The sequence below is a fragment of the Hemibagrus wyckioides genome, linkage group LG28, assembly GCF_019097595.1.
Source record: "Hemibagrus wyckioides isolate EC202008001 linkage group LG28, SWU_Hwy_1.0, whole genome shotgun sequence".
Lineage (NCBI taxonomy): Eukaryota > Metazoa > Chordata > Actinopteri > Siluriformes > Bagridae > Hemibagrus > Hemibagrus wyckioides.
Genome location: NC_080737.1, coordinates 11,285,870 through 11,346,817, shown reverse-complemented (window position 1 = coordinate 11,346,817; position 60,948 = coordinate 11,285,870). Strand labels below are relative to the sequence as shown.

General features: G+C 36.6%; 4 protein-coding genes across 9 annotated transcripts; 3 read left to right on the top strand and 1 right to left on the bottom strand.

The window, feature by feature from the left end:
• Nucleotides 1-792: 792 nt before the first annotated feature.
• On the top strand, nucleotides 793-13,359 carry LOC131348755 (probable global transcription activator SNF2L2). Its single transcript, XM_058383939.1, has 6 exons — nucleotides 793-1,187; nucleotides 3,162-3,391; nucleotides 6,777-6,882; nucleotides 9,563-9,664; nucleotides 10,115-10,247; nucleotides 11,777-13,359. The coding sequence occupies exons 1-6, from the start codon at nucleotides 1,044-1,046 to the stop codon at nucleotides 11,926-11,928; spliced, it is 867 nt and encodes a 288-aa protein (XP_058239922.1). The 5' UTR covers nucleotides 793-1,043; the 3' UTR covers nucleotides 11,929-13,359.
• A 12,552-nt stretch (nucleotides 13,360-25,911) lies between these two features.
• Nucleotides 25,912-45,557, top strand: glipr2 (GLI pathogenesis-related 2). Of its 5 annotated transcripts, none has more exons than XM_058383856.1 (7): nucleotides 25,912-26,384; nucleotides 40,659-40,730; nucleotides 43,707-43,814; nucleotides 43,917-43,942; nucleotides 44,593-44,805; nucleotides 44,899-44,976; nucleotides 45,234-45,557. In XM_058383856.1, the coding sequence occupies exons 4-7, from the start codon at nucleotides 43,936-43,938 to the stop codon at nucleotides 45,404-45,406; spliced, it is 471 nt and encodes a 156-aa protein (XP_058239839.1). In that variant the 5' UTR covers nucleotides 25,912-26,384; nucleotides 40,659-40,730; nucleotides 43,707-43,814; nucleotides 43,917-43,935; the 3' UTR covers nucleotides 45,407-45,557. The 5 variants fall into 5 exon arrangements, with proteins under 5 accessions (XP_058239839.1, XP_058239838.1, XP_058239837.1 ...); XM_058383855.1 differs by having other exon boundaries at nucleotides 43,704-43,814; XM_058383854.1 differs by lacking the exon at nucleotides 40,659-40,730.
• LOC131348711 (neuropeptide FF receptor 2) lies at nucleotides 26,379-35,666 on the bottom strand. Of its 2 annotated transcripts, XM_058383850.1 has the most exons (4): nucleotides 35,521-35,666; nucleotides 29,710-30,073; nucleotides 28,196-28,295; nucleotides 26,379-28,054 (listed from the first exon to the last, which is right to left on the bottom strand). In XM_058383850.1, exons 1-4 carry the CDS (start codon nucleotides 35,590-35,592, stop codon nucleotides 27,136-27,138), a joined length of 1,455 nt encoding a protein of 484 aa, XP_058239833.1. In that variant the 5' UTR covers nucleotides 35,593-35,666; the 3' UTR covers nucleotides 26,379-27,135. The 2 variants fall into 2 exon arrangements, with proteins under 2 accessions (XP_058239833.1, XP_058239832.1); XM_058383849.1 differs by lacking the exon at nucleotides 35,521-35,666 and having other exon boundaries at nucleotides 29,710-30,171.
• An 11,260-nt stretch (nucleotides 45,558-56,817) lies between the features above and the next one.
• On the top strand, nucleotides 56,818-59,584 carry zgc:55461 (beta-tubulin family protein). The gene is made up of 4 exons (XM_058383858.1): nucleotides 56,818-56,977; nucleotides 57,267-57,375; nucleotides 57,477-57,587; nucleotides 58,400-59,584. The coding sequence occupies exons 1-4, from the start codon at nucleotides 56,921-56,923 to the stop codon at nucleotides 59,458-59,460; spliced, it is 1,338 nt and encodes a 445-aa protein (XP_058239841.1). The 5' UTR covers nucleotides 56,818-56,920; the 3' UTR covers nucleotides 59,461-59,584.
• Nucleotides 59,585-60,948: the final 1,364 nt, after the last annotated feature.

Sequence of the window (60,948 nt, the reverse complement as noted above, 5' to 3'; positions counted from 1 at the left end):
GAGAGAAGAAAATTTTTGCAACGAGTACTTCGAAGGTCTAAATAAAAAAGGTAAAGAGTAAAAAGAAATTTTCTTGGAAATCTGATTAAGTATGAGTACAAGCATTCAATTCAATCATCCTCAAGTGAAGTTTAAATTCCTGAAGGTAATACTTAAGTATAGTATTAATGTGACCCAAGTATTTTTTACCCTTGTCTGTAAGTGATACCAACAAAGAGGAAAATTAATAAAGCCTGATTGGTGGGATTTGATTGGTGGGATGAAAATTATGAAATTAATTAATTAGATCATTCACAATATAATTAACAAAATTTGACACCATTGCTCATTTGCTGCAGACAGTGACCTTGGAAAAAGATGAATATTTGTGATTGAACAACTGAGTACCCAATTCCTACTTTTCTCTTTCAGAGCAACAAACACATATAATGCCATTGCAGGTCCTTTTAATGCCAAATACCTCAGGTAATGCTTTCCTATTAGTACTACCAAAAATTGGTGGCGTCATGGAGGATTCAGGGCTAAACTATCATTTGTGACTATTCGATTTAAAAGCATTATCTGGCATTTTCTGTTACGTAAATATGGAGACACACAGACAACCAAAGAGCTTTTCCATACTGTCACGTGTGTGTATGAATCACCATGGAGCACTTTCAATCCCTCTCTTTTTTTGACCAGCACAACATGGAAAAAAAATGGATCCTACTACTTTAAAAGTGCAATGTTAAAAAAGAAAGAGGGAGTGAGAACAAGCAAGGAGAGGGGGAGTACAGAAAAAAAAAAAAAAGAGAAAAATCAGATTGCGACAGTCGATATTAAAACATGCAGTGTGTGTGAGAGAGAGAGGGGGAGAAACAGAGAGGAAACCAAGATCCAGGCCTTTCCACAGGGACAGCTAGAAAGAAAAGACACTTCACGGCAGTTATCTTTCTCTCCCTCCTTCTGTCTCCCTCTCTCTCTCTCGGTGTCTCTGTCTCTCTCTTTCTCTCTCTCTCTCTCTCTCTCTCTCGCTCATCAGCCCCGCGTCAATTGATTTGTGTATGAACAGCTGGGCGCTTTTTCGCCCCCCTCTCTGCCTGTGTGTTCTGAATGATCAGCTGATGAAGAGACTGAGTGCACGCTGCAATGCTGGGTTGCTAATTCTCTCGCCTGCAGACAAGCGGCAGCCTGGAGACCACAGCCAGGTAAAAAAACTCCTTCCTTTCTCTCTTTCTCACCCTTTCTTGCTCGCTCTCCATCCTCAGAGCATGTCATCATGCCAGGTTTCAACACACGGTCATACAAATGGAGAGGGAGCGAGAGAGAGAGAGAGAGAGAGGGAGAGAGAGAGAGAGAGAGAGAGAATAAGAGCGAGAGAGAAGAGCAAGGGAGAGTGTGTGGCATGTGTAGGTGTGAGCTGTGTCTGATAACTGGGGAACATTGGCCAGACGAATTGGGTGTTGTGCAAATCCTGGCATGTTTTTTTTTCTAGAGGTTACAAGGACAGCATGGCGCATGTATGCATACAGGCAGGAGGAGCAGGCACACCGACACAAACACACACAGACATATGCACATATGTCCAAACACATTGCTATATGTTTTTGTAAATAATCTTTCGAAATGAGTGCTCCTTTGGTGTCCGTATGCTCAGTTTCTGTTTCTGTGAAAACGTGCAAGCGTTTCTCTCTCTCTCTCTCTCTCTCTCTCTCTCTCTCTCTCTGTCTCTGTGTGTGTGTGTGTGTGTGCAAACACATATGCATGTCTGCATTCCATTATAATTCCTCTGATTATTAGGCCTCCAGACCCATGCTCCCCTGGGGAGAGTAAATGTTTTCCGTGTGTGTGTGTGTGTGTGTGTGTGTGTGTGCATGTGCGTGTGTGTGTGTGTGTGTGTTTCATATTTATATTTGGTGTGAGTGTGTCTTAGACATCAATAGCTGGCACTGCCTGCAGAGCAGCTTATTCAGAATTCATATTTTCTTCATTCTCTAGCTTCCCTCTGCCAGCAGAACAGGGCTGCGGCATGCATATCACTGCACTTTAATTGCCTTTGTGTAGAACATAGTCTCGGCAGCACACACACACACACACACAGATATTCCCCTCCTTCTCCTGTAGCCATGTAGGAAAAATGGGATACACAAGGAAACATGACAGCTTTTTACATTAACTATCAACTTGCAGGCTGTAGTCAGTTTTGGCTAAATATCACACTCCTAATTTTTAGATTTTAGATAAACAGGCAGTGTAGCGCTGCTCTGTTAATCTGTTTTTACATACAGACAGCAGCATTTTCTGTTAAATAATGTCTGTGCATAATCAGTTAAAGCCTGTGTATTATCAGGCATTAGTATCAAATATGACATGTTAACTAAAAGTGAAAGTGGTGGAAAAGAATGGGATTTGATTGAATTCTTGTAAAAAAGGGGTCTGTTTTAACTTCCTGGTATACACAGGTATACTGGTCATTTTTCTGAAAACTGTCAGTTTTCACCTGGATGAATCGAACACACCTTCACTGATATGGATGGAATGCCACCACAAATCTGCTGGTACAATGCATTCAAGCTCACTATGGTCCAGAATTTCACTGCATTTTAGGGGAACCTGTTAGCACAGACACAGAGCCCTGTTTTGAACTGATATTTTGAGTATTCACGTTTGATGTCATGCTATTCCAAAAGACACACCCAAGTACTAGATTCTTTTCTGTCTTAGTATTCATTACAAAGCCATGCCATTCTGTCTATCATTAAACATCAGTGTATTTTGAAAGACTTTCACACTTGCACCTAAATGTTTTTCTTTGTGCGGCTACTACTAAAAAAGTAGCATAATATTATAGTGGATCTTATTTTAACGGAAACTGTAATTTATGCCAGAAAGCCAATCATTATTACCACTAAATGATCAGGCACATCTATTGATAATGCATTCAGATATACTGATATGCATACTATTTAATCCTTTTTTTCATTTGCTTCTTGATCATAAAATTATAATCGCCAAAAAATGGTAATAACATCAAATAAAATAAACGTGCAAGAGTATTAGTGTAAATCATCTACGATTACATGCAAATATTTACATTTAATTTATCTTATTATTGTTATTGACCCTACAGCAAACCCTGACCCTCATTCACTCTTCATCATTCCCATGGATTGTTTCTGCAGTCTCAGGCTGTTCTAAAAGGAGCGTCTGAGGATATGGAGGAAGAAAGCAGTTTGAAGAAACGAAAAAGTGACCACCAGGGCAACCAGGCCTCTGAAACTGGGCAGGAGATTGTTGAGAAAGTGAAAAAACGACGTGGTCGACCACCAGCTGAGAAACTCCCACCAAATCCCCCAAAACTTACCAAGCAAATGAACACTCTTGTTGACATGGTCATCAACTACAAAGACACGTAAGTGAATCTGAATCTTCCACAAATTTGTTATGATTGTTTTGATTGTTAATAATAATAATAATAATAATAATAATAATAAAGCTCTTTTTTTTGTTCTGAGACTAAAATTGTTGGAGACTAAAATAGTCTCAGACACTCAGTGGGATTTTGGATCCAATTTTGGTCCAAAAATGTGCAGGGGTTGCCTCCTGAGACAGCACTATTAGCACACCATGGGGATAGACAATATTTTCCTGACCTCAGGTCTTGTCCCATTAGGAAAAAAAAAACACTGGTTATGTGGATGTTTACTATTAATGTCACCCTTTTCTCCAACACAGGTAGGTGACTTCACTGTAAGAAGTATTTTTTTTGTTAGAAGTGTTCGTTCATTATGCATCCAGAGCCACAGATTTGCAGTGACCCATGAGCATTCAGTTATATTGTTAGAAGAACTGAGAATTTGATGGTTATCATGGGAAACAAACTATTAATTATTTTTCATATTTCAAAAATATTTCATATTTTTCACTCTTTTAATTGCAGGCCCAGACAGCAAATGGCATGAAACTTTTATTTTATAATATATAGAGAGAAAAAGCACTACAAGGAAGAAAATGCATTCTTTGGGCTGTATTCATTTGGCAACTTAATTTTAAAAGTTACGTGAAAATTTACAGAGGTTCCTGTTATTCAGGATCAGGTTACAGACAGGATCTGTCTGTGTTGATTTTCTGGGTGCACCATTAGGATGCAAATCACAGTGACATATGAATAATAAGACGCGAACATTGAAATAAACGTTCAACATGACTCTAGTATTTTTCTAGTGTATTGCTGCATGAATAGCCCTAGTAGTAATCATCACAACTACTGCAATTGGTTTGATATAAAAATATTGCTACCGCTCTCTTTATTTGGCAGTGTATAAAATAGCCCTTAATCCAGCACAGCCTATTATTTTGCCTTTAATATTTTTTATATCCTGCTCTGACAGTTACTTGTACACACGACTTGTACAATGAGTTGCTAAATTGGGGTTGTAAGTTGCCGAATTGAAGTCTTGTTGAAAATTGGTGTAAATGCAATGGATGTAAATTGTATATATAGCCCTACTAAAATGGCAGGTTTTTGTAATGTAGTAAAAAAAAATCCAAGATAAATCATGTCAGAAGGCTTGTTCACCCTTAATATGAATTAACAAATATATAAAAATAAAAATAAGTGAAGCTTTTCGGGGGAAAAACAGGAAAAATACAAATGTTCCAATAACCTGGTTCCAAAAGTATGCACAGCTTTAAAAATTGGAATGAATCAATCACATTCTCGTACAAAAATAGTTTTTTTGTTACAGCTGTCTTCAATTAAATTATTCTGATTAACCCCAAATAAAAACCATATGTTTCTGACAGATTTTCTTTCCATTTTCTTGGTTTCATCTTTTTTACTGCTGAAGCCATGAAAGGTATAGATCATGAGAGGAGTACAAAAGAATTTCCAAAACTTTAGATAAAGCATAAAGCATGTACCATCGCCATCCTAAAAAAAAAAAGCCTTCCGAGGAGGCTGTCACGAGACCAACAGCAACATTAAAAGAGCTGCAGGAATATTTGACAAGTACTGATTACTCTCTGCATGTGACGACAATCTCTCATATTCTTCACATGTCTGGGCTCTGGGGTAAGGTAGCAAGAAGAAGAAGAAGAAGAAGCCCTTTCTCACATCCAAGCTTAACTAAATCGCCCAAAAACATACAAAAATGTGTGTATGAGAGGTATGATTGGTGCAAAAAAGCACATCACCAAAAACAACACCAGACCTACAGTGCAATGGCAGCATCATGTTTGAGTACCGCTTTTCTTCAGCCAGAACTGGGGCTTTTATGAAGGTGGAGGGAATGATGAATATCTACAAATATCATTTGAAAAAACCTTTCACTGATGATTAGAGTTACTTCATCCTTTCAGCAGGACACTGACCCAAAGCATACATCCGAATCAACAAGTGAATGGATTAACCAAAAGATCATTGTTTCTGAATGAGCTAGCCAGAGAACAGACAACTAAACATCTGTGTGGTGACCCGAAGCTGGCTGTGAACAGGAGATACCTTTACAATTGGATGAATCTAAAATGTTTTTACATGGAAAAGGGAGAAAATATCACCATCTCAAGATGTGCCATGCTCATAGACTATTGCCCAAAATGACTGAGTGGTGTTGTAAAATCAAAAGCAGTAGTTTAGTATTATTACACTTCTGCATAATAACTATGCTTTGGTTGTTGTTGTTTTTTTCACTTAATTTCTATATGTTGTAATTTCACATTGAGGGTGGAAAAAGATGAAGACATGATTTTATATTGGTTTAAGTACAAAATCACAAAAACCTGTCACTTTAACATGGGTGTTTTGAATTTTAATATCCATTGTAGTTAGTTTGTTCCAAGTCTTTTCAATGGCTTGTTGTGGTGTTACTCTAATTTACTAGATAGTCACACTACCTTGAGCTTGCCTTCTTGCCATATAGCATCCTAGTGCCATCTTATCCCCAGGTAAGTGATTCACATGTACCCAGCCACCCACATGATGTAGAAGAAAATCTATTGTGATTCAGTAGACCAGGCCACCTTCTTTGATTGCTCGAAGGTCCAGTTCTGATGCTCATGTGGCCGTTCTCTGTTCTTTTGGTGGGTCTGCATATTCACTCTGACCAGTCTGCGGGTATGCAGTTCCAAACATAATAACCTTGATGCACCGTGTCCTCTGACACCTTTCAGATATATCTAACATTAGGTTTGACATTATATTAAGATTCACACATCTGTGAGCCTTAGGTGCCCATGACCTTGTCGCCAGATCACTGGTTAGCCTTCTTCGGAAAGCCTTTTCGTAGGTAGGCATGCATAACAGGAACATCCCAAAAGACCAGTTGTTTTGGAGATGCTCTGACCCAGTCAACTAGCCATCACAATCTGGCCCTTGTCAAAGTTCTTCAGATCCTTACTCTTGCTCATTCTTCCAGCTTCCAACACATCAACCAACACAAGAACTGACTGTTTGCTTGTGGTCTCTCTCTCTCTCTCTCTCTCTCTCTCTCTCTTTCTCCCAGCTGCTACTGTAATTAGATAATCAATGTTATTTACATCAGTTTTATTCCTTGTATTTGTACATGGTCCATGATCATGAAACTAGATCCCAGAAATAATTCTATGTACTATTTGTTTATTTACTTGTTAAAAAATGGATGTATTTTTGTGTTACAAGGCTCCAGGAACATCATCCGACAATATCAGTAACATTTATTTGTATATATCATTGTTATTTCTTATATAAAACAGCTCTTCTTATATCATATTGTTATGTAATGGTGGTATCCCACAACTAATTATTTACTGTCACACAGGTTGGGTCGCCAGATCAGCAAAGGTTTTGTTCAGCTGCCATCTAGGAAAGAGGTACCAGAATACTACGAGCTTATTCGCAAACCTGTGGACTTTCGGAGGATCAGGGTAAATAGAAACCTGTCCTACCTTCCTCTCCAAACGTAAAAAAGAGGTGTGACTGTAGTTTTAGTGTGGGTGAGGTTGCAGAGTTATACATATGAGCATCAAAACAGATTAAATATTCATTATACAACTGTACTGCAAACTGTACCACTGTATTTTTAAGCCAAGCCTACCTTAAACATCCTGATGTAAAAAAACAAGTATACATAGACTGTCAACAATATGTCACATGACTGTCATTGATTAAATTGTGAAATAATTATCATTGGCAGCAATTCATGGAGTTTGAAGTTTAGGAGATCATCTATTGATTATCAACTTGTACCTTTTGCATTCTCTTTATAACATTTTCATAAGAATTTCATAAATAATTTATAAAGCAATGCTGGGTGCTTTATCAGGCTTGTGTCAAAATTGATTAGTGGACATTAAAGGTTTTATGTAGAATGAGGACCTTTATATGGTAGAGAGAAGAATGGCTTATGGTTAGACTGGATTTAATACTTTTGTTGAAAGTTATCTGCAATTTTTATTACTCTCCTATAAAGCATCCATTACAAATGCAAAATTGATGCAAAAACCATTTTAGATTGAGGGCATGAAAATTAGTCTTTGATCTGACATATATTCTCCAGTGTAGCATTAGGCTTAGAGCTGTTATCCTCACATAATAAGGTGAACCTCCTCCTCAATCCCAGGACTTGCAGACTTCCAAACAGCTTTCAACCAGCATCCAAACATCCCATCCCAAGACTCTATGCCCATGAACCCTCAAGACCTGCTTCTTTACCTAAGAAAAAAACTATTAACAAAATGTTTAACTACTTCTTCTTCTTCTTGAACTTAACAAAACTACAATTAAACACTGAGACTGTGTCTAAGTGACATTATACAATATGTCTGACATATAAGAAGTCTATTCTGCTGATTTTATCTACATGAGCTTTAAATGAAAGACAGGAGTCAATAATCACAGCAAGGTCTTTTACTGGTGAACATGAGAACACAAAAAGGTCACCTAGGGTGAGCCTGTCATCAGAAAGCTTATTTCTAGCTGCATGTGGCCCTAGTGAAATACTTCTGTCTTGTCAGAATTAAGTAGAAGGAAGTATGTCATATGCATCCAAGGTCTTCTGGCTTTGCTGAAACATACAAACAGTTGAGTATTATCAGTGTATGCTAATAGCATGTTTAAGAATAATTTTACCCAGTGTTAGCATAATAGAGAAAAAAACACTGGACCTAAAACAGAACCTTGTGTAACTCAAAACCTTAGTATAGATAGAAACTGATAAACTGATAATAATCAAATAATTCAAATAATCAAAGTCCTGTGAAGGAGAGGGCTATTCCCTTAACTCCAACAACATTTATATCAAAGAGAATACCGCGATAAATGTTGTCAAAAGGTGCACTAATGTCAAGCATTAGGAATGAAGGAGACACAACCCTTGTTAGAGGCCAGTAGTAGGTCATTTACCACTTTAACCAGTGCCATCTCTGTGCTATGATGAGGCTTAAATCCTGACTGGTAGATTTAATGAATATTAGCAGTGACTCAAAAGTCACTTAATTTCATTAACCAAAAAAAATTGTTCAAATTCATTTACTGGTTTGTTCATTGATTCTTAGTGATTCTTTCTGTAATCTACACCATTACACCATTAGATGGTGCCAGTGAGTGTCTTTTTTATGTATAATAAAAAGTAATTTATTGTTTTATTCACTCAACACAATCATTTAAAATGGCAAGATTTTAAGAGACAGATTTTAGTATTATGATTTATTTAAAATTGGCATGTCCAATCCACAAAGACGAGTGCTGAGGATGCAGAAGATAGGGGTAGGAGGAGAGAGATGATTCGCTGTGGTGACACCCCGAAGGGAAAAACCGAAAGAAGAATCCACAAAGAGAAGGTCTGGTGAATTAATTCTCATAAAAAACAGTTCAGTCAGTGCAGGCTAGTTTTGAGAGAGTGGTCTCAAATGAGGATGCGAGTTTAACAAAATTTTTTTTAGATATGTCAATGCAAAAATAATAATAAAAATATCCATCAGTTATTTTTTACACATTCATGTATGGTGAATTTTGCTATGAACAGCAAGACACATGAGACTTAACAGACTTTTCATATGTGTAGTTCTGCAATCTTTCTCTTCTGGCGAGAAAGAGCTGAATGCATATATCAGCTGTTATTATGTTAAACAAACCCCCTGAGTATTTCTACATTTTTGTTTAGTTTAATGAACAGACACAATCTCAGTATAGAGGAAAGTGACGACTTGCAGCTAGCAGATAATAGGTTTAGCCTGCTTGACTGCTCCCTGGCCTTGGCTCTGGATTGTGGGTAGCAGAGCAGGATGCATAATGTCCAGCCCTAAAAGGCCAGCATTGGCCCCAAAACTACTCTAAATATCTACAAAACCCACAAAGATTTTTTTAACCATCCTGGCTCCTGGTATACACCTATGGTTAGAGGTGTGAATCCTTCACTAAACCTTTAGGGGTACCAATAAAGCTGCTGGTACCCTGAAAGTTTTAGCAAAGGACTCACACCTCTAATGCTATAAGCCTCTCCATTTGAGAATTAAATTGGAATAAAATTAACCATATATGTCTGCTGAATGTGTTAGTAAAAGTTACAATTGTCTAATAACTTTTCTAACTTTTTTTGTTCTGTAGGAACGAGTACGTAACCACAAATACAGGTGTATTGCAGACCTGGAGAAAGACATAATACAGATGTGCCACAATGCTCAGACTTACAACCTGGAGGGATCTCAGGTGTGCCTCAAGTGCTTATTCATGGTCCAGTTCATCTTGGCCTAATCATATTTACCATGAAAAGCTGAAATTGAAAAGCCAATTCTGTCATATCTTAATGGAATAAAACAGGCCTGATTTGGGTTTAGTTTGTATTTAGCATTTGCTTAGTAAAATGGATAACAATTTGAATATACAAACTGAATGTCTTTGGCATTTTAGTATGTTTCTATTTGTGAAATAAACATTAATATAGCCAGTAGATGCATATTAAACATTCTTTTAAGCTACTTCACATTCAGATTCAATCAATCTGAAGAGCGATTTCTCAATGTAAATATATTTCCATCATAGACTATATATACAAACCACTATATAACCACAGTGTTATACCAGTTATAAACTATGCTAAGGTTTTATAATATCAAACTAGAATGGTTCTGATAATATTGATGTGTACTATTGTTTCAGATCTTTGAGGATTCCATTGTGCTGAAGTCGGTCTTTGAGAGTGCAAGGCAACGGATAGTAGAAATCAATCAAGAGGACACCGATGCTGTTGGAGCCAGCGAGGCAGTGTGTGCCAAGCATTTAAACTTAGATAGTAAGATTAAATTTACTTGCATTGTATTTATGCATCTCCAACATATTTCCAACATATATGTAATGCTTTTTTCAATTTACACTATAGCTACAGTTGGATTAGTCCTTCTGCATACACACTCAGTAAGCCATCAAATACTGCCTGTCATAATATAGTTACACATTTCATTTTAAACATTAGGATATAGTATGTGTAGGACATGTCTGACTTCATATAATGCATTAAAACCTTAAGTGATTAGTTCTCAGCTGCTGCTTCTGTGTAAAAGAGCCATTTTATCCTGGACAGCTGTAAGTAAGAAGACTTTCCAGTATACTGTATAAAGCCCAGAATTTTTTACATGTTGGAGACAAATCTATCTGTCAGTAGTAGCTATGGTGGTTGCTTAATCAAAATCAGACTGGAACAGTGTATTAAGGCAGTTTTTTGCAATCTATGCAGTGATTCAAATTATTTTTTTATTATATTTCAGTCATCTTAAGGAAAAGTTTAGACTTATTCAAGTTGGGGTCCAATACAGATATGATTAACCATTTAGGTTGCTTTCACATACAGTATTTAGTCTGCGTGAATCCGGGCCTGATGGATGGTTCAGTTCATTTGGGCATGTGAGAACATGGTAATTGCACATGGTTGTCGATGCTATCAGCTCCCTCTCTCCCTGGCTCACAGTACCTTCTGAAAAGTCTGCAGAACAAGAGAACACAAGAGAATGGAACAGCAGGCTTTTACACAAAACTTGTTTTAATTGGCAAAAAGCTTATTTGCATAGATCTGTCCTGCTCTGGTTGGCACAGGAGATTCCCCCTGTGTAGAGAGGGCAGAGCAAGACATTAGAAATCAAAGAATAGAATGAGATGAAAGGTGGGGTGATCCTCTGCTAGCTGAATGGCTTGGAGGTCAGTGGCACTGGGAGGCGGGGAGGAGGCTTAAGAATGACACCCCAACAGCTGCTGCATGAAGGCTTCTGGATCATCCATGGGGACATCTTTGTGAGTGTCATTACCATGGATGGAGGAGCTGCAGCTGGAGGAACAGTTGGTTGTAGCAGGATCTGGAGTACCCCTTGGTCTTTGGCCAGCTTCATACTGATGGATTCAAAGCACTACTGTTGTTCATGGACCTGATGTTACATCTGCTGGAGGTTGGTGAGGGACTTAGTTATCTCTAGGTTTCGCTGGCAATGTCTGGTACCTCCTTCCTGGGCTTTGTTCATGGTGTACATAGCACATAGTGCTTTGTGTTGACTATGTTAGAGCCATCTTTCTGTGGAATTCTTTGTGAAATCAAATTATAGTTTTTTCCCACAGATGCTTTACATGGATCATGGCATAGTACATTTTTTGCAATTGATGACCTCCTGCCAAAAAAGCCTGTATTCAGACAAATAAAATTGCAGTTTAGGATACAGATTTTTTTTGTAAGACAAAAGACAGGTCTTTTGTAAGTTTCCACTGCGAACTGAAAATACTGAAATACAACTTTTTGTAAAGAATACACTGAAACAATTTTCTCCTATTTTCTTTCAGTAAAATCAGAACCAACAAAAGCAAAATTTGACAAGAGTAGGGAGAGAAGCACTACTGTTCCTGCTAATTCCAGTGCTAAAATAAAGGGAATTTACAGCGACGAAGACAGCACGGAAGACCAGGAGGACAACACAGGCTTGGAGGATGGCTGAATTACATCTTCTGGAAATGAGCTTCACGGCTTTCTGTCATCTTGCTAACATTGGAAAATGATAAGCTCATCAAATCACTTGCATTTATGTGAGTCGATTCAGTGATTTCATTGTTCCCAAATTTGTTCCATGATGTGAACATTAATGTACTGAGATACTACTAATGGCATTATGTTGTACTTAAGCATATACTTCATTAACGACTTCATTAAATCCATAGACTAAATAGATTCATACATATTACCAGAATGTTAAATAACTAAGGAAATGAGTAAACAATAGTTCTGCCCATTTTGCACTTTTGAAAGCATGGTAACCTCAGTGTCATTATAGACAAAGGTTCAAAAGATGAACTCCACTAAAGGCCAGTCTAGGGAAATATATAACTCAGATAATCTTACTACACCATTGACCTGTTGGAATATTCATGGAGCACTATGTTCACAATACACCAAGCGCCAAGGGACAAACACAAGGTTGTGTTACAACATTTCATGCCATGCCATAATGACTGACCTTGGAGCTCAGTGCAATTGTCATAGTCATAGTGGTAATGATTTGCTATAGTTTGCTTAAACAAAATAAAAATATTCTGTTGTGTATCTCCTGAACTCGAGCATCTGCTGATAATCACCACTGGAATATATGACATATACTGGTATTATCAGTAACAATAAGAAACACTTGAGTAAAGTGTGCATGTGATCTCTGTCTCATACGTTTGATGTAAATGACAATTTTATTGTCTCACATCACCAGGATATGGGTTCTGACACAGCAAAAGTAATACTGTGTTACAAAGTCAGATTTTTCAGGCAAGCAAATGTCTAAAAAGAGAATGTTAACAAAATTCAGCTTGGCCTAAAAGCACTCCTTATGACAGCTATCAATGGTTGTACTTTATAAAGTCTTTATAAATGTTTATGTAGCTTCATTCCAGTTGTCATGATAGGATCATGCATGTATCATGTAACCCTGTAAAATCTACAGTTTTTAACAGTCAGGGACACAACCTTTTTTCCACTTAACCACTGCCTATTTTTCATAGATTTTGGGAACATTTTAATTAGATACTTAAATTAAATTGGAAATTTGTATGAAAAATATCATCACTCTCTAGCTTGTGAACATCTTTGGGAACAACATTGAAACCTGAACTCATATGTAATCAATTAATGTCTTAACTATATGATTAATGAGCCCTGTGGTGTTTTTGGAGCATGGTGCATTTTGCTGGAAGGACATTGCCCTCAAGAGAGGGTTCTCATGATAACACTGTCAAGATGTGCGTGTAGTTTTGAGGGTTGAGAGAGAAAGATGTCTTTATAGGTAGATTTTGAAATAAAGTTTTTAAGGTTTTTATGATATGAAAGTGCGAAGAGGTTTGATTTGAATCATCGTAATTGATAATAAACATTTTTATAAATAGTCCTACAGTGTCTGTGTATCAGAATGGTTCTTTTGGTGATTAATCCTGCAATTATTATTTACAGTGTGATTGTACTTCAATGACATCGAGTTATTTGGGTGTCTTTTTCAATAAGCTTTTTTTTCTTCTTTTTTCTATTCATACGATGTCAATGGGACTCTTATTTTGAAATTCATTCCCCATGGAGGCTCTGATGCCGGGATTGAAAGAAACATACTATAAAGTATTTTAAACGTATAAAGCAGTTTACATTTACTTCATTTGACAGTACATAAAAAATCATGTTGAAGAGTTATGAGAAGACCCAAGCCCAACTTGTCTGGAAAAATTAAACATAACATTAAATTGAATGCAGTTACAGAATGCCAGTAGAGGGAACACAACAGTGTAGAAACATGATTATAAATAAAGATAGAAAAAATAATTGGGAAAGCTGCATTCTGGATCAGTTGAATATCTGATGGATAAAAGACAGTTTTAGATGTTATTTGACATGTAATATAGTATAGTATATATGTAGTACATGTATGTACCTTTTGTTTTAGAGCTATAAGTTTTGACAGAATTCACAATTGTGTACAATTGTTGTATGTTTGCTCACACATGTTGACTCTTATATGATGTTGTCAACTGTGCATCATCCCATTCATTTCCAAAACAAGTTAATTGCACTGCATATATAGCAGCTAATGTTCCCACAACCTCAGAATACTGTCTAGGTTGAAATGAAACCCTGTCTGTGTCCTTTGGCTCCTCTAATTAGTCCATATCTTCTCTGGCCTTGCCTGGGTATAAATTGCTGTGCAACAGGAAATCTCATAAGTAATTCATGCTTCATGCTAATTCATGCTGTAATAATGATTGTTTTAGAACATTACGCCAGCTAGTGGCCTCCACACTCAAAGTACTGTAGTACTTGAATTTTTTTTTTCCACCGTACAAAACATTTTTAGGAGTTTCATTTAACTGTCTGATCCAATAATAATACTTTTCTACATTTACTTTGCTGTAGAATTTACCTTACTTGGTAGGGACCTGGCACATTGCAGTTAGCTGCATATGGTGCTGCTTAACTGCAGACTGGACAGAGGGCCCATGCTGACCCATGTCAACCTCTGAAAGCACTTGAGCATCAGAACTGGACCCAGGAGCAATAGAAGGACGTGGCCTGGTCTGATGAATTAAATTCTCTTTGACATCATATGGATAGCCAGGTGCATTGCTTATCTGAAGAAGAGGTATCACCAGGATGCATTACAGGAGGAAAGCAAGCCGGAGGAGGCAGTATGACTCTCTGGGCAGTGTTCTGCTGGGAAACCTTGCGCCCTATCATTCATGCGGATATTACTTTGACATGTACCACCTACCTAAACATTGTTGCAGTCTAAATACTCCCCTTCATGCCAGCAGTATGCCATAATGGCAGCGGCCTCTTTAATCAGAATTGTGCACCCTGCCACACTGCAAATATTTTTCAGGAATGGTTTGACAAACAGGACAAAAAGTTCAAGGTGTTAACATGGGTGCCAAATTTTCCAGATCTCAATCCAATCAAGCATCTGTGGGATGTGCGGGACATCCATGGAGGACCCACCCTACAACTTACAGGAGTTAGAGGATCTGCTGCTAATGTCTTCGGTACCAGATACCACAGCGCAAATTCAGATGTCTTGCGGAATCTATGCCTCAATGTATCAGAGCTGTTTTGGTGGCACAAGGAGTGTACACAAAGCAAAAACAACATAAAGGCAATGTGATTATGTCAGTTTGGAAGGAATATATTTCCAAAATAAAGATTTACCACAAGAAGCCTGGAGGACACTAGTTTACACTTATTTTTTAACTAGATTATTAACCATTTTCATTTGTGTTTTTTCCCCAACATTATGCTCTTGGTTGTGTATATGGTATGGCAATTTCAGCTGCTCCACAATGAGTCATTAATTGCTCCCATTACTCTATCTACACTCTGGATTTTATATTTAACAAAATCACACCACCTGCATCAGAACAACCCATTGCTTTTTGCCATTTTCTAACATGAGGTCTCTGTAGCATCAATAAACTACTGCTGCTACATTCATATCCCCTGTACAAAAGAAATAAGATAAACAAACACATTTAGGCATCAGAGGTTGTCTGTGGGCGCTTGTTGTGAAGGCATTTGCTGTTGCATGCTTGTGTGCTGATGTTGCTTTATTAGCATGGTTTATTCATGATGTGCACAGATAATGTCTAGCAGCTGTGAGTAATGGACATTGTAATATGTCTAAAAAAAACGCCTGGTCCTTTCACACTGAAAAAAGTTGACATAGTTGCTTTTATTACCTCTCTATTACCTGATGTTGAAAGTGGAAGGGATGTAACCTTTTCTATTGATATTGCATTTGGGTTAATTTCGAATGCTTTTATCCAAATATGGCTGAGGCAGAATCCAATCCAAGTATATGGATCTGGATGTGGTAGAGTGGCTCTCTGGCAGCCCACAGGTCTATACAGCCACAAGCACAGAATCTATTATTACATTTTCTATGTGAATTGTGTACACTGAACAATTTATTAGGAGGATAGTAGGATAGTATACTCCTTTACTGAAATTCTACTCCATTGTTAATGATGCCTTGAATTAAGCCTTGATTTTATTATTTATTTTTTACATATAATTCATGTAGATAGAGTGGATAAGCTTATTTTCAGAGCTCTAAATGCAATTACTGCACCTGAACTATTTATAAGCATAAGGTTTTGTTGGGTTTTCCTAATTCCAGTGTAACATTAATCCACAATATTAATGCTTTCTTCCATGTGTAATTAATTCAATCATTCACATTAACATGTAACATAATATTGACAAAACAATTTATTTGGATACATTGATGATTTTGATGTGCATACAGCATACAGTTATGTACATTTTGCATATTTAGTTTGAACAAAAAAAACTAAATGCTCCAAGTGTGGAATGGTCTTATAAATACATATATTGGCAATCCCATATTGCACAAAAAAGATATATTTTATTATATTATATTATTATATTATATTATGCAGTGTATATATACATTCATACGCATGTGTCATAAATACCAAAATAACTTCTTCTAAAGGAGGAGTTAAGCTTTATTTGGAATGCTACATTTCCATGAGTGTTTGACTTACAGAAGTTTCAGCACTTGTATCTTTATTCTGGGAATTCTCAGGGTATGTAATAGATGCCATTAAAAAAAAAAATTAAAAATTAAATTAAATTAAATATTTATTTAGTTATTATATAACATTTATATAAAATGTGCAGTGATTTAAGTCTCTCATTTATGTACAAAATAATATGTCAATATTTATAATAGATCTGCTTAATTGATAAGTATTATCAAGTATCTTAGTTGGAACTGTACTTCTATTTGTATATTTTGTACCCTTGTATATTTAAAAGATCTTTGTTATAAAAAAAAGTATGCCCACCTTTAAAATTTATGTATTTAACCTTACTTAACAAATTACACAAGGATGCGATTAGCTTTTCAATAACAGCACACACTTGCTTCCTGTTCTCAACATTTATTTAACAGACCAGAAAAGAAAGCAGTTGCAACATTCTTGCTTAGAAAACTGTATGTAATGTCCAACATTTTTCATTTCATTTCATTGTCTGCACCACTTATCTGATCTATCATCGGGTCACGGGGTATCTCAGGCGTCATACACCCTGGACGGAGTGCCAACCCATTGCAGGGCACACACACACATTCACTCATGCAATCTAGAGACTCCAATCAGCCTAGAAGCATGTCTTTGGACTGTGGGAGGAAACCGGGCAAGAACATGCAAACTCCACACACACAGTGAGCGGAAGCGAGACTCGAACCCAGGACATTGGAGGTGTTCGGCGAACGTGCTATTTTATGGTTATTATTTCTTTGTTATTTATTTATTTTAATTTTATGGTTATTATTCATGAGTATTCACAAACTTTCTGTGGTATTTTACCTTAGACATGGACATTCACAGTATATTTTTGTAAAATTAATAATATTTCAAAAATACAGGAAAAATCTGTAAAAATTAACAGTAAAAAGTGCAATTTTTTTTTACAGTGTAGACATTTTACTACATATGTAATTTAAGTAAATTAAATCTTTCATACTACACACACGCACACGCACACACACACTCAGCCCCAGTCAGCACAGTCACAGTAAAGGCTCCTGTGGCTCAGAAAAACCCCCAATAATTTCCTTCAATATTGCAGGTTGTGACCAATTTATTTGAAGTCTGCATGCTACATCCCTTGGCACTTTTTTTAACTATCAGAAAGTATTATGCACAGCAGTACAAAATATGTCAGAGATGCAAGACATAACTGACAGTTTTGAGAAGAAACCTGGATTTGCAATGTGTGGGTAAACATAAGAATGAGATTTAACCAGAATAGAGCTGAAATCAGTCTATGCAAATAAATGAGAAATCTGAGTGTGATTTAATTTTGATAAGTGTCTCAAAAATATATCTACTGATAAGTCTAGTTGAAGTGTGTGCCACCTGTCCTAGGTTTCCCATTTTTTAACTATTTGTCCCAGAAATAATTTCTCATTTCCTAGGACATGTACGATCCATTTTCTTTATTCGGCAGATTTCCTTCAGCTACTGTATATTTTATACGTCTACATTGCACAACTATCACATTAGTTATCCAAAACTTGTTTCCAGTGATAATAAACACAATACTTCGGGCTATTCCACTGCTGTTACTTGTGACATACTTTTCTAATCATTGTTCTCTATAGTTGCCAAATGACCAAGTTCCACAACATTCATTTGTCACTTTTGCTAACAATGCCAACTTTAATCATATGTATGCAAATTCAATAACATAAAACGCTGAAATTGAAGGTGAGTTGAAGGAAGAGGATGGTGGGAATACTATACTTGTCAAAAACGTTCGACGTCATTTAACAATAAGTGGCTTAAACCAAGTGTGGAACATTTAGCTACATGTAGCAGTTGTCCAAGCTACAAGAAAGAAAACACCAAAACCTTCCTCAATCTAAATGCAAAATAAAGGCAATTTATACATTATGCTGAGGATGATAAAATTGCTGTAGTCAAATTGATCTCTTTATTCCATGACTTGCACCATGGCTACTAGCTACTAAGATAAGCAGATTTTTGTACTAATAAAAGCATGTATATAAATGTATATAGACCTATGTAAAACCCAAATTTTTTAAAAACAAAGGTCTGTAAGGTATTGTCAGTCTTTTTTGTCAGTTCTGTCAGTATTTTTAAGGAAGAGGGAACTTCACACCATCTACCAATTTAAGCACCAATTGTTTACAGATGAATTAGCACCAAAGATTTACATCCACAACATGGTGTAACCAAATTTTTACAGGGACAAATTACTTTTAATTGTTTATTTTATTGATAGAAATTTTTGGAATCTATAATTTGCTTTATTTTTCTAAAGATTTCTTTTCTAAGATGTTTTTCTTTCCAGCTGTCCATGACACACCAGTTGAGAAACACTGCCCTAGACAGCATACACATCCATGTCACTGACTCATCTTTGTACATTTCATATTGTACCCTGGCTTTAATGTAGGCTGACCTGGAAAATGTCATGTTATTTTTGCATCCAAGTATTCCTGCTGGTCTCTGATGGAAGAACATAGAACATTTTTCTTAGAAACTACAGCAGCTGATTAATGGTGTGCGTGCTCCTGCGGTGATTGTGGCTGACTCAACCTCCAGTTTCACTAAGAATGTGATGAATCTTTTTCCACAGGGCTCAAAAAGAGGACAAGTGGTCAGGTTCACTGAGCACAAAAGAGAGATATTTAATATGCAGAACATGCCTTTGAACGATGAAAATAACTGGATCCAGAACATGTAATAAATGGTCACCACTTAGATCACAACAAAAGCTTTTACAGAGCTACAATTTATCAATTGCATCAACATCTCAATATATGCAGAGAATCTTGAGCGGCCACAGGATCACACTAATAATTTTGCCACTCAAACAAATCTCTGGTAAGCAGAACTGGCAGTAAACTGAATACACTTTCAAGAAAACATCATTGTTTTTTTGTTAACAAAATTGCTAAATATTCACCCATAATAAAACCCATTTAAAGAACATTGAATAACACATTTAAACATTTTTGCAACAGTAGAACAAACAATAATAACTGACTTGTGTACTTGTGTATCTATCTATCTATCTATCTATCTATCTATCTATCTATCTATCTATCTATCTATCTCTCTCTCTCTCTCTCTCTCTCTCTCTCTCTCTAAGTTTAGAAAAAAAATGAGTTCTCTCCCACCAGTACAATTTAAGGGACTTATGCTATCTATGGTGGCTTGCGATGGTCCAACAATTTATTACCTTATATCATATCAGTACTCACAACCCATGAATTTTCAGTTGTACCTGTACATTTCATATGTACCTGTATATGTAATATGTAATATGTAAAAGGATATGAAGAATAATAAAAATTGCTTGTAAAAAAAAAAAAAACACAGAGAACACAATAACGCTGAGCCTGGCACAGTTATACCCTACAGCCAGGTTCATCAAGGGCTTTAGTTCCCACATCGCCACTTCCCTCATGTCCTTAAACAGCAGTCCTTAATAAAAACACTGCACTTGATTAAGCCTACAAGAGGCTCATAACAGCATTCATCACCACTCCTATTTTGAAACATCCTACCCCCACAAAGCTATTCACTGTTGAGTTACACGCCTCTAAATGTGGAGTGAGAGTGGTCCTGTCACAAAAGTTTGGATACAAACCCTGTGGCTTTTAGAAGCTGTTTCCTGCAGAGCAAAATAACAACAATTGAGAGTTGTTGTCTGTCAATCTCAATCACAGATCATAAAGACCTGTGACTGGAGACAGCTAAATGCTTGAACCCTTGGTGGGCTGCTTTAATATCATGCTCTGGTTTATAAGCCAGGGTTCAACAACACAATTTGCTATCATGTCTGAACCAAGAAAGGAACTTGTGTGTACATTTTGCAAAGATTCCTTTTCACTTACATTGTCAGTAATATAATTTGCAATTATAATGAAACTTGTTGTATTAAATTAGAAAAGAAAGCAAAATAGCATTTTTATAAGTGACCTCAGCCTTTTGAACCCCGCTGTGTATAGGTGAATTGAGTGTAAACTCCACTTTAGACACAAAACAGTTCTAACTCACATTTAAAAGTCTGTTTTAATCTCCTCACTAACATAATCTTCTAACGGTGAGCAAAACCCCCTGGAGATCTATTGATGCTCTTCTAAAGCCCACTTCAGGGAATATGGACTTTAAATGTCAGTTTCCGGAGTGGTAAGGTGGTGTTTGCAAATTGTTACTATACACTGTCATGGGACTACTTAAGATTTTTCTCTTTTCACCTCTTTTATAACAGTACACAATATCCTCCATTTATGGCTGACACAGCCAATACTGATTATGTAACCTGAGTTCTGATAACAGATATTGGTTAAATTATTTTATTAGTATATTTGTTAGCAAATGAGTTGTCAAATATGATATACTTTCATAAAAGTTCATTTCAAAATAATAGATGAAGAATGGAATTATTTTTACTTTTATTTACTTTACTGGATTTTCAGTGGGACAAAAGTCTACATTCACAAAGTTCCCTGTATCTTCAAACATCTGTAAGATTATATAAACTGGTGTAATTAAATTCTGGAAGCTTCTGATTGGCTATTGTCATAATTAAGAGTTAATTGTAAATGTACTTGTAGCGGTAAACAGATCTTTTTTTTAGATACCATAGTAAAATCCAACTCAACCAAGAAAAAAAATGTAGACCAGAAGCAAAAAATTTTATTCAAATGAAAATTTTGGGACAAGACAGATAATGCGGCTTTCAATATAGAGTTACACACGAACTCCCAGAATTAAATTAACTTTGGCTTGAAAGGTTCAGTTGAACCCCAAAGACAAAAACAAAGTAACTGGTGAAGGAGTTGGAGGGGTCAGGTACCAAATATGTACATCACCATTAAGACATGGACAGTAACCCCCCCCCCACACACACACACATTGATAAACCCGGCAGTGAGGTAATATATCTCTTTAAATACTCTCTGTACATTCATCTGTATAGTCTGCACATAGACTATATACTAATATATGTATATTCATATAGGTATATATGTGTGTGTGTATGTATTCTCCCTGCATATCCATCCAGCTGTAAAGTTATTCATAGTTATTCATATGTATATTTCATACTATTGCATATACTGTAAATTCATCTATATATAGTTTCTGTATATTTCCTATTCCGCACATTCATATATATCTGTAAAGTTACAATTATTCTGTACATTAATTTATATATTCTATGCACAATATCCATCTTTGCTCACTTTATACTGTATATTCATATATATACAGTATATATATATACAGTATATATATATATATATATATATATATATATATATATATATATATATATATATATTTATTTATTTGTAAATCCAATTTATATATAGCTTTTATTTATACATATCTGTATATATGTTCATATTGCACTGCTAACTTGCACTTCTGGTTAGATGCTAACTGCATTTCGTTGCCTTGTAACTATGTGCAATGACAATGAAGTTGAATCTAATCTAATCTAATCTAATCTAATCTAATCTAATCTAAGACACACCTGCATCACCATGAAGACAAGATGGCATCATGCAGGTGGATGATTATGTAGAAACATAAACCTCTAGGACATCTGACAGAAATGTAAAACATGGTCGCAAGTGTGTCTTCCTGCAGTACAAGTATCCTAAGCATAACTCTGGCCATCATAAATCTGACCTGACCCTGATCCCATAGAGGATTTGTGGACTGTATTGAAAAAGCAAGTCTGAGCAAAAAAGTTTCACAAACTGAGTTACACCATTTCTGTCAAGAGAAACGAGCAAAAATTCTTGTAATTCTTGTATCTTGTAAAGTTTGTGGAACGCTATCTCAAGAGTTTGATTCAAGTTTAATTAAGTAAATTGCAAGGCCATCAAATATTTTTTTTATCTTTAGTAGATTGTTAACCAACTGAAAATGTAATATAATAAATATGTGTTGAAATAAAGCTACCTCTTATTATAGCTATTATCTATTATTGGCTGTTATTTGAAATGACCTTCTATGAAAATAAATTACAGTAGAAATGCTAATGTACTTAACACTGGAAATGCATGGTAACGTGAATATGCTTTAGGTATATATAAACTTGCGGCTTATTTGGTCAGATACCAGTTGCAGACACCTGCAGCACCTACAATGCATATTTGAGATCAACTCAAATGATTCAACTTTATTCATTTTTACTTTGCACTCACTGTGTGTTTACAGACAGAAACATTATACAGTTTCAGTTACAGTTCCAAGAAAATATTATATAACAATATTAAAATCTTATACGTTGTACAGGGACAGAACTGGTGATTAATACAAGGTCTTGTTTAGCTGATATGAAACAGCAGAGTTATTTTATTCAGAGTTTAGTTATTTCATATAAAATAAAAGTTTAAGTAAACAGCATTTCAAATATACTTAGGAATGCTTTTAATTATTATGATGATACATCGGAACACAATGACAAACTTAACAACCACTATTTACAGAAAAATAGCTCTACACAATACACAATGTAATAAAAAGATAATTCCTTCAAGGATATTTCTTGTGATTAGTCCTCCACACCCCCTGTTTGTCAAATTTTTCTGTAAACCCCTATACTAATGGCCAATTTGAATGTCTTGGTCTATGTGCATCAGACTGTGTCCTTTTCTCTCCATATAGAACTATTTAATTAATATAATAAATATTAAATATAAATATTGAATTAATTACCCAACACACATTTTGACCTTAAGTGTTCTGAGACACGCTTATATACAGTAGAGTACTGAAGTAAAACAGAAACTGTATGACCATGTAGATCATGACCAGAAGCATACTATCCTCACGCTTAAGCATGGGGGTGGGTCAGTGTTGATGTTGGAGTGTTTTTTTCTGCTAGAGAACTGACAATCTTGCTTTTGCAAGAGAAGAATAGGCAAAGATTTAAAGAGAGAGGCGTCAGAAGCCTGTCAACACTTATCGAAATCTCTTATTATAGGTTTTCAAGACAAAAGGATGCTCCAAGTAGTGAGGTTGGAGGATGAATAATAGTTCAAATGGACATTTGTCATTCTTCTATACCCGCTTTATTCTTAATTAGGGTCATGGGGATCTGCTGGAGCCTATCCCAGCACACATTGGGTGAAAGGAAGGGGACAGGTTACCAGTCCATCACAGGGCCACATACAAGACAGACAACACACACTCACATGGGCGATTTAGAATTTACCAGTCAACCTAATGTACATGTTTTTGGACTATGGGGGGAAACCAGAGTACCCTGAGTAAACCACAGGAAGAACATGCAAACTCCAAACAAAAAGACCCCTGCCCCTGCCTGACCTTCTTGTTGAGGCAACAGTGCTGCCCTGGACAATAGATTAAATTAAATAAATTTGTCAATAGAGCTAGATTTTGTTTTTCATTCCAATTCAATATTTTTCAACTTATCATTAAATATTCTTTATTTGTTTATGGAGATTTATTTGTTTATTGTTTATGGTTGTATTTTCATTAAATTTTATACACCGTAATACATCTTAAATATTTCCACTTGCAACTGTATGCATGTTGAAAGGCATCACTAATAGATTTCAAATGAAAACACTTAATTGCTATTCAATTTAGCTTCAACAGGTCATTACATTACACATATAAAAATGTTCAAATCAGAATATAGAATTTATATAAATGAAACACTATCAGAGAAGCATGAAAATCTGTCCCAATGATGTATTGTAACAAACTAACACCTTCAAGCATTCTTCATAAGCTGTTTAAACATCCTTTGGTAACACTACAATGACAGTACATGAATGTTCATGCACCAATAGCTGAGTTATACTTATCTAATTATGAACTAATACTGACTTAAGGCATGTTCTAATTAAACCAATGAAAAGTTAATCTTAACTATGACTATAAAATGATGTGTGAATAATGACCACCTTCAGAAAATTTGTTAATGCAAAATAAAAAAATGAATGAATGAATGAATGAATGAATGAATGAACAAACAAATAAATAAATAAACTGAGACCATTGATTCATTACTTATGTCTAATTAATGAATAAAACTATGCAGAATCTATCCTTATATATCTAATTAGAAAAATGGAATTGGTATACAAGTTCTTAAAGTATGCTTGACATAAAATGACCTGCCTTTCATATTAAAATGATGACCGAGAGCCTTCCACCTTCTTCTGCTCAGCCTTAACTTCTACATAGCTAAAAGTAAGTGGACACCTGACCATCACAGCCCTGATGAACATCCCATTCCAAAACTATGGGCATTGGTCCCCCTTTGCTGTTATAACAGCCTCCACTTTTTTGGAAAGGCTTTCTATTAGATTTTGTAGTATGGTTGTAAAGATTTTTTGTTGATGTTGAATGAGGACTGATCAGAGTTCCAATGGTACCCTGTGGGGCTGACAGGGTCAGGACTCAATGCAGGACACTTGAGATAGTCCACAGTAATTTTGGCAAAGCATGTGTTCATGAACCTTGCATTGTGCGCATAGGTTTTGGCTTCGTAGTTTCAGTAAAGGGAATTTACATAGATATCATACATCATACATTAGCCTAGATTTAAAATGGCAATGCTCTGCCTAGAAGTAGTGGTTACCTATCAAATATCTGTCAAAAATATTTAGCTACTGATTAGTAGTTAGCTTTTCAGTAATGCAAATATATCAAATATATATCCTTTACAATATCAGGCTTTTGAGCTTTCAATTAACGCAAATGTATAACTTTTATAATAATAATGCAGAACTAGGGCTGAGAAGTGTGAAAGTGAGGGGATTTTTTGGTGCTAAGAAGTGTGAAAGTGAGGGGATTTTCAGGGCCCAGAATAGTCACCCAGATGAGAGAAGACAGACACACGCTAGACGTAACAGCATCTTATCAGCATCAGCATCGCTTAATAGGTAACGTAGAAGCACATTTAAATTCAGACATAGAGGTTTTACTAAGAAATATAAGCACATCTAAACTTAGAAATAGAAGCATGGTTTACTAAGAAATGGAAGCACATTGTTGTAAACATCGAGGTACGTGCACACCGTTGTAAACATCATGTACCCGAAAGGTTGGGGTCAAATGAAGCAAGTGTGCCCTTCTAGGTAGAATTTACAAGTCTGAAATTACACATTGATGTCATCAAGGGGAGGATGTTTTCATTTAGGGGCGGTATCGGGACAAATAAGAAAATATAGTAAGTATGTAAATTAAGGAAGGAGGAATTAAAGTAGCCATACATTGAATATAATGTGAAATTGCTGGAAATATTTTAATTAGGAAAAGGAGGTGCCATGGGGCGCCTGAGGTATAAGTAGAGGGGGATTTTTTGGGGTTTTTTTAGACCAGCTTCTCTCTTCAGAAATGCATGTCATTGACTGCATCTCTGAATAAAGAAACCTGCTTCTTCTCATCTGCTGACTGAGATCTCTGTTATTTTGGCTAAGTATTTGATAGTTTATTGAATTCATTGGGTAAGATTATGGAAATAATAGAAATAGACACAATCTAAAATTCCACCCTGTGATATGTCCACTCGAGAGGGTTTTTTTTTTTTATTTTAGTGTGTGTGTGTGTGTATCGGTGTGTGTGTCTCTCTGAGACAACAGCAGCCAGTGCGAAAGCGAGCACAACTCAACCTGAGCCCTCGACATCATTTCCTCTTGAGCATTTCCCCTCACTGTGTTTCACACATCCTCTTTTTGAATCTCGTAGCTAATTTGAGTTCCGACATATTTATTTGTGCTGAAACCCGGGAATCTTGTGTGGGAAGGCTGACGTGAGTCTGAAACCTGTGCTAGGACCGCGACTACTACGGGCTACAGATCGCCGGCACTAAAACAGACAGGTAAGCAGACACCTGTTATACTCAAAGTCTGTGTTAAATTTGTATCTGTGGTCTGAGAAGAGCGGCCCTGAGGAGGGTGTAGGCGGTTGGCCTCACGCCGAGAACTAGAGGGTGATACAACTGGTAGATTTTAAGTGTCAGAATTATGAGTTGATGTATTAAATAAGTTGTAATATAATAATAATGTAAATTTAATCAAAACATTAGGTCTTGTGTATTGTGATGAAAGCAATAGCTAAATTGTGTTGCATTTATTAATAATATAGTAAATTATGAGTTGATATAAGTAAATACATTTAGTAAATTTAAAGCAATTTGAACAAAAACAAGCGTTACACTTACTCATTATTCTGACTGAAAATAGTTTCAATCTACTAAGAATTTTGTTAAAATTTAAATGATATTTACTAAATATCTAAGCTAAACTAAGTTACTGTAAGTACACTGCCTTTTGAATGAAATCCACTTTTTTCCCTTTTTTGGTGACTTTAATTTTCCTTACTTAAATTCTACTCAGTATATTTGATATGTCCACTCGGAGGGGACTCTGAGTTCTCTGAGTGTGTGTTTTTGGGTTTGGGGAAGACCAATATTTGGATTGATGGTCAGGTGTCCACTAACTTTTGGCCATATTCTGTACTTCTCTCTCTCTCTCTCACTCTCCATTCAGCAATTTCAGGTATGCTAGTCAATTAACTAATAGACTAGTGTACAATATGCATATGAATGCAATCGCACATGTGCACGATATTCAGTCCTTCTTGTTTATACATACCTTTTCTAGATTCTCCATGATCATGTTTTGCTCTTTCTGCTTCTTCTTTCCTGAGAGCTGGCTGTTCCTCACCAAACTTTTATCATTGTTTTTACCTAATATTTTGGACATTTCCAGTCTTTGGCTCGGCCCACTGCCTGTCTCCAAATTCAGATTGATTGGTAGGACAGCATTACCCTGCACACGGTGCAAGTAAGTTCTGCTCATGCTGTGCTGCCCTGAACAAAGCTGTAGTTTAAAGGCAGCTTGGAACCCCCTGCGGAAGTTTTCATTGAAGAAGCCATAAATGATAGGATTGATGCTGCTGTTGCAAAAAGCCAACCAATGGGCCAAAGGGTAGATGTAGATGTTTATCAGCCGGTGCTGGAACTCATTCAGGCTGGCATAATCACTCAGCATCATCAGCGTCCACAAAGGCAACCAGGACAGAATGAACAACAATGCTACAACCAGTAACATCTTAACTACATGCTTCTTTTTCCTTGATGCTAGTTGGCGAGTTTCATAGCCACTTGGGTTTCTCGAGCCAGATCCGAAGCTGGTACTAGATTCTTGGTTTGCAGAGGTGGGAGTGGCTGTCTTGAAGAGTGTGAGACCAATGCGGGCATACATAATGACAATAAGGGTGAGTGGACCCAAATAGATATTGGCAAAGAGCACAGTGGTATAGATTTTGCGCATTTCCTTGTTGGGCCAGTTCTCATGGCACCAGTAGAATGGCTTTGTAGAATTACCATCCCCTAATAAAATGAGGATTTGGCTCTCCTTAGTGACCTGCAGCATGACACCTGATGGACACATAATGGAGATAGCCAGTACCCAAATGACTGCAATTATGAGAGTGGAGGTGGAAATATTCAGCTTCTGCTTGAAGGGGTAAACAATGCAACGAAACCTGAGAAAAAGTGACAGTAGAAGCAAGAGAGGGAAACAAGACACAGCACATATGGATATGTACAGCAAATGTTCTATATAAAAAGATATAGGACACATGTTATTAATATACATAACACAGAAAACGCAAATAGTTCTTTACCTGTCCACAGCAATGGCTACCAGTGTGAAGACAGAAGCAGACACAGATATTCCTTGTACCATCCCACTCAGCTTGCACACCAAACTTCCAAATGGCCATCCTAGCAGAGCAATTAATGAAGAACAGATGTATAATACTTTTAGAGGGGACTGTAAATTTGAGTAGCCAGCATAGATCCAATGTGCTATGTACCTACTTCACTTCTCCAAAACATTAAACTTCTACGTTTATACTGACATTTAAGCTTACATGCTTATTTATGTTCATGTCTATAATTCACATTAAACATTAACACCAAAGTCAGATCTTCTCTTTCTAGCCTCCTTTGTAGTTTTATATTCCTTTTAAATTTTCCCTTTAATCAATTTTCTCATAACTTTAAGTTTTTCTTTCTTTTCCTTAATCTATTTACCATTATTAATTCTTTCTTTCTTTCTTTCTTTCTTTCTTTCTTTCTTTCTTTCTTTCTTTCTTTCTTAATTTCTTTCTTTCTTTCTTTCTTTCTTTCCTTCTTTCCTTCCTTCTTTCAGAGCAGGAAGCTGCACTTTTACATGGCATAAATATATGTCTTCACACAGAGTGAGCAGGTAGATCACATAGCAACCAGAACTGCGTCTGTGATAAAACACCATATAGGTGGCCACTGAATTTTCTAGTATATTGCTTGTACTTTTATTTATTTTATTTTTTTTATAGATATTTCATCTTTTGCAGCATTTGTTGCTCCAGAACAAACTAAAAGAGAAACTGCACTGCAAAATACATGTATTCTTCTTCTTTTCTTATTCTTCTTCCTCTTATTATTATTATTATTATTATTATTATTAATAATAATAATAATAATAATAATAATAATAATAATAATAATAGCTATGTGCTCCATGGAATGCGCATGCAAAACAGCTTCAGCTGTCCAGTTTAGGTGAGCCTGTGTCTAGCCTCAGACTTCTGTTCTTGGCTGACAGGAGTGAAAACCAATGTGGTCTTCTGCTGTTGAAATCCATCTGCTTCAATGTGTTGTGCTCACTGTGGTTCTAAAAGAATGACTATTTCATTTGAGTTACTGTATCCTTCCTGGTAGCTCAAAGCAGTCTTGCCACTTCCCTCTGACCTCTCTTATCAGTAAGGTGTTCCCATTGACAGAACAGTGTATCAATCAGTGTTTTTGTTTTTGTACCATTCCATGTAAACTCTAGAAACTGTTGTATGTGAAAATACCAGAAGATCAGTAGTTTGTGAAATACTCTAACCAGCTCATCTGGCACCAACAACCATGCCACAACCATTAGCTGAAGCTCTTGACCTTTATCTTCACGTTTTTTTTTTGCACTGTGCTACTGCCACATGGCTGGCTGATTAGATAACTGCATAAAGAAGCACAGGTGAACAGGTGTTAAAGTGGACGGTGAGTGTGCATACCATAATTATACCAAAATGGTATCTAATTATTTGTCAAAAAAGAATGTGCTGGATCTTGGTGCAATAGACTAATGAGTGCAAATTGCATAACTTACCTGTAATGATGTTATCAACTAAGGTGGTGGGCATGCAGAAAATCCCAACCAGGAGATCACTGATGGCCAGGTTGAGAATGAACAGGTTGGTGACAGTGCGCATATGTTTGCGTCTCAGGACAATAAAGCACACCACTCCATTACCAACCATACACATAACGAAAATGAGAAGGTAGGATACAATGAAGATGGTAGACACAAAGCGATCATGAAGGTAGATGTCCACATAGGTGATATTGGCACCAGGAAATGGACCGGAAGTGCTTGAGTCGACCAAAAGTTTTCCCGAATTTTCCAAAGTGTAGACCGACACAGAAGAGATCGTTGAATTCAGCTCGAGGGTTTTCAACGCCATTTTAAAATCCTGAAAGCAAAAAAATACAAGGAAATTACATTTTATTAAATCACATTGATTTACATTGAAAATAAAGAGTGACATATTCAGTGAGCTGTTCTTAAAAGACATTAATTTAGACCAGGATTTGGAAGATGCTGAAGGAAGGAAGGAAGGAAGAAAGAAAGAAAGAAAGAAAGAAAGAAAGAAAGAAAGAAAGAAAGAAAGAAAGAAAGAAAGAAAGAAAGAAAGAAAGAAAGAAAGAAAGAAAGAAAGAAAGAAAGAAAGAAAGAAAGAAAGAAAGAAATGGTAATACCATTCATTCACTACAAACAAAAGTGTTATTCTTTATTTTTTAGTAAACCTGACACCTGTTTGCCCTATTACATTTCACCCAGATTGTCTAGTCCCTGGTCCAGATGCAGGAACAGCAATATCAGGTTCTCATCCACCTGCAGCAGTGGCAACAAAATACTCTCTGAGCTGGCCTGAAGAGCCTTTTAACCATGTCATCCTCTCATGCATATCTATCATTAAGCTTCCTCTCCCTTGCCAGGATGAATATTTGAGATGATGCAGAGTTGCATCTGGAAATGTTCAAGTGGCACCACCTCAGTATTTGATTTGCCAAGGAATGACTAGAGGCTTTGCAACCAAGCACTCCTGACTGAAACCTGCTGCCCATGAACCAGCTGGATTATCTGGCAATTTGGAAAACCTTGCTCGAGTTGGTCAGTCTGTCTCCAGAGGGATGTTGCTGACACTATAGGCAATATACAGGTCTTGTTGGGTTCAGGCAGTGCACAGGCCCTGATCCACCAATGGTCAGGCCTGGGTGGGTCCCAGCATTTAAAGCAGTGTAAGATACACTATATTGCCAAAAGTATTCCCTCACCTGCCTTAACTCGCATATGAACTTAAGTGACATCCCATTCCTAATCCATAGGGTTCAATATGACGTCAGTCCACCCTTTGCAGCTATAACAGCTTCAACTCTTCTGGGAAGGCTGTCCACAGCTCCTGAAAAACAACCCCACACCATAATCCCCCCTCCACCAAACTTTACACTTGGCACAATGCAGTCAGACAAGTACCGTTCTCCTGGCAACCGCCAAACCCAGACTCGTCCATCAGATTGCCAGATGGAGAAGCGCGATTCGTCACTCCAGAGAACGCGTCTCCACTGCTCTAGAGTCCAGTGGCGGCGTGCTTTACACCACTGCATCCGACGCTTTGCATTGCACTTGGTGATGTATGGCTTGGATGCAGCTGCTCGGCCATGGAAACCCATTCCATGAAGCTCTCTGTGCACTGTTCTTGAGCTAATCTGAAGGCCACATGAAGTTTGGAGGTCTGTAGCGATTGACTCTGCAGAAAGTTGGCGACCTCTTCGCACTATGCGCCTCAGCATCCGCTGACCCCACTCCGTCAGTTTACGTGGCCTACCACTTCGTGGCTGGGTTGCTGTCGTTCCCAAACACTTCCACGTTCTTATAATACAGCTGACAGTTGACTGTGGAATATTTAGGAGTGAGGAAATTTCACAACTGGATTTGTTGCACAGGTGGCATCCTATCACAGTTCCACGCTGGAATTCACTGAGCTCCTGAGAGCGACCCATTCTTTCACAAATATTTGTAAAAACAGTCTGCATGCCTAGGTGCTTGATTTTATACACCTGTGGCCATGGAAGTGATTGGAACACCTGATTCTGATTATTTGGATGGGTGAGCGAATACTTTTGGCAATATAGTGTATGTGCTGCCCTGGCAGCAGATGATCTTTTGGGTGACAAAACCCAGGTAAAGTCAAATGTTGAGTTGGCAGGGATTCCAATGGATGAGGTCCCAGCTCCTCTCCTGTCCTCAAACCCCTCATGGATTTCCCTCTGGAGCAGTCATGCAGCAATATTTGAAGAACACATATGATCAGGAGATTTTTGGTGCAAAGATTATAAATAAATATAAATAAAATGTGCAAAGATGTCACTGACCTCCTAATACCAAACAATTAAGTGCAATTGCTTTGTCTATTTCTATTTTTATTTCAAGATTGTCCAAAATGCAACAGTGAGAGTCCTTAGAAGAACCAGAAGATCACCCATATTATAACCACACTACATCCACACTACATGTGCACTTGCTTTGTCTTTCCTTCATGTTTTTGGCTGTCATTGTGCATGCAGATGAATATTGACTGTCACAAGTTCAAGTATAGCTACAAATCTGGACATTAATGTTGCCTAGTTAACCCAGAAATAGCATGGATCTCATCTGGCCATAATAGTTATATCTTTTTATTTGTCCTTCTTGACTAGACATCACAATATCCTGAAACAGTAACTCTGACAATGATCTTAGCAAAGAATGTGAGAGAAATCCAAAGAGGTCCTAAATAATCAGAACACACCATAAAGGTCACAAACACATTATTTAATAAATGTTATGAAATATTAAATTAAAGCAATCATAAGTAGCATAAATTACTACCAAATTTTGCATATACATTATAATGCAAAATGTATGAGGAGACCCGACCATCACACCCATACAGTATGTGGGCCTTCACCAAACTGTTTCCTTACAGTTGAAAGCAGAGAATTATCTAGATCTTTCATCTTACATTATCTTTGTAGGCTGAAGCTTTAAGACATCCCTTCACTGGTATTTGGGCCACATAGAGTAGGTTGCATCAGCACTAAAATTGCCTTACTGTTTCAATATACACAACACAAAAAATGTAAAAGTTCAGTGGCTTTCCCAAATTCTTTATCTAACAGTAAATAAATTATTACAGTGCAACACATTTGTTGCACATTTTCTAATGTTTTAAATGCTAATATCAAAATTGCAATGCTACACATTTAATGTATACATTCTCAGACATACAGTAAGTAATGCATTGTAGACTTTATGACATTCTTATAAATCTTTCATTGATCAGAAATAAAAAAAGACAGACCTTTTAAAATGCATGGCAAAAGTCTCTAAATTGTGCTTTTTGTAGTTCGCAATTTTTGAGCTTTTTGTAGTTCACATTTCGTGCAATAAGAACTCTGTGCAGCTAAATAGGGCAGTCACTACATTGCACCATGAGTGCACAACTAGAAACAAAATACAGCATATTTTTTGGTCTTCTGTCATTCCAAAAAAGTAATTAGTATATCAAATGAAATTTTAAATGTATGGTGAGACTAACAGTGTTAATGGCTGATACACAAGTCTCGATGGATAAGTCAACACTGTTACAGCCTAAGTATGAAGTGGCTTAGTGAAAGCCTTTTGATAGTTCTCTCAAGGTGACCTAATTGATCCCCTTGTGCATACATGTTCTCTTCGAAAGCTGCATAAAATGTACAGATGAAAGGTTTAGGCTCCCTTATGCCCACCACTGGGCTTTAATCAACTGACATGGTCTCAATATGAACATGTGGCTATATATACACTCCTCAAACACTTTATTAGGGACACAAATACAAATACTAGGTCTCCCTTTGCTCTCACATTCTCAACAGTCTCAATTATTTGTGGCATGGATTCCACATGTGAAATGGTGTATAATTATGCTATAAGTAGCCATTAGAACATGGTAAATTGTATCCATGAAGGGATGCACAGGGTTAGCAACAATATTCAAATAGGCTGTAGCGTTGAAGATTGATTGGTATTGGTATTAAAGTGTGCAAAGAAAACATTCCCAACATCATCACTCCACCTCCACAAGGCAGGCTGGGTGCATGGATTCATTTTGTTGGAAATTAAATTTTAATCAGAGCAGGCTACGTTTTTTTTCCCAACCTTCAACTGTCCAGTTTTGGTGTGGCCACTGCATCCTTAGATTTCTGTTCTGTTTCCTTTTGTTGTTGTAGCCCATCTGCCTCAAGGTTTAACATTAGGTGCATTCTGAGATGCTTTTCTGCACACAATCTTATAGCATGGTTACCTGAAGTACTGTTGCCCTTCTGTTAGTCTGAATCAGTGTGGCCATTCCGTGTTCACCTCTCTGGTCACTCACTGGATGTCAACATGCCACAGAAATGGGGATCACAATTTCCCCCCCCATTGTGATAAATGTGAACATGACCTCTGCTGCCCCATATATGCATGATTTTATACACTGCACTGCTGACACATGTAACTTGACAGCAAATTAATATTCACATAATAATTATTGGGGTTACTATCTATATATAATCTTTATCAAGGCATTCATTTAGCTTCTCTTCTTACAAATTACAGTGCATCCACATAGAAGTAAGCTTTCTGATGACATAGTAACACTACATGGCCATTCTGTTTCATCATGTTCAGCACTAAAAGACCTTGGTGCGATTACTGACTCCAGTCTTCCATTTGAAGCTCGTGAAGGTAATATTACTAGGATAGCCTTCATTCATCACAGAAATATTGCTAATGTTACTACATGATTCAGAAAAAATAGTTCATCTTTGTTACCACTAGGTTAGATAATTCTTTACTGTCTGGATGTTCCAGTTGGTGAATAAACAAGCTCTTCGTCGTCCAAAATGCAGCAGATAGAGTTCTTAGTAGAATCAGAAGATATGATTACATCACCCATATCTTAACCACACTACATTCTACTACCACACTTCCAGACTGAATGAGCACCGAATGATCTCGTGCCAGAATACCAGAGCATATTTTTTCATTTTTTATGTTCCACAGCGCCTACTTCGATCACAGTGAGCAGATTATTTGCTGATACCTTGAATATTGAAGGTTACAGCAGGGGACAAAGCTTTCTCTTATGAACCCCGACAATTACAGAACAGCCTTACAATTAGTGTTGGGGACTCACATAGTTTCTCAGTATTTAAGGAAAAAAAAAACAATCAAAAAGCAAGTATGAAAACAACTCTAGTCTTGCGGCACTTAAAGTGTGAGCTCCTTCAGTATCTGGGTGTTTGGACTGATTCTGCCTCACTTGGACCAAGCAAATCTAGAAATGGATATGTAAACGAATCCCTGCTGCCCCCTGTTGGCTACAGAGAGAAGTGCATTACTCATTTTAATATTTTCTAATAAGTCTTAGTAAATAAAAAAAATTGCTTTGAAATCAAATAGTCTCTACTCACGTTATGAGGACGGTTTATAATCTAATACAGTGAAAGCCTGTCACCGGTCTCTTATTAAATAACGCAAAAAATCTGTTTCTCTTGAAAATTATTAAGAAGAAAAATTGCCAAATGGCAGTCACATGACTTCACATCTACTATTAGTTAAAAAAGCTGAGCTGGTCAAGAGCATGTGTAGCACTGTCAAAATTTAAAAGAAGAAGTAGTAATAATAATAATAATAATAAGAAGAAGAAGAAGAAGAAGAAGAAGAAGAAGAAGCAACATATTCACTTACAGTCAAAACTGTAAATGAATGAAAATATCAATTTAAGGCTTTAAAAAAATATAATGCCTATTTTCCATTTTGTTTGCAAATAACCAGAATAAAAGGTAAACTCACCTCAAACTGAAACTTGTCCGACTGGGTAAATTTTAAGTCAATTAAAGTTATATATTTAATCTTATTCCACATATAAAAGCCCAAACGGGGCTCTCAGCAAGAAGATCCCCAATGCCACCACTTTACTTTCCGCCTGTTTTGCTCACCTGTCAGCACGCACACATTAGGATAGACTGCTCTACTCTCACATGCTGTAAAGCATGATCCGCCTCCATCCACTGACCAATCAGAGACAAGTGATTAAACAGCAAAATTGAGTTGTTTATTTTTTTTTTATTAACAAAAATATATATTGCAGTTCCCTTGCCGTGAAGTGACGCATGACTGTGATGGAAAAGGACAATGATTTTTAAGGGATGTATGATGGGAAACAAACAATCACACAATGAGAAAAACAGGCTGAATGAGTAGTGGGAAAATTTGGTGATGCACGTGACCGTGTAATTATGGTGCTCTGCAATGAACCCCATACCAAGTGATACCTCTACGAACCTGACCAGGATAATGAAAATGAACCTTTGAAGAAATTAAAAATCACTTTCCCATCTCGTTTTTCTTTCCCTTCTGTTCATGAAGTTCTGTAAAATCAAAAAGAAGAAAAAAAAAAATCAAGACCAAGTTCTCTAATATCCTCAGATCTCAAGAATATTTGATAGCAACATGTTAACACTAAACAGATTGATTCTAACTTATGCTTTATTGGTTTCTTGTCATTTGGCTCACTCTTGATCGTACTCCATGTGTAGAATGAAATAGAATGTTGTCCTCCTCTTCTCTAAGGTGCAGCATGAGTACCACACTTATGCAGTGTATGATTATGGACAGTGATTATAGATTATATCTCTAATGCTTTTTCTGTTCTATTGCCATTATATTATTTAAAATGTTTTTTTTTTCTTTTTGTAAGTGTTGACTGAACATATTTATTTGGCCTACAATTTAGAATTGTTGCATGTCCATAATTTGTGATTAAATGCATCGACCACTTTCTTTCCTCTCCCTCTTCAGTCAAATGTACTAACTATTCCTGTATGTTGTTAGGTTGTCAGGTATTTCATATCTGCATTAATTAACACTTATGCCAATTATTTCAAAGTTTCAAGTGTTTGTTATTAAAATTTTTGGTGTCCAAAGGTAATTTTGAAAGTAGTCCACACCCCATTACAACCGTGTAACCAGAATATATTTTATAGTTCTGATGAACGTGAAATGTCAAATCAATGGAAAGAGCCACTCTCTTAGCATATGTATTTGAATAATTTAATGTTCTTCTGTGCTGTGGGACACAAAAGCAGCTAGCTTTGATCAAAAGATGCAGGCTCCTTGTCGGCACCTGAAAATATTAAGGATACAACAGCTTTTGGTCCCCCAGCTATGGTGCAGCCTTCTAATCAAATGTTTGGGATTCAGACACAGCGTCAGGCATTTCTGTGTTACCTTTACCTTCTGGCTCTCCCTTTTAGTTAAAGGGCAAAAGCATACCTAGAAATCTCTCCCTGTCTTTCTCTCTTTGTGTCTGTGTGTGTGTGTGTGTTGAGATACACATAACTCCTGCTGAGATACCTGATCCACATCTCTAGACCAGCCTGATTCATAAAACCCTGTTTCTGCTTGCTGCTTGGAGCCTCGTTCACCTAAAACTCACTTGCTGCTGCCGAGAATGGCCCTGCATGGATACTCTACAGATCACCATGGGTTTACTGTGGATGGTGCCACACATACACACTAAGTTGGCTGTGGATGTTTGTCCTTGGATAACCTAAGGACAGCAATTTACACTTCAAAGTCTACACTCAAATCTTAATCATTGAACAGTGAACCTCGGGTACGTGAGACATCATGTGAAAACTCTAATGAAGCTCATACTCAATTTCCTTTCAGCACTTTTAACATGCTTGACTTTTTGTATCAATTATATATTCCATTATTATTCTGTTATCAACCATATGACACTGAAGAGGACATGAAATGACTGAATTGCCACTTAAATCTGTTTTTTGTTTTACTTTTTAAATGGATGGAAGATATACAGCTATAAAGCTGATGTCTGTGACATGGCTGGCAGCAGGTCTGCTTAAACCAGTAAACATTTTGATTGTACAGACTTTTTTACTCTATTGCATCTATTACATCCATTCTTCATTAATAAACCCGTAAACAGAAGCTGAACTTCACCCCTCCTAACCTGCATATTACCTGGATACCTTCTTGTCACCTTCACAGTGACTGCATGAGACAGTATTTTTTGTGATAAAGCCATTTCTTGTAATAAAGCCCGTTCTTCTTCTCCCCTCATCATGCCAGACCTCATGCAAATAAATTTGGAGCTACAAGGAACTCTGTCCCCCCCCAAAATGGCAACAGACTTCTATCATCTCCTATTAGCTTCTATCCTCTTTTCATGGCTATGGGTTGTATATTCCCTTCATTTTTTGCAGTTCATATAGAACTACCAATTAACTTGTTTAGGGCTGTAACCCTGTTAACTAGCACTCCAAAATCTATGATATAATACTTATCTCTTACTACCTCATTTACCTCAAAGCATTTCTTATATTCTGCCACATTGCAAATTGTGGGCCTTTGACTATGTTTTAAGTGCTGATTTACAAAGATCCCAGTGACTCAGCTGTTGGGACATCTAAGAGAGGTTTACTGTCCACCTAAAGGACCCAGACAGAGAAGAGTCTAGATGTATACCTTCCTTTTACCTTGAGTGATGGTGGGACCAGTCGAGCAGTGCTATATGGTTGGTGGAAGCATGGTGCAAGTATCAGTGTTTTAAATCTGTTGGCGGTATCTACACTAAGCCAGTGGAGGGATCCTAGCAATCGGGTGATGTGGGAGAATGTAGGACGTTTGAAAACAAGTTGCATTCTGCAGAGGTTGAATGGTACTCAGAGACAGACCTATCAGAGAGAGAGAGTTACAGTAGTCCAGTCTCGAAATGACAAGGGACTAAATGAGCACTGAGTGTAGCTTATATGAGTATGATTATATCTTTTGAGGTCTCTTCAAACACAGAGTAGTTGCTAGATGTAGCTTCTAATTTTGCTTCTACAGCAAACATCAACAACGTCCTTCAATGTTATTCTCCAGCTTTCCTGCCCAGTAGACTGAATATATAAGAAATGTGGAGATGATTGACATAAAAAACGCATGAATTCCAATCTGCATGTTCAAACATTTATATTACCACTTATGGGATATGCATCGGATTTCAGTGTCACATATGAAAGTGGTCTAAATTGGAATTGAACATGTCAGATGTGTTTTCTGCTGCTGGTTACACATCCATGCAAGTAAGAAATCTGTGTCATGCTTGAAGAAAAAGATTAGATTTCAGTCATTTTTGCGAACTGTGATTATGTGAATATAGTCTAATTGTGGTCCTTCTCCAATACCAAATCAACTCATTGCCATATGGTTATTCATGGAGTACCTGTACAGTCAGTTGTGTTAGAATCTCCACTTTTACATCTGATTCTGCCCAAACTGCATTGCAGAATTCAGCAGTCAGGCCTTCTTGTGGGTTGAAGTAGCCATACGTTTCCAGTGCTGTGCTCAGTAGCAGTTAACACTCCTTAGTAGCTTCCTCAGAAAATAGAATCGGCCCTCTCAGTTAAGAACAGGTTGTGGACCATGACCAAGCAATCCTGGAAATCCTCCTGAAATGCAAAGAGTTTCCCCAAATGGGAAATCTGAGTAGCAGAATGGCAAATCAACCATTGTGTGTGATCATCATATTTTATGTTTTGAAGGGACTCAGCTTTAAAGTGTAGTTCTTAAAACAGTTAAGAAAATCACCCACCACAGGTCCATGTTTTGTTTCCTCCTCCTAGATCAACTTTATTACAAAATCATTTGCAATTTTGCTTTTGGGCCTTTTCCATGCCTACTTTAGTAGTCACTGGTATACAGAACGTATATTGTCACCAAGCTGCATCACTGTGCGGTATGGTGGATGCACTGCCTCCTCTCGGAAGACTCTCCAACGCATAGTGAAAGCAGCCGGCAAGATCATCGGTGTCTCTCTGCCCTCCCTTGTGGATATCTTCCATACCCGCCTCACTAGTAGAGCCATCAGCATTGCAGCAGATGGTTCACACCCATCAAACCTCTACTTCAGCCTCCTGCCTTCAGGGAGAAGGTACCGAAGCCTCCAGGCTTGCTCTACAAGACTCTCAAACAGCTTCATCCATCAGGCTGTCAGGATGCTGAACTCTGTCAATCATGTCCCTCCTCCCATACCTACTCCTGGACTCTGAAACCACAGCTCACTCACACTTTATTGCACATTAGACACTTTATACGACAAAATTCTATACACACTGGACTGTTTACAAACACTTGTTCTAACATTACATGTTTCGGCATACATGCACAAAATATTTCAATCTCACACTGTTTTGCACTTTACACCTTACAATCTTATTGCATTACTCATACTGCTGCTATTGTAAATATTGTACATGCTGTTTTTCTACCTAACTTTTTTGAAGTTTACATTTATCTTCATGTTTATGTTCATGTTTACATCTATCTTCAGCTTATTTGCACCTTGAATATATTTGTATATTTAATAGAATTCACTGTTTACACTTACTCAGATATATATCCATTCAGAAGTTCAATTTATTTTTCGCTGGTTTATTTATATCTATTTATTATAAGTATACTACTGGTACCGTCACAAATCTGTTCTTTCTTGCACTAACTGTAAGTACAATGTTAATACTGACGAGAGAAGAGAAACGGTATTTCGATTCCTCTGTATGTCTGCACATATGGTGGTATTGACAATAAAGAAAACCTTGAACCTTGAACTTGATATTAACAGAGCCAACATTGGGGAGAACCAGTGAAGTAAATTCTGTTGTCAGAGAGTGTACTATTTAATCTTACCCTTTATGGCCTGTGTATTAAAAAGTCAATGATCCACCTCACAATACTAAAATCAAATTTATAAAAGAAGAGTAATTTAGTGCAGCATGTCAAAGCACTATGAATGGCTAATCAACTTCTTCTCAGAAACCCACAAGTATCTTGTGTATGTTAATAACTTGAATGCTAAGACCTGTTCTTTAAATGCAAGTGTGTGTATTTCTTGGCATAGATTTTATTTATTTATTTATTAGGTAAAATTAGGTGAAAATCCTTATAAAAATGTAAAACTGGACATTTGGACCATCCTCCCTTCCTTGCATTTGGTGAGTATTTGTTTCCTCCTACTGGTGTTACCATTACATAACAGAATTTTAAACCCATTTCTTGGAAGAATATGTGTCATGTGCACTTAGTAAAGAAGTAGGATATACATGTTTGAGCTTGAATGAATCTAGCAACCAAGCAGGAGCCACACCTGATTCAGCTTATACAAGTTGAATCACTGCTTGATTGCATTGAAAACCTTTAGCCAAAGTTAAAATCTTTTTTTTTTTCATTTGTTTATTTCTGTGATGTGTTGGTAACCTACATTGGGCAAATATATCATCACCTATCTTTTAACTATCTTTATTTATCTTTTTACTCCAATAATACAATTCCATTTTTTTTAAACAACTACTACTACTGACACAATTTAGCCTACTCCAGTTATCCTGCAACTGTGGGTTTTTAAACATATTTTACTTTTGACATATTTACATTTCACTTTATTGTTTATTCTTACTCACACCATCCAGTACATTACTAAATGTGTGTGTGTGTGCACAATGCTAAATACAGTCTGTATACTGGTCTGCGCTATTTTATGTATCTGTCCTGTAGTGTATTGTATTGTACGCTACTGCACTGTTTGCACTAGGTTGCATTTTATGTGGCGGGGATTACTTCATTATTCCCCCTTTACTATCTTCATGGACCTCGCTTTGTGCACAATAGATTTTTGGACCCTCAGTTCCATTGAAGGGAAATCTTAATATTACAGCATACAGAAACATTCTAGACAACTGTGTGCTTCAAACTTTGTGGCAACAATTCAGAAAGTCCCCCCAGGTACGATGATCAGGTCTACAAACCTTTGGTCATATACGTAGTGCATTTGCTGTCCATATTGTTAGAATATATGCAAGCAACCTTTTAAAATGATTAATACAAATTAGAGCCACTATAATGCTACCTATCAGGGCTGTAAAATTAATTCAACAGTTGTATTCAAATCACTCCAAATAAAATAATCTTAGGCTTTTCAGCTGCCAGTTTTGTGAGGCACAGATTACGACTCCTCTTAAATTTAGAAAAGATTGACAATCCTTGGTGACAGAGTAATTAGTGTGAGCTTAGATTCAGCTTGGGAAACCAGTCTTTTCTGATGGATTATGTCAATGAATCATGCAACCGAAAATAAGCTATGTTCTGTCCTTCCAAATGACTGCGATAATAGACATAATTGTTATGTACATCACACAGACACCCATATGTAAATAACACTGAGTAATATTACTGACTAATACATTTTACAGTTTGGATCTATTGTTTAACATGAGATGGGATTATGGGGAAAAGACAAATGGAAAAAAAAAATAGATTTTTGTTATTAAATCAGCTGATTGTTGTAGGTTAAAAGGTAGAGGGTGGAGGTGGCACAGAGAAACAGAAATAAACAATCCATCCTCAGTGTTTTCTACAGTCCCCCACAAAACTATTGGAATGGCAAGACCAATTCATTACTGTATTTTGTGCTATACATCAAGACCTTTGTGTTTGAGATCCAAAGATGGATATGAGATGTGAGAATTTGGATTTATTTCCTGGTGTTTAAATCTAGATGGGTTAAACAACATAAAATATAGAACCTTTTGTATCAGACCACCCATACAATTTCTATTACTTGATGTCAATCACCAGACCTTAACCCAACTGCACATACATTTCACCTCCTATAGAGGAGAAGCAATGGAAAGAGAGCCCCCCAAAACAAACAATCATTGAAAGGGCCTGCGGTAAAAGCCTGAAAATCACAAAAGAAGAAACCAACAATTTGGTAATATCAGGTTGCAAGCTTGATTGATGGTAGTTATTGCAAGCAAGGGACATGCAACCGCATATTAGTGTTATTTACTTTAATTTACTTCAGGACTTATATTTTTGTTCACAGAAATATTGGGTGGTCTGATACAAAATGTGCTATATCTGTATGTGTGGTATGTTCTAAATGAACTGCTTTTATTTATGTTGTTTATGCTGTCATATTCATTTATTGGTCTCAGACACAAATGTCTTCAGTCTATGGCAGAAACAAAGGAATTGGCTTTGCTGTTCCAATCATTTCAGAGTGGACTACAAATTTGTAAAATAAACTTTCCTAAAAAGGTGGATTTTATTTATTAAACAATATTTCACATTACTGTCAAGGTCATCGATTGCTTTCACACCAATGTGTGTTGTTTATTTAGGTATTTTTGGATTTGTTTATTCCAGAGAGAGTACTTATGTCACATGCACCTAATATATGATAATTATATAGTCTTCCATTTAAACAAGGTGTCTTTACATGTGAAGCTAATTGGATTACCAGGTTTTAGATTTTTTGAGTAAACAGCATGTGTGAATATCATGCAAGTATTATTATGATATGATTTATGTTAATATTAATTCATGTTTCATTCAAATATTTCACAAATTCTACTTTTCACACAAATTTTGTATAAAGTTAGAAAAATGTAAATTAATTAATAAAATATAAACTTGACTAATGGTCTCAAGCCTTAGAAGCCTGCTAAACATACATCCATTTTATATAAAATAAAGTAAAATAATAAAATAAAATAAAATATGTGGTGTGGGTGAGGGTGTGTTTGGACGACAGTAGGTGTGGGTATGTACAAGCATGATACAAGGACAATAAATTTGACTTGCATTAAATTTGTGCTTCAACAGTCCTCTTGGTAACAGATGTCTCATATTTTTCAATAATAAGCGTAAATATGTTAGGATTTTTGTGGTTTGTTGAGAAAACGGACTGGGTCAGAATATGTGAATAGATTCTAGATCATTTTCATTTATTTTATTTGGCTGTTACTAAATACTAATTTGCACTTGAGTCTGAACAACAGGGTGTGTACCTGTCTGTGTTTTTGGAAGAATGCCCTACCCATTTTCCCAACCTTATTTCTCTGAGAATTGCATGTGTTATGATGCCTAGGTGGAAATGAAACAAATTCATTTTCCTTAATTCACAGTAGACCCGTAAGCTGAGTGGGAGGTGCACTTGGGCTGAGATAAAAAGTGGAAGAGAATCCAGAGGAAGAAGAAAAGAGCGCAAGCAAGCCTGGAAAATTCATTGACAGCAGGTATGACCTTACATAATTGATGAGCTTATAACTATAAATTAAACAGAGAAATACCTTACATAATATTTTATAAAAATAGCATTATTTCTCTTTTCTTTACAGCCTTTAAAACACATCTAAAATGGCAGGTAAGAGTATTGTTTTGACCTTTCTTTTTCATTTTATTCAGTCAAAATACTGATTTTATTATTCTAAATTATTAGTTTCTTTTTTCCCTATGCATTTTATCTACCACACTGACAAACATCTAGTGGAATCTCATTCTCCCGTCATGACAGGTTTCATCTTGTATATTTCTGTGAACTGAGAACTTTCCTCACCATTCAGAGGTTTACTATGCTTCATGTGTGATATTTGCTTATTTAGCTATTATCTGCTAAGCTTAGGTAAATCTGCTACATGAAGGTCATGATAATAGCACGTGAATTAAGAATATTTGTTTTTTTTTTTTCCCGGACATTTTCAGTAGGCAATTCTCAGTAAGGCTGCACAAAATGCTGCCTAATTTTATAACTCCTTGGTTATAAAAAAAAATAAAAATAAAATAAAAATAAAAAAATAAAATGGTATAAAATGATATATATGGTATATATAAAATGGTTATTTCAAAGGATGCTAAATGTTGCATAACAATATTGGCTCATGCCTCCTACTATACATTATCAACTAAGCAACATTAAATGCATTAAATGCAATTCCATCTGACTGGATGAAACACCTTCCTGCTAGATCTCGCCTTTGTGTCTCATGAGATTCAAACTTTTGTTTTACTTTGAAGCAGATAACAGCTTTGCAGCAGAGTTCCTGCAGGCTCACAATGAATACCGTAGTAAGCATGGAGCACCACCTCTTACACTGGATCCCAATCTAAATCAGTCTGCTCAGGCATGGGCTCAGAATCTGCTGTCCATCAAAACCCTGAAACACAGCAATACAAAAGTTGGAGAAAACCTGTACTATACATACAGCTCACCACCCAAAAAAGTTCCAGGCAAGTAACTAACTGGATACAGTTTACTGGATACTGTTTGGTTGCTAGCCTTTCATGTTTTTTTACATGTCATGAAGTAATGTTTTTCAACAGGGCGTGCAGCGGTGGACAGCTGGTACAATGAAATTAAGAAATATGACTTCAATAAACCAGGATTCATCTCTGGAACAGGTGAAACCACATAAAAGTGCAGTCTTGCAGTAGTTCTCAGGAAAAGCAGCTTTATGGAGATCACATTGGTAGCTAAATGAATGATTGAATGGTATGGCTGTGGTGAATATATCCATAAGGCTAGGTGTCTATTTGAACATATACAGTACCTTTTAATAACAACATGGACAGAAGAACAAACAGTGTTATGATTTCATGATACAGATGTATTATACAGTATACTGTATCTTGACACACACTTTTGTTGGTCTTATAAGGTCACTTCACTCAGGTGGTCTGGAAGGACTCTAAGCAGCTGGGTGTTGGGATGGCCACAGATGGGACTACAACCTTTGTGGTGGGCCAGTACTTACCAGCAGGCAATATCAGCAATGCTGGCTACTTTGAGAAGAATGTCCTACCACTGCAAGTGCCTATACAACCAAAATAATCCAGCAGTGGCATAGAAGCATTTCCGATTACATTAGTTTGGTCACTGTCTCTGAAAAAGCTGAACTGTGTAGGTAACAGCAAACTGAAAATAAATGATTACATTATTTCACAATTATTATGATAAATAAACTGAATGACAAATAAACTGATATGATGTTTATTGTGTGTATGACATGAGCAACTTTTGTTTTTCTTAGTATGATTTCCCCATAAAATATTAATTTATTTATGTGTAAAAGGACCTTTAACAAACACAATTCTAAACATGTTACACTGCTAGATTTGTATTAATCAAATGGTTTAATCAAGGTTTCTGTTGGAAAAAGCATGCAAACCTGACAATGAGACATTCACATAACAGAAATCAGAATTTCATGAAATAAAGCAGTTTTTAAAGAGAATGACTAAGCAGTGCCAAGCTGCAATAAAAGTGTTTATTTTTTGCTAATAATGCAGGCTACAGGATTCTACAGAAGTACAGGGAATGAGAAACACACAAAGGATTCACTGGTTGGTAAAATATCATTTAGACTAGAAACACTGAAATAATTATCCATAAAGCAAGCAAGGGGCAAGAGCATGCTATTACAGAGGGGTGATCCATTTGCATTTGCTAACTCAGAGGAAAGTAGCTAAAGGATGCTACTGTGGGAATTTTTTTTGCATATTCATATAATTATCATGATTATTTGAATATCAAAACTAGAAACAAAGAAACAAAGGTTGATAATGCAGGCAAGAAGAACATGTGATTAAAAAGAACAACTCCTGTAAAAATATACACCACATGATTAACTCAAGACAAGACACAGGGGACATAAGCTAAGGAGAGAAGGAGTAATGTCTTTGCAAAATATTGTACTGTAAAATGTTGGTTTTTTTGTATTATGTGTTAAATAAGACTGACAGGTTGAAACAGAGAGCAGATACTCAGAGTAGTTCAGAAACATATGTTGTAAGATTATATAGCTCATTGTTGTTGGTTCTTGAATCTGATTGATCAGGCGACAAGGACACAGGAAGTGGGAGAGCTGAGGGCACTTTGCAATTAGCTTAAGAAAAACATACCAATTAAAAAAGCAGGCTTAGTAAAATATGTTCCCTTTGCATGACGAACTGTAAAAACCAGTGTTGCCAACTCACAGGACAGTTGCCTGTTCATGCTCAAACAGTTGTCACAATCATTAGCTTATCAAAATGTGTTACTAGAAGAAGGAGATACTCAAAATGGAAAAGAGTAGAATAGAATAGAAAATATATTAAAAAAACAAAAAACAAAATAGAAAATAACAAATAGATTATAACTTTCTTTTTCCAGGAAGAACATTTATATTTATGTTTAAATATGTTTTATAATGTTCTGTTTTATTTATGTACCTAAATCATATTAGAAATTCTATAAAGTGTGTAGACAAAAAGAAGTAGTGGTACTGAGTAGTCAGGAAATAGACATTTTTTATTACATCCATTATCAAATATATCCAAGGATATAATCGAAGTTTATATAGCTTTATAGAGTTACCTCTTTATAGAGTCACCTGAACCAGTACTCTCAGCTCATATATCCAACACTAGTCATGTGAGCTGTAGAGCCATGTCAACTAAAATTTTGCCCTATCATCTGGGGATTGTGAGTTTGAATCCTGACAACATTACAACCATGGCCAAGAGCCGAAGAAAGCAAAGTTGGCCATATGCTATGACTGGGAGGAGTTGCATCCTCTCTTTTCCCTAGTAATCACAGCAACACTAGCTGATCATGAAGGACTGTAAGATCCTGCATATCAAAGTGTTGCTATGAATCTATATTTTTCATAGGAGTGTTCTGTTATTTGCAAATCTTTACATGTACTGTTGAATTCCTTTCTTCTTCTTTTTTTCTTTAAAAAAAGAATCTCTTGTATAATTTGCAAATGTCATTTGATTAACATGTCCTGTGTACATGTATGTCATATGTACTTATATGTACAAAATGATACTACCAAAGAAGCTGGGTTAATTTAGTTGATTCAAGAGAAATTTCATGTCAGGGAAAGAAGATACGATAAAAAGCAAATTAACACATCTGGGTGTCTGGTCTTGGGCATATCATTTTAGTCTTGTCTTGGTCTTACTGTCCCCAGTCATACTCAGTCTTGACTTGCACTCCATTGGTCATAATCTTTGGTCCAAAAATTTTACAGCTTTGAGTCATGAGTTATGAATTAATGAGCTACCATTTTCTAGTTAGGTGACATTATCCACTATTTGAATGAAAGTAATGTAAGAATAATTAGCTAATCTATGATACCATCTGAAATATACTGGTAAACAGCAGCCAACATTTAAAGTTAACACAATCAATGATTTTCACACCTGCAATCATCTAAATGGAGGCGTGCAGGCTTATGTTCCACTTATGTTCTGTCAGTGGAGTTAGTACAACAAGCTAGCTTAGATCTTAAAATAAACAACATACCAAATAAACTGCACAAAACTGCCCAGTGAGTATCCATTAGAACATCTTACAGCAGAATAAAACACAGCTTTCTACTGTACAATGAGGAGCGTGAGGTGTGTGTGTGTTGTAAACTGGGTTCAGCCTTTTATTTATCACCATATAAATCCCATAAAACACACTGTTCATAAGAAAAAATGTCAAGGGAAAATGTGAAGGGTAACCAAACTTGAAAAAGTGATATAACACTGTTCCTGAAAATAATATTTGGGAATGTAACTTAAAATTGAAGTTTGCCCATCTGTCCCAATGACTAACTAAGGAAAAGCTGGGTTCAAAAATTGTACTGCAAGCAAGCCATTAGATTAGCGTTATAAACTACTTGAATTCTGAATCCCTATTCCCTTGTAGATGGGAAAAAGAAAGTACACCCTCCTTCATATGAAACTTACTTACATAGAAGTAGAGAAAGAAAAATCTAAAATATATATATAATACAAAGGATCAGAATATAGCTGTCAGAAAGTATGAACTGTATTTGTAAATAAAGTGCAGATACATTGTATTGCCAAAGGTTTTGGGACATCTGCCTTTACATGCACATGAATATAATTTAGAGTTGACCCGCCCTTTGCAACTATAACAGCTTTAACTCTTCTGGGAAAGGTTTAGGAATTTTTTTGTGGAATTTTTCTCTAGAGGTGCATTTGTGAGGTCAGGCACTAATATAGGATGAGAAGACCTCCGCTCTAATTCATCCCAAAGGTGTTCTATCAGGTTGAGGTCAGGACTCAACTTTGTAAATTTCCTCCACACCAAACTCACTCATCCATGTCTTTACAGACCTTGCTTTGTGCCCTGGTGTACAGTCATGTTGGAACAGGAAGGGGTCATCCCCAAACTGTTCATACAAAGTTGGGAGCATGAAATTGTCCAAAATGTCTTGGTATGCTGAAGCATTAAGAGTTCCTTTCACTGGAACTAAGGGGCCGAGCCCAACCCCTGAAAAACACCTGAATTCAATGATTTGGACGGGTGTCCCAAAACTTTTGGCAATACTTTATAGTGTATGCGTAGTTGGATGTGCAATGCAATGCTGTGTGTCAGTGAGCTGAGTTTATCTCTCTCATTGTTTTACAATTTTTTTTTTTTTTTTTTTACAAAATAGCTTCAGTTCCTTAATGTTTGAGGGCCTTTGTTTGTGCACAGCACCTTAACAGGGTAGAAGTCTGGACTGTGACTTTCAGGCAACACTTTCATTTTTTTTCCTTCTTTAGCCATTCAGTGATCTATGCTTGGGATCATTGTCCTGTTCCATGACCCAATTTCATCCCACATCTCATCAGTCCAAAGGTTATTGTTCCAGAACTTTTGACATTTGTTCAGATGTAATTTTGCAACAATTAGTTCTATCATAATTTTTTTCTTGGAAAAAGTGGGCTTTTCCTCACAAACTTCCATGAAAGCCATACATGTGCTATCATGAACAGTCAGAAACATTTAACTTAAAACTTCCAGAGGCCTGTAAGATGTAGCTCTTGGGTTTTTGTTTGCATCTGTGCATTAAAATGAGTATTTATTTTTTCCAGCCTGGTCTCTGAATGTTGGTTTATGTTTGGAGAAAAAAATGACTACATATTGATGTTGTCTTGGGGGGGTGAGTGTGAGTGCAAATAGAGTGTGCCCTTCAAATAGAGCCCCCTTCAGAATCTAAAAATAATAAGAATATCAGCCTGTTTACTGTTAATTTTCTCCCAAAATACATTGTTCAGTTATATACAGTACAAGTGTAACATTGCAGAATCTCTTGAATGTTATTTTCTTGAATGTTATATTATAACTGCTCTCAATCATGAACAATCTCACCCACTTTACAATACTGAGTCAGCGGAGCTCATTCTCCAAAAGACTCACTCAGATTTGTTGTCACAGAGAACATTACAGGAGATCATTTATACCATTCCCAGTAGCTTACCTGTGTGTGAAAGGTGATAACACTCTCACACTGCACTAAAACAACTAAGTAACACTTACTGTATCTCCTATATTTAAGGTTTTCTTCCTTCTTCTTAATCTTATATTTTGTAATGTCATTTATATTATATGTATTATACTTATATTTCTATGTAATTTTACATTTTATATTTGTGTGAGTGTTGTATCTTGTAACTGTCTAAGCTGCTGTAACACCAGAATTTCCATCATGGGATTAATAAAGTATATCAATCCGTCTATCTATCTATTTGGAACCTAATGACACACCAGTAGGTGGAGGCAAAGAATCAGGTTCGAATATTTTTCTGGGTCAGTGAAAAGTATTTGCATATTATCACCAAGGAGTTTTTATTAGTATTATGTAAGTTAAATAAAGCAAATACTTAAGAGCCATCCATTGGATAATTTCTGAAATGATTAATTTGTTTAAACTGGCAACAAGTTATTTAAAACTAACTGGTGCAGGGAGTAATTTCTCATTTATTACATGACCATGTCAGAAGACATATCTTTATGGTTGTGGAAAAAATGTTTCAGAAGTGTCAAATTATTGGCCTGCATCAAGCAAAGAAAACAATTTTGGAAATTGCTAAAAGTACTAAAATTGAGTTAAGACCTGTCCAATGCATTATCATCTCCAAGGAAAAAATGGGATGGCAAGAAAACCTTGAATGATTGTGATCGGAGATCACTTAAATGTTTGCTGAATCATATCATATAAAACATCAGCAGAACCCATGGCTATGTTTAATAGTATAAGTATTTTGACACTCAATGCAAAGAGAACTCCAACAATCAGAACTAAACATCTGTGTAGCTTTAAAAACACTCAGCAGTGAGGCTAATCTGTAGGAAGCATAAAGTTTGGTCTCTAGAGCAATGAAGGTCATCATGGTCATGTGTTCTGAAGAGTCCAGATTTTCCATGTTCCAGAATGATGGGTGCATCAGGGTAAGAAGAGAGGCAGATAAAGTGGTGCACCCATCATTCCTAGTGCCTACAGTACCACACAAGTCTGTGGGGGCAGTGGTTAGGTCTAGGTTCAGCAACGTGATTTCCTTTCCTGGCCTTGCTGATGGACTGTATAATGGTATTACAGAAGTCACTGTGACAGTATGTGATGTAATTAGTGGTCATTTCTGTTCTCTCGTAGTGTTCAATTAAAGAGAACGCTATGAAATGATCCTGTGTATGCCCTGCATGCACTGTATGGCACTGTGTGAAGCAGATGGTAGCAATTTAATCATGTTACCTCTTAATTTGTTTTGGAGTACAGACATGGGGAACCACTGCCTAATGCAAAGGCTGACCTACTGGGTGGTGAATATCTTCGCTTCAGCCTGTAGGCAGGTTGGATATGTGTTCACAGCCATGACATGCTATTAGAGAGAAGCATCTTCTTATTTACAGTCCTCAGGTATCTGTTTTTCTGAGAAGTCGGTGCTGCTGCTACCTAATCACTAATTCCTGCTTCTCTAATAACAACGTCACCCGTCCTAATCAGACTTAGGGTGAATGGGTTAGGTTGGACAAGTGATCTACTGGTTCAAGCTGGAGGTGAATGGAATGGTGTATGGAATGTTTTCTTTATACAAGAGAAAACTGGGCCCCTTAATCTGAGTATTGTTGCTGATCCTTTTCTGACCATAATTTATCCATCTTTATTTGGGTACTTCCAGCAACATGTCACAAAGCAAACTGGTCCCATTTTGATGCCAATCAGTTCAGTACAAATGAAGGGACTCCCCATCCACCACAAGATTCAATGTGGAGTGTGTTCTGAGATTATTTTCTGTTTACACCATGGTTGTAAAACATCATTACTGAAGTTACTCTGACCTCTCTAGTCTCATTTCCCCTGAACCTATATTCACTGGTTATTTTAGTTTTTGCTACCAATTTGTATAAACTCCAGAGTACTGTGCGATCAATTTTTGGAAATACTCATATAACAGGGGAGAGCTGGCTGGTAAAAGGGAATTGGCAAGTGACCAAACTAGGGAAAACAGTTCCCAATATTTTGTTTGTTTCTTTAATCATTTAAAAGTTTCACTTTAAATAATTTGCCCCTGTACAATAGATACAGATAAGGACAAGACCAAGTGGGAATTTAGTATTGAAATGACATGGTGTCCTGTTACACGACTTATTTAAGCCATTGGTTTTTTTTTTCAAATGGGGAATCTGAGCTGAGCTTATCTGGTGCTCTTGCTTTATACCCTTATTTTTGAATACACACCATTTAGAGCGTGAAGGTCAAGCAGTGTGTGAACTGTACCTCTGGCTTAGTTATATATCTCAACAACAAAATACTTTGGTTACCAAGAGATCAGCGCAACAGGATGTCACCTTGTTGTAAGGAAATGCTCTCATAGCTGAAAGACAAAGAACAAATACATTTATTTACAAAGAAGCAGAGTAGAACTAGTTCCACTGGATGTCAGATCTGGATGTCATTACACATCTCTAATGGCATTACTAAGTGAAATGTTTAGTAGCAACAAACTCAAACACACTAAAAGCTATTATCATGGATACTGCATTTAATCATAAGGCAAATCAACCTTAAATCAGGTCTAACAATCCTGGAATACCTGAATTATGGTAGGTTTTTAAGGTAAAAAACATTTCTATGAAAAATCAGCTTATATTAATGTTGAAATAATGAAAATGGTATGTAAAAAGTCAAAACAAATTTTCCTCTATGTTCTTGCTACTCTGATCGGAACTACTGTGTGCCTCAGGTTTCTATGGCAGTGGCAGGGCACGTTTCCATAGAGCTGTTTTGTTGTCTCAGTGGTGGAAGGGAATTTCGTTCCAGTCGGGTTAGCTTTCCTCCCAGGACTCAGTAAAAGCCAGGCAATGACAGCAGGGTCAGGCTTTATTCATCAGTCCTGCCAAATGAGCTGTGCACCACTTTGTGTGACAAAAATAAGCTCTATGTCTGTAAGAACCACATTTCTATTGCCACAGTTATGATTTATATTCCTTACAGATTGATTCAAAAGAAGAACTGGTTAAAAACCCTGTTTGCAAAACAGGTGGTGGATATAAATTAAGCAATTAATAATTTAGCAATCCAAACTCTTTGTCACAATAGTAGCCCATAGTGCTACACCATCCAGGCGACATCAAGTTCAGGACTACTTGTTAATCTATGATCTCAGGATGATCACTATAGATGATAATAATAACATGAATTAGGCGTATCATAATCATCACTCAGGAGGAAACAAAGGATTAAACTGATTTCCTGATGGGTCTTTTATCCTCAGCTGCAGGCATGAGCAGGACAGCTGGCATTCAAATTCTCCAGCTTCAATATTCAAAGTGTGGTTTAGCCATTTTTCATAGCATGCGAAGTACAGGGCTGTGTGAGGAAGAGAGTTTGGGAGTAGGGTTTAGGTTTAGAGTAATGTAAGGCAATACACAACTCTACATTCATAATTGAACATTCATTGACCAACAGTTTAACAGCTGCTCTCTAGTCACACTCTTAGTCCTAAGGGAATTTCTGTCTATTTATGCACCAAGCTCTGAGACTTTTTTAAAACAGTAGTTAATATTTGGACCACAAATCCCATTGAAATAATTTTTGTTCTAGTGACAATATAATATAATATAATGTGTAATATATACATACACACAGAGTGCTGTGCAAACGTTTTTGAAGAAATGCTATAAAGTAAGAATGTCTTCAAAAACATATAGTTTAGGTGTTTATTTTTATCAGTTTACAAAATGCAAAGTGAACAAACAAGAAAAATTAAAATCAAATCAGTATTTGGTGTGACTATCTTTTGGCTTTGAACCAGCTTCGATTCATACACTTTGGATTTTGTTGGACCAGAGTCAGGTCTATGATTAACCAGTTATACCAAGCAGGTGCTAATGATCATCAATGTCATTTGTGAAACAGTCATTAAGTGAAACAGAAACAGTTGTGTAGCTTGAAACAGGGTGAGGAACAGCATACATCGAGATTGTTCTCTGTTCTGGCACCTAGGTGGTGGAATGAACTTCCCCCCTAGATATCCGAACAGTTAAGTCACTGACTGTCTTCAGACAATTGGTGAAGACTACCTCTTCCTGAAATACTTAACTAACAAACCAGTATTTATGTATTCATTGATAGAGGTTTCAAAGAGACTTTTGTATGTCTCTTTGGATAAGGGCATCTGCCATATGCCATAAATGTAGTCAAGTGCAATTGTGTAACCAGGTGAGCATCAGTGTCATTTCTGAATTTATTATCATTTTAACATGAAGTTAAAGTTTCTGTTGAAGTTATAAAATGCTCAATGATGGAGATTTGAGTGCAAAACTGATTATGGTAATTGCAGTCCAAAGCCATGGTCTCTTAGTGGTACTATTTACAACAATCCCTTATATCTCCAGGCTGTCCGTGTGGGCCATCCTCAGCAGCAGTGAGCAACTTCCAAGTGACGAGACTAATCAGAAAAGGAAGAAACTCCTAAAAGGGTGAGCTAGAAGGTGATAGACACAAGGGCTTCCTGAGACATAAAGCAGCCAGCCAGTCCACCGTCAACAAGTATGTTGTGCTTATACTTGTATAAGGTCTGTCTACTCTGCACACCTCTAGTTATACTGGTTATGTAGCTACAACAATGGGACTGGCAAACCAGCTAGTCAGTGGTCAATATTCGGACACATGGCTCCCAAATATGCACCTTCATTCATTTTGCATTCAGTAGAGTTGATAAATGTTCAAAGATATTTATTGCCTGTGTCTTTAATGACATTAATAGCCCTGTGCCAAGTGATATTATCCTGCTGTTCTTAATCCTATCCTACTTTGTGCTAGTTCAGCTCACACCTGCATAAGCATGAATGTAACAGCCTTCCTGCTGCTTCAGGCAACGTAATTCACAATGCAATTGAGAATTACTCAAATGAAACACCAACCTAAAAGTACAAGTAAGGGCAAAAAACAAAACAAAGGGTGCTGTTCCTTTCCAATAAGATGGCCCAAAGCATTTTATTCTGCTTATTCTGCAGTAATTTGTGAATGTTTCTTTCGGTTTTTTCAAGACTAAGCTCAGCTTGGAAAATAGATATAAATGTCCTGTCAACATCTAAAGAATTCTGAATCAAATCCAGGGCTTCATTCAATCTCCTATATGCTCCATTCATACCGCAGTTTTCCATAATCATTTCCATAATTGTTTCCTCCTTCAATAACGGACAAGGCATTGTCTCTCAGGCTGACATAGCTGCATTGTATTGGAGATTTACCTCATTTGCCCAAGTGACAGATAAATTTGATCTTCCTCATACATATTTTTATTGTTTGCAAGTCAGACAATATGATCAAAGGAATATTCCAAATTATATATCTAAACCACTAAATAGATCAGTTTAAAAAATATACCTTATACCATTTTTTTTACCCCACAAATCAGACTTACATGGAGATATGGCTGTGAAGACATGTCTAATCTTTGTCTAAAAATATATAGACTTTGACTAAAAATATAAATTGGTACTATTCAAAGTTCTCCATAGGGTAGACCACAAAAACCAAGCTTAATTTATGGTTCTGTATCCACATTTTCCAATAAGTGTAAATGGGCTGGTGAAGTAAGGCTGCAGTCCTTGATTTTGATTCATTTTATTTATTTCTCACTTGTTGATAAAAAGCTTTAAATAAAATACTTTAAAGAAATCTTGTCAATATGAAAAGTCTGTGATGTCTTTTGGATTGGCATTATACTCTGCCAATAAATATAGATATGTAAAAACATATGTGTTTATGAGAACATCTCATGATTGGAAATGAAGGTCTCAGTGTGGAGGCAGGAAATAATGTAGTGGAGAGCCCTTCTCTTCAGAAAGTAAGATGTAAAGTTTACTGGTTTACTTTAAAGTTTATGTAGCTGCAGTTGTAGTATTTTTGTCCATTGATAAATGATGCAGTCTGTGTTTTAAAAGTGTGCTAGAGCAGAAATTGGTGGGAAGCAAGCTTATTGTAAAAGTCCAAACTATGTGGTGGGCCCAAGAGGACCCTTAATATTTGAGGTCAGGAAAATAACTTAAGCTTGAAACACTAATCAATAGATACTTTAAAGCAGTAAATATATGACACTGTGTTTTTTAAACATTTCAGCAGACAGTTCTTAGTGTGAACCTGGATCTGATGTAACAAGCCTACAGCACACTGAGCGAGTCCAGTCATGCCCTCTCCTTAACTAATAACAATAAATTTGCTAGTTTAGCATAACCTGATATCCGTAATAATCGTCCGTTTACTGAACAGACTTATCTAGTTACCAAAAACAAAAAGGGGTTTCTAAGGGCGCTCACAACGCTGTAACCCTTGGAGACTAGTAATGTGTACTTCGGGAAATGTGTCGACTCTCAATGTTCACAATAAAAGAATCATTTTGAAGAGCCGACTCATTCAAGTGACTCGCTCATTTGTTTGTTTAAATTATTAAATTATTATTTGTTTGTTTAAATTTTATTTATTGAATTTTTTAAAATTATTATTTCTGTAAATGACTTCATGGAAATGTCTTTCCATAATCTGAGCTCTTTGTTTGGGTGAATGGCGAGTGTTGTGACTGAAGATTATATAACAGTATAGGGTTATTTACTATTTGTATGGATGGATTAGGAGCTTTCTAATTTAGGCTAAATGAGTAGTATATAATGCAAAGTTTTTGTTAATTAGATAGTGGAGTAAGATTTCACTAGGAACCGTCAGAAATACTGAAATAAATTGCAACGATGCATTTGGGAGTCAAAAGAGTCGGCTCTTATCGGACTCTCAAAAACGAGTCGGAATTCCCATCACTATTGGAGACGGAACACAATCTTTGGTGGCCAATCAAAGTTCATGACAAGTCATACCTATTTTTGAGTCCCAATAAAATGCCATACGGAGTGATTGACGTTTCGTTTAGCCAATAGCGTTTGAAGACGTTTCTCCTGGTGGTATTTAAATCCCAGTAGCGGCTGCCGCCTGTCAGATTTCAGCTGGTGTCGGTGAGGGTGTCAGGAGTGTGTGTTTTAGACTGTTGGACTTTACAGTTTTTGTTAATTGAACACTTTTTAAAAATGAGGGAGATTGTTCATCTGCAAGCTGGTCAGTGTGGGAATCAAATTGGTGCAAAAGTAAGTTTAAAGGATGAATATTACACAATTGTTTTTGCGTTACTTATTGGGTTACTTAACAACAACGGTGCTATACAGTTACCACTGCCCATATCTTAGTATCTGAGCCTTTATTTATTTATTTATTTATTTATTTATTTATTTAATCTATAGTTCAACAATGGCAATTCTTTAAATTATTTGAAATTTTTTTTTTTTTAAATTCTCAGAATATCTGCTGAGACTAGCTTAAAAGTTTTACAGTTTAGTAATTGGTGACTATAATAATGTAATATGATATTTTTTTTAGTTTTGGGAGGTGATCAGTGATGAGCACGGGATCGACCCCACCGGCACATACCACGGAGACAGTGACCTGCAGCTTGAGCGGATTAATGTGTATTATAACGAAGCCACGGGTAAATCCGGCTATTCATAGCATCAACTTGTGTCAAAATAGGTTATGGTTTAATTGCTACCTTAAATGACCGTAGTGAAAATGTATACTGTGGTGCCACAGGTGGGAAGTATGTTCCCCGGGCTGTACTCGTGGACTTGGAGCCTGGGACCATGGACTCTGTAAGATCTGGTCCTTTTGGCCAAGTTTTCAGACCAGACAACTTCGTCTTTGGTGAGAAATGAAATAAAAAAAAAAAATGTATAGATGTGTATATAAAAGCTGCCTTAAAGATTTAAACGGACTAAAATCAAAGCTGGACCTTTATCCGTGTTTGATTATCTCCTTTGTCACATTTTGCAAGATTGAACTAAATAATGGTGATTAGTGAACTAATCATGAAATGTTTTTCAGTCATATAATACTAAAGAATTATGTGGATTATGATGATAAATAATTTCTGAATTGCCTTTGAATTTTGCCTCCATCACTGTTGTTCTGAGGCAGGAATATATATTTTAAGAAAATGCCCAGTTTCTGTAAGCCTGTCAAATTATGATAACTAATTTCTGTACCCACACTCATACTGTTATATCTATATTGTCTTTAAATCATTCACTGCTGTAATTTAATATTGTGTCAGCATATTGCATAATTCCCTTTTGGCAACCTGGAGTCATATGCAGCAATGTAAATATTTGTTTTCAAGGGGAATCGAGAGATTTGGCATAGCCGGTGAGTCGTAACCGGCAAATTCTTATTTCTTTCAGACCCAATACAAAAATTGTCTAATTTTTTAATTATTAATTTGTATCACATGCTGGACCACATGGTAGGTGTTATGCTCATAAGCATAAGAGTGGATGAATGCAGGAGGGTTAGTTTTCCCTAGTAAAATGCTTATCTAGAGAAATAAGAAAACGCAAGGTAAAAAAACCCTGAATATATGAGATTTTAGATCTATAGGTCAAAACTACAGTATAGAACTTATTCTAAGGTGTTAAGTCTTAAGCCATATTTTAGCCTTATTGTCCTGCTTTCTGCAGGTCAGAGTGGGGCTGGAAACAACTGGGCCAAAGGCCATTACACTGAAGGTGCTGAGCTGGTGGACTCAGTGCTGGACGTTGTGCGTAAGGAGGCTGAGAGCTGTGACTGCCTACAGGGCTTCCAGCTCACTCACTCCCTGGGTGGGGGCACTGGCTCAGGCATGGGCACGCTGCTCATCAGTAAGATTCGTGAGGAGTATCCTGACCGCATCATGAACACTTTCAGTGTTGTGCCATCTCCTAAAGTCTCTGACACTGTGGTGGAGCCCTACAATGCCACTCTGTCTGTGCACCAGCTGGTGGAGAACACTGATGAGACATACTGCATTGACAATGAAGCACTTTATGACATCTGTTTCCGCACTTTAAAGCTCACGACTCCTACGTATGGTGATCTGAACCATCTTGTGTCTGCCACCATGAGCGGTGTGACCACCTGCCTCCGTTTCCCTGGACAGCTCAATGCTGACCTGCGAAAACTGGCTGTCAATATGGTGCCCTTCCCTCGTCTGCACTTCTTCATGCCTGGTTTCGCCCCACTCACCAGCAGAGGGAGCCAGCAGTACCGTGCGCTCACTGTGCCCGAATTAACACAGCAGATGTTTGATGCCAAGAATATGATGGCAGCGTGTGACCCACGCCATGGCCGGTACCTGACGGTGGCTGCTGTCTTCCGGGGCCGCATGTCCATGAAAGAGGTTGATGAGCAGATGCTCAATGTGCAGAACAAAAACAGCAGCTATTTTGTAGAGTGGATCCCAAACAATGTCAAAACTGCTGTATGCGACATCCCACCAAGAGGGCTCAAGATGGCTGCCACTTTCATTGGCAACAGCACGGCCATCCAGGAGCTGTTCAAGCGCATCTCTGAGCAGTTCACGGCCATGTTCAGAAGAAAGGCCTTCCTGCATTGGTACACAGGAGAAGGAATGGATGAGATGGAGTTCACTGAGGCAGAGAGCAACATGAATGACCTGGTGTCTGAGTACCAGCAGTACCAGGATGCCACAGCTGAAGAGGAGGGTGAGTTTGAGGAAGAGGCAGAAGAGGAGTTGGCATAAAGATCTGTTAATCTTTCACATTTTCCATGTCTTTTCTGTTCCTTGGCATCCATGTCAAAAGTTAACAGTTAACAACTCAGCCTTTGTACTTTCAAACTTTCTAATAAATGTTTAACTTTGTCAACTTGGATCTCTGTGCTCATTTTTACCTAACGAAATCATTCAGCAGTTTTATATTAATTCTCACACAGCTACACAAAATGAACTGAATTGTCTGCCTTCACTGTCCAGATTACACAAAGCAAAATGATTCTCAATTGAAATTATATAAAATATTCTGGGTAATCATTATTCCTAATAGAATCTATGCTTTAGACATGTGACTCAGTAATACAGTAAACCTTTTACTTTCTTTTATGAATTCAAAAGATCAACTTGTAAAAATGGGAATTAAAAAAATGAATATCTGAACAATTCTGTGGCTTGGTTATTACAACAGTTTGGATGTACATAATAAATACTAAAAATAGTATTTAAAATAAATACTAGAGGTCTAACTTGTTTAAAAGAATATGTAACCTATAGCATTATATTTCAGAAATATTTAAGTTAGTAAAAACATGAGATGTTTCATCCAGCAGATGGAGCTATTGTTTTAAACGTTCTAATACCTGATCATTTTCTAAAATGTTGAATCCATTACTAAGAATCGATTTTACTTAATCATGTATGAAACCTGGGAATACAATTTTGATGAAATATGAGCCAAGGGTCATTTAGTTCTTTTACTGCCTGAACAAACACTAGTAATGTGTAACACGATCATTATTTCCTTTTTTTTTTTGTCATAAAGAGATGTTAAATCAGTGTTCTCATAAAATAATAAATCATATATTGATCTGTGAATATATTTGAATTTAAAGTTTATGCAAGGATTACTTAAGGGAAATATATCATTGAAAAGTATTGACATTTTTAAAAATGATGGCTACTATTGGTAGTAGAGGTGAGGGAAATGAAAACCACAAAAAATGAAGAAAAAATTCTAACGCATGAGAATAAGAACAAAATGGAATTAGATAATCTGATAAAGTGTTGGTGAAAATGTAGGCCTCGGGATTAGAGTGTTCACCTGGCTGAATTTGTTTAACATAAAATATAGGTAAAATTATAATTAAAACTACGTATTTCCAGCATTTGGTAAGGGGGAAAACTAACTTTAAACTTACTGTTTATCGTGTAATTCATTTAACAGACTCAGTAAGTGAGAGTCAAATTCGTGTTCATTGATTTGTGCAGTTAAAAGTTAAGGGTCTTGCTCCAGAGGTGAACAGTGTCTCTAACTTCCCTGAGATTTAAACTGGGCGACTTTACACTAGTCTGCTAGTTTTAATCATAAAATAGAAATATAGATAACACTTTAATTATTTCTCTGTCTATCTGTGAACCTTAACTCTACAAGATTAGCTGAGCAAGGCAATGGCAATGGCAATATCCGGAGCTTAGGTTAGAGGGAGGACCACGCCGTGGGTGTCTATCACAGGGAGG

Bases quoted from the DNA above. Each gene is read 5' to 3' on its own strand.
- LOC131348755 (XM_058383939.1), top strand. From the start codon at position 1,044: ATGAACAGCTGGGCGCTTTTTCGCCCCCCTCTCTGCCTGTGTGTTCTG. The intron at 9,665-10,114 runs GTGTGCCTCAAG...CTATTGTTTCAG, and splicing joins ACAACCTGGAGGGATCTCAG to ATCTTTGAGGATTCCATTGT. The intron at 10,248-11,776 runs GTAAGATTAAAT...ATTTTCTTTCAG, and splicing joins CAAGCATTTAAACTTAGATA to TAAAATCAGAACCAACAAAA.
- LOC131348711 (XM_058383849.1), bottom strand. From the start codon at position 30,148: ATGTCACTCTTTATTTTCAATGTAAATCAATGTGATTTAATAAAATGT. The intron at 28,296-29,709 runs GTAAGTTATGCA...TTGCTCTGCTAG, and splicing joins AGTTGATAACATCATTACAG to GATGGCCATTTGGAAGTTTG. The intron at 28,055-28,195 runs GTAAAGAACTAT...ACTTTTTCTCAG, and splicing joins GTAGCCATTGCTGTGGACAG to GTTTCGTTGCATTGTTTACC.
- glipr2 (XM_058383854.1), top strand. The intron at 44,806-44,898 runs GCAAGTAACTAA...GTTTTTCAACAG, and splicing joins ACCACCCAAAAAAGTTCCAG to GGCGTGCAGCGGTGGACAGC. The intron at 44,977-45,233 runs GTGAAACCACAT...TGGTCTTATAAG, and splicing joins AGGATTCATCTCTGGAACAG to GTCACTTCACTCAGGTGGTC.
- zgc:55461 (XM_058383858.1), top strand. From the start codon at position 56,921: ATGAGGGAGATTGTTCATCTGCAAGCTGGTCAGTGTGGGAATCAAATT. The intron at 56,978-57,266 runs GTAAGTTTAAAG...TATTTTTTTTAG, and splicing joins GGAATCAAATTGGTGCAAAA to TTTTGGGAGGTGATCAGTGA. The intron at 57,376-57,476 runs GTAAATCCGGCT...GTGGTGCCACAG, and splicing joins GTATTATAACGAAGCCACGG to GTGGGAAGTATGTTCCCCGG.